This window comes from Amblyraja radiata, chromosome 18, assembly GCF_010909765.2.
Source record: "Amblyraja radiata isolate CabotCenter1 chromosome 18, sAmbRad1.1.pri, whole genome shotgun sequence".
In the NCBI taxonomy this organism is placed as follows: domain Eukaryota; kingdom Metazoa; phylum Chordata; class Chondrichthyes; order Rajiformes; family Rajidae; genus Amblyraja; species Amblyraja radiata.
The window spans coordinates 23,591,057-23,663,145 of NC_045973.1; the positions used below are offsets into that span (position 1 = coordinate 23,591,057).

Sequence of the window (72,089 nt, forward strand, 5' to 3'; positions counted from 1 at the left end):
ACCCCTCAATCTCCTATCCAGTCCACTGTTTATTCTGTCATTTATCCCTAGATCTCCCAGTTCACTCCTGTGTTTATTGTACTCCTGATTCCTTTTGATCTTCCTGTCCTTCTTATGTTTATCATTCCCTTGATTCCACAGGTGTCCCTGTTCACTCCTGTATGCGTTGAGTCCCTGATCCCATTGATTCCTTGCCAATCCTGATGTGTCCGATCTCCCTGGCCTCTAGAGCCAATACCAATTCCCTCCACGACCCACTCCCTCCTGTCTTTTTCAACTTGGAACAATTCACTTTCTTCTGGGCTTGGTTGGAAAAGTTTTTGCAGTTTTATGCTGCGTCAAACGAACATCAAAGAACAATAATTTAATGCTAACAATGTATATATAAAATTACGTACATTACATCACAGTTTAATAAACGGCTGCCCTGCAGCGGTAACAAGGATCACGCAGACCAATCGGACAGCCATCAGGATCCCAATAAATCCCAGATCTCCTGGGAGCTTCGTTCATCCAATAAAACCAAAACTGCATGGCAGAAAAAAATTCTGTGTGAGCTACCTTAGTCTAAATCATTAGATGAATGCGTCCCCTGCACTACTATCGTAGACATCTGAACTCCAAAGCTTTTATGCTCTGTTATCTTACCGCATCCTCTTAGTTCTTGCTCCACTTGAACCAATATACAGTAGAGGAGGCCATTTGGCAACTTTTTCCTGTGTTGGTTAATCAATAGATCCTATCGTTCCAACACCCCTGCCCTCTACTCAGTGTCTCTAGGGTTTTTGTTGCCTTTGCATGCATTCATCTATCTGGACCAGCTTTCATGTCTTTCCACCCATTCACGGGACGTCCTGTGAGGGAATTTTTCAATTCGTTGGAGGGCTTATTATGTGCCTAACAGATATGTCCTTGGAAACCGGAACACAACTGCTCAAACACATTTAACAGACCATTCCTGCCTCTGGGACAGGAGTAAAAACTATGTAATTATTCAAAAGCAAGTGGTCACATGCCCCAATTAATTATTTGGCTGATGCAGAATGAAGCTGGAATCTCAGAGTCTCTGGAAAATTCATCAGGCGCTGCCAGGACACTCAGATGCTGGTTTACCTCCAAATAAATCTGGTCAAAGCAAGCACTCATGAAATCACATAATTTTACAGTACAAGGAGCCGTTTGGCCCACAGTGTGTTTGTTAATCATCCACTCAATTGTTTCATTTTCAATTACTTAGCAAATTCCTTGTTGAAAATACAACTGGTCCCACTTCCACTATTCTTCTCCCAGTGCACTCTAGAACACGCTGATTAAAATATATTCTAACCCCCCACACCACAGTTCTCCTACGCAGTCACCTGCCCTTCTCCCACCCACCTTATGGAATAACATCCTTCACTGCAACGTGTGCAAGATCCTACAGTCCCTCCTGGTGATAATGGAATGGGATCACCCTGAGCAGATTTCCCGGCTCCTTGTTTGCTACCAGCAGTAGCCCTGGAAGCCTCAAGAAGAGGTAGATAACCTGGGAAGTTGAGTAACTGCAGGGCTGAGCACATGGGCAGCCAATTATGGGACGGAGCAGGAGCTAGTTAGAGCAACGTACATATAATGACACTTGATATCATCGAGTCACTGTGAACCCATTAGCTGCCAGTTTCGTTCACTGGTATCTTCTCGACACCACTTTATCTTAATGACTTCACTGATTTCCACAAAACTAGAAGTCATTGCCAGTGACTATTTATAAAAAAAACACTTTATTTACATTAATTACATCAACACTTACTAACTCACACATGATCTACTTATTAAAAACCTTTTATACATGTCACACATATATTTTGTACCCTGGTCTGGAAGAGTTGGGGGGTGGGGTGGGGTGGGGGTGACTGGAGAGGTGGAATGGAGAAGGGGTAAGGAGTGAGGCAGGAGGGGTTGAGGAAAGTGGAGCAGTGGAGAACGAGGGCTGATTCCAATCCTCATAACGATGATGTTGTGGAGTCCACGATCTCTCGCCCGTTACACACAGTCGGTACGTAGTGCACAGCGGAAACTGGAAAGAGAAATGTCGACAAGCGTGACTCCATGTTGATGTTTCAGGGGTTAGATGCAACCTGCGTTCAGCAGGGCCAGATCCAAGGGCACAGTGGGCAGTGATACTGTCGCTGAGGTACCCGCCTTCATTCATTAGAACAGCATAAAAGATCCTTACAACCCACCCCCATTTAACCAGCCTGTCATTTGGCGCGGACAAAAGGAACTGCAAATGCTGGAATTTTGAGCAAAACTCAAAATGCTGGAGGAACCTAGAAGGTCAAGCAGCATCTATGCAGGGGAGTCCTTCAGACTGAGGAAGGGTCCCAACTTGAAATATCACCTGTCCATTCCCTCCACAGATGCTGCCTGATCTGCTGAGTTCCTCCAGCACGTTGTGCTTTGCCATCATTGGATGTGGTGGGTGAGCTGTTACAGGGGGAAAGAGACACATTTCATCACATGAGTGTTTTTACGTGCCAAAAATTGGCGCAGAGGGGCTAATGGCGTGCTGCTCTCACCCTCGCCTTTTTGGTGTGGCAGAAATCGGCGATGGGGCATTTTGGAAGAGGGAGATACTCACCGTGAGAGTGGACTGTCCCCGAGCCACTCACGCTGAAGCGGCTGGTGGCCACGCGGTGAGTCACCACGTTTTTCTGGGGCTGGAAGAGAATGATGTGGATCTTGGGGGCAAACAGGCAGCCTAACACGACGGAGCCACTCAGACTGACAGAGATGCACATGGTAGTTGTCTGAACCTGTGAGGGGAGAGGGGACAGTGTCAGACTCTAACAAGCATTAGTGCCCATTAAAAGCCACTGATTGATAACAGGGATTGCACGACTAAGAAAAATCTCTGTCCCGTTCCCAAAGGCAAACAAACTGTTCTCACTGTTTATCCCATCCAACACCACCATCAGGTCTACCTGGTCTTTTATTTCATGTTTTTATTAAGATTCAGGGTCTGTGCAAAGAGACTAGAACAATCACCATGTCAATGTCAAAATGTCAATGCCTGCTCTTCTCAAGCAAGTCATGTCTATCTGAGGATGTGAAAGTGGTTCAACGTGACCTGCCTGTGACTCCAGGAGTGTTTACAGTTTAAGCTTTTCCTTGGCCTGTCCCATCAGGGCCATCACCACTTCCCAGGACAGCTGTGAATGATCTAAGAACATCAGGTACATTGATAGGACAGGTTTAGAGGGATATGGGTTAAACGCAAGCAGGTGGGACAAGTGTAGATGGGACATGTTGGTCTATGTGGGAAATTTGGGCCAAAGAGCGTGTTTCCATACTATATGGCTCTATGGCCAGCCAGGCGACAACTCCTCATTCAAAGACCAGTTAAAAGAGAACACAAATGTGAGCTTTCACTTCTTTCAATGTGAAGCACAAGCAGAGAGACCCAGCAACATGGGGAAGCATGAGAACTTCCTGTTTGCTACATTCAAAATTAATACTTAATCTGCTGGCAAATCTGACTGAGCATCAAAAGTTGCAGATGCCAGAAACCTAAAATAAAAACAAACTGCTCAACACACCCAGCATCACTGGAGAGAGAAACTAGAGTTCATGTTTTAGGACGAAGATCTGTTGACTGTTTCCAGCATTTTCAGCAAACATAAAAGTATCAGATTGAAGAAGTATGATTGTTTGGAATCGGAAATATCCAGGCTGATTTTACATGGTAGTCTTTCCGACAGGACTCAATGTAAGGCAACCATAGTAGATGGAGCCAAACGTACATGATATTTATTGTACAGGGACTACAGCTGTACATTATATTGTTCAGGCATAAAGGAACTAGTTAGCTCCACAGTTACCGACTTGCCAAAGGCAATGACAGCATTGAAAAGTTGCATCTTGTCAATGTCTTTGACTTCATGGCTTTGCTGGGAATATGCTGACCATCACACAGAAAACAGGGAAACAAAAGGAATCATGCTGGAGAGATGGGGAGGGAAGGAGAAAGTGATCAGGCAATGAATCATAGGGAGTGTGGTGTTATAGGGGGGTTGCACGAAAGGTCACTGGGTCATAGGGCTCGACGCACGGAGCCGCTAAATCCAACTGGAAGACATCTGTCACTTCCGGTATATGTTATTAATGCTAGAAACGCGTACTTTCCTACCTGTTAAAAACCGCCAAAATGTTGATTTTTTGCGCTGAAAAAAATTGTGGGAGTTGGGGTAAGTGTGAGAGACATGTACCCAACTTTAGAATTCCAAACGTGAAGCGAAATGAAGGTATAGGGTGATTTCAAAATCAAAAATCAAAGAACTTCAAAAGGAACTGAAGGTGAGGATTAAGGAGGGGAAAGAAGCCTATAGGTTCAAATTAGAACGACAGCTGCAGCAAGATGGAGTGAAGCAGGTATGGGCTGGAATGCGAAAGATCACGGGCATGAAGCAGAATGGTGGTACACTGCCTGATGGTGAACAGAGTCTGGCTGATGATCTGAACAGATTTTTCAACAGATTTGACTGCCCCACACCACCCCAGCCTCCCCCACCTGGTCTGCTAACCATTGCTGCTTCCTCTCCACCTCCCATCCCTCTCTCCATCACTCCTGAGATGTCACCTGTACGGAGTCCCCTCTTTCCACCTCCCACTCCACCGGCAGCCCCACCCATGACTCTTCATACTGCTCAGGTCAAGGTGATGCTGGACAGACTGAAGCCAGGGAAAGCAGTGGGGCCTGATGACACCAGCCCAAGGCTACTGAAGACTTGCTCTTCAGAGCTGTGTGGTATTCTAACACACCTGTTCAACCTGAGCTTGCGTCTACAGAGGGTTCCAAGGCTGTGGAAAACATCTTGCCTGGTACCTGTCCCAAAGAAGACCCATCCCACTCTCCACAATGACTACAGACCAGTAGCGCTCACTTCACATATAATGAAGACATTTGAGAGACTTGTCCTTTCCTACATCAGGACTAGTGTGTCAAATCAAATGGATCCTTTGCATATCAGCCTAACATCAGTGTCGACGATGCCCTCATTTACATGCTGCAGAGGGTGTACACACATTTGGACACTACTGATGCATCTGTAAGGATTACATTTTTTGACTTCTCAAGCGCCTTCAACACAATTCAGCCCCAACTGCTAGGGGAGAAGATGGAGAAGATGAAAGTGGATCCATCACTGGTACTGTGGTGTTTGGATTACCTTTCCCTCAGACCACAGTACGTGCGCCTACAGAACAGTGTCTCGGGCACCATCTTGAGCAGCACAGGGGCTCCACAAGGAACTGTGCTGGCTCCGTTCCTGTTTACCATCTACACAGCGGATCTCCAATATAACACCAACAGCTGCTTTTTGCAGAAGTTTTCGGATGACACAGCTGTTGTCGGCCTCATTAAAGGGGGCAATGAGGAGGAGTATAGAGACATAATAAGTAACTTTGTGGAGTGGAGTGCACACAATAACCTCCATCTTAACACCAAAAAAACCAAGGAGATAGTTGTGGACTTCAGGAGGGGGAGGAGGAGAACTCAAGCAACACCAATCACCATTAAGGGCACTGAGGTGGAGGTGGTCGCTAACCACAGGTACCTTGGGGTGCAGCTTGACAGTGAGCTGAACTGGAAGTGTCATATGGAGGCGGTGTACAGGAAGGGACAAAGCCGACTGTATTTTTTAAGGAGGCTGAGGTCATTTAACATCTGCCAACCCCTACTGTGCAGTGTCTACCATTCAGTGGTGGCCAGTGCTCTGTTTTTTGCTGTGGCCTGTTGGGGAGATGGCGCCCGCATAGCGGACAAAAACAGACTGGACAAGCTAATCAGGAAGGCCGGCTCAGTGGTCGGGGCTGAGCAACGAACGGTCCAGCAGGTGGCAGAGGCCAGAACTCTGAACAAACTGGGTTCAATAATGACCAACCCCACTCACCCACTCCATGCCCTGAAGGTGATCAAGAGCAGCATCTTCAGTCAGAGGCTGATTGCACCAATGTGCAAAACTGAGAGACATAGGAAGTCCTGTTTACCAGCTGCTATAAGGTTATATAATGCGCATAAATAACTGCACTTTTTTTTAATTAATTGTATTTTAACTTGTATTTTAACTTGTTAAGTATGGAAGCCATTTGAGGAAATGTGTGGTGTTATGTCTGTCTTGAAGCTGTCGTGGCACTGTAATTTCCTGTAAAGGATTATTAAAGGTATAATCAATCAATCAATCAATCAATTTCACGAAAGGTCACTGGGGCGTAGATCCGCACCCACGTGACCGAAAATTTTAACTGGGGGACAAGCGTCACTTCCGGTACATGTTAGTGAATGGGAAAACACGCACTTTCACACCCGTTAAAAACATCGAAAACGGCCAGGTTTTGAGCTGCAATTAACTGTGCCAGTCGGGGTGACCGTGAGGCACAGCTACCTAAATTTACAGTCCAAAAAAAAGATAGAAACTAAGGTAAATTCAAGAGGGAGCTGAAGGTGTAAATACAGCGGAAGTGCTAGCGGACATTTGTCGTGGAGATTTAAAGATCGAAAATATCGGGAATTATCGCGTTTGCTCGCTGCATTTCATCAAAAGTAAGGCATTATTGACTTTTTATCTTTATTCATTTGTTATATGAAAAGTATTAAAAGTTAAAAATCCGTCAGTAAAATTGCAAAATCGCCCATGGTTCTCAGGTGGGTTTCAACATGCAAAATGAAAATGCTTCTGAAGCTCCATTTACCATTTAAATAATCGTAAACTATCAATGCGTTTTGAAATAAATTGATAAATGGGATAATTGTCAGCTGTTAGTTGGACAAACGCAAGACATTTTATTATTTGCCAAAATATATATTTCTCAATGTTTCTTGTTTAAAGCCTGCACAATCACCCACACTACTTATTTATTTATTTATCATCTAATAACAGACAAGCCTGCAGCATGGAATGATGTCAACAATCCTGATTGGGCACCCACTGTGAGCAGGATAGACAATGTGCACAAGAACGCCATCAACTTGCAGAGCTATAGATGCTTGAGCTGCAACCAAATCTGCTTTAATACTCTCTTCTTGTTGCACGTGCATGGCGTTCCCATTCCTTAGCTTGCATCTCAGTAAAATTTATTTCAAAACGCATTGATAGTTTACGATTATTTAAATGGTAAATGGAGCTTCAGAAGCGTTTTCATTTTGCATGTTAAAACCCACCTGAGAACCATGGGCGATTTTGCAATTTTACTGACGGATTTTTCACTTTTAAAACTTTTCACATAACAAATGAATAAATATAAAAAGTCAATAATGCCACTTTTGATGAAATGCAGCGAGCAAACGCGATAATTCCCGATATTTTCGATCTTTAAATCTCCACGACAAATGTCCGCTAGCACTTCCGCCGTTTTGACACCTTCAGCTCCCGCTTGAATTTACCTTAGTTTCTATCTTTTTTTTTGGACTGTAAATTTAGGTAGCTGTTCCTCATGGTCACCCCGACTGGCTCAGTAAATTGCAGCTCAAAAACGGGCCGTTTTCGATGTTTTTAACGGGTGTGAAAGTGCGTGTTTTCCCATTCACTAACATGTACCGGAAGTGACGCATGTACTCCAGTTACAATTTTCGGTCACGTGGGTGCGGATCTACGCTCCAGTGACCTTTCGTGAAATCACCCTATACCTTCATTTCGCTTCACGTTTGGAATTCTAAAGTTGGGTACATGTCTCTCACACTTACCCCGACTCCCACAATTTTTTTCAGCGCAAATATTCAACATTTTGGCGGTTTTTAACAGGTAGGAAAGTACGCGTTTCTAGCATTAATAACATATACCGGAAGTGACGGATGTCTTCCAGTTGGATTTAGCGGCTCCGTGGGTCGAGCCCTATGACCCAGTGACCTTTCGTGCAACCCCCCTATAGAGAAGCGAGAACTGAAGGGACTACAGCAGCTAAAGTGCTTGGTAAACATTGCAAATATTGGGAATTATCGCGTTTGCTCACTGCATTTCATCAAGTAAGGCATTATTTGTGTTTTTTCTTGATTCCTTTGGTTTCTAAAAATTCTCAGAAGTGATAAATCTGACTGTAAATTTTTCTTCAGATTCGTTTTCATTTTGTATGTAAAAACCCACGAGAACCATGGGCGATTTAAAAAAATTACAGCCTGATTGATCACTTCTGAAACTTTTTAGATGCCAAAGGAATCAAGAAAAAACACAAATAATGCCTTACTGTTGATGAAATGCAGTGAGTAAACGGCCAATGTTCGCCAAGCACTCTGGCTGTTGTCCCTTCAGCTCTAGTTTTTGTCAATTTCAGCGGGTTTTAACGGGCCCGCTACGCTGGAAACAATGGTAAGTGCCTACCTGCAGCACATCGCGTGTAATCCATTTGGAGTAGCGTAGCAACAGTACGGGTCATGGGTCGCAACCCGACTGCCGCGAAACCTCCCTATAGAGTCATATAACACAGAAACAAACCATTTGGCCCATCCTGTCTATGCCAACCATCAAATACCCATCTATACCAATCGCATTTACCAGCACTTAGTCCACAGCCTTCCATGCCTTGGCAATTCAAGTGCTCATCCAGATAGTTTTAAAATATTATAAGTATCTCTGCCTCCACCACCTCCTCAGGCAGTGCAATCCAAACCTTCTCCGATACCACCTCATTGCAGCCTTGCACTTATTTTTATCTGCACTTTCTCTGTAGCTGTGTTTTCTTTCTCTTTTGCACAACCTACATTGCTGAGGTAAAAGATCAGCTGTATTTAATGGTGGAATAAGTAAAACGGGCTGCATGAATTGTTCTGTACTCAACATTCTATTTGCCGTTACTGTTTACTGTTGTGAGTTTCAATGAACAAGGAATTTCATTAGATTCAGATGAACAAATCTGAACAATGAGTGCTCCTTTTCCTTAGACCCTAATGCCCTTGGAAGAGAATTGGCTGTATCTTTGAGCACTTGCCTAGTGACTCGGGGTCAGTAATGGGAGTTGGGGTAGGTTTATCTTTGCTCTCAGTCACAAGGGGAGGGCAGCTTACCCGATAATCGCTGGAGGTGACATAAAAGATGGGCAGGAAGGCCAGCCAGATGATACAGGTGGTGTACATGGTGAACCCGATAAACTTGGCCTCATTGAAGTTCTCGGGGCACTTCCTGGTTTTGAACGCGTACACGGTGCAAAGGACAATGAGGACGACGGTGTAGGTCAGGGAGGTCAGCATGCTGGACTCCTTGGCGTTGCACTTGAGGGTCACGACGTCTCGCTTCTCGGGAGTGGTCTCTTTCCTGGTGCCCGGCACTTCAAGCACCAGCCACACGGCGACCACGATCAACTGGCAGGAGATGAGGGCCAGGCAGATTGCCACCTGGGAGGTAGGGTTGATGCACCGGGGCCTCTGCGTCCCGTCCTTGACCCCGTTGAAGATCCTGGCGATGCGGTTAGTCTTAGTCAGCAGGGCCGAGTAGCAGACGGCGAAGGAAGAGCCGAGCCCCAAGCGGCGCAGGGTGCACACCGCGGTGGACGGCTTGGCAATGAAGACCAGGGTCATGCTGTAGCACATGAGGACCCCGACGAGCAGGATGTAACTCAGTTCCCGCCCCGAAGCCTTCACCACCGGCGTGTCGTTGTTCTTGATGAAGATCCCGAACACGGCCAGCGTGGAGAGGAAGCCCAGGCAAGAGACGGTAAGCGGCCCGATGGCCCACGCGTCTTCCCACTTGATGTACTCCTCGGGCAGGTCGTAGCAGGCGGCGAGGTCGTGGGTGGGCCACCGGCCCGGTCCGCAGTCCGCGCAGGTGAACTCATCCCGGAGGAACTCATGAGGGTGGCAGGGGGTGCAGAGCCAGCAGCAGACGTCGCCGGGCTGCATGCTCTTCGCTTCGTTCTTGGCGCAAGGGTCGCTGCATTGGGACGTCGGGGTGGGCGAGACGGCCCAGGGGATCAAGCTGGTGTTCAGAGTCAGCCTTTCGCCCCAGTAGCCCACCTTTTGGTAGACGTATCTGCCGCCTTTGCGCTTGAAGTTAAAGATGTTGTACCGGCCGATTCCGTCCCCGTACGTGTCAAATCGGATCTCACTGTGGGTGTCCTGAGGTCTGAAAGGAGCTGCAGGGGGTGGGGGGAGAGAAGAGAATCAGCAGGAATTTTGGATTAGTTAGTGGGGGAACGGTATCAGATGAGGACAAATGTTGATTAAGTCAAGTTTATTGTCGTATGCACAAGTACGATGAGGTACAGGCACAATGAAAATCTTGCTTGCAGCAGCATCACACACATACGTACTCAGATGATATACACAAACCATAAATTATACACAAATCACTCATAAAAATCTACAAGACAATAAAATAGAAAAAAAAAGACTGCACAAAAAAACAAGGCAATCGTGCAAAAACAAACGAGTCCATGGTAGTGCAAGAGGTGGTCCGTAGTATTCCGTTGTGGAGGTATTATTTGGGGTGCAAGTTGGTTTGAGAATGGTTGGACTGATACAGTCCTTGCTTCCATTTACCTCTCCCAGAGGGAATTACTCCCCCTTGTCCTCCCTACAACCAGCCTTTGAAACCCTACAGCCTCAGACAATTACTTTGATTGGTGCCGTCTTCATTTTTTTCAGGCAAGAGACCCCCTTCCCAATGCAGACACTTCCTGAGTGAGGCTGGATGGTGTGGGCTATACAGTAGGACTGTAACTGCAGTACAATGTTCAGGAGGTTATATGGAATAGTGATTAGATAGGGCCAGCGCTCCAGAGACTTGGAGGCAATTTGGTGTACCCACAAATCAGCGGCCCACTCTGCAAACATCCGCGCTTTTCCGTGTGGTCCGCCCTACATGACTCTCATCCCAGTGAGCATTGCATGAACTACGTGGTCTGCTGGAATATCCCTGCTACAACCATTACTCTTCCTGGTCGGGTTTCTATTGCACTTCCCCTTCAGCCTTTCAGAGCAGTGAAAGCACTGTCTGGATAAAGCTAACCTCACATTTGGCATGTGAGACTCGCTGGTTCAGCCAACGGGAGCAGCCGAGGTCGGAGATGTTGAGTAAAGTGTGGTACTGTGGGAGTGCCGCATAGACAAGGGTGAATGTTGCAGCATGGCCCTCTTCTCTCTCTCCTGAGGGTGAAGAAGCTCCCATGGCACTATTCATGAGAGGAAGGGAGGCTTCACCAATAGCTAACCCAATATTTATATCTCAACAGCACTAAAACAGGGTGGTCATTTATCTTTTGTGGTTGCTTGTTGTGTGTGAAATGGGTGCTGTGTTTCCTGCACTGCCACGCTTCAAAAAAGGATGTGCAGCATGGCCACGAAGCATCCCTGAGGCACAATGAAGGGGCCGTGCCGACGCAAGCTCTTCATTTTGCAAAAGCCATTTACCATCAAAATGGACCTTGATGATGTAATCCTTGTAAAATCTCTTCCCATTCATGGGCCTCATCTTATCGCAGATGCTAGTGGTGTTGGGGCATAGTGCCCGCTGCATGTTGTGTAGACCATGAGCCATGGCGTACACCGCATTTAGTACAAACATGATCTTCGACTCCTGCTCAAACTTCACCTTTTTCAATGAGTTTGTTCCGCAGGCCACCGTTCTTAAGCTGCAGTGGAACTTCTGTTCCCAGAACTCCCTGAACCAGGAATTCCTGCTGTTATTATAAGGGTTGAGGTTGACAAAGTAAGTTGCAAACTCTTTGATGGGATAAGCTGCCAGCTCGATGGTGATGGCTCCCTTGGCTGCCTCCTCATTGCCTTTGACCACATTTTCCAGTGCTCCCCACCCATCACTGGCCACCCACAGGTAGGATACATTCAGCCTGTGAGCGGCGGCCAGCAACTCCCGAGCGTCCTCGCTCTTGGTGAATAGGACCACCACCTTGGCATTGGGCTTCTGCATCAGGGCCTTGATGACGCCGTCATATGTCCACTGGTTCATCGAGCGGCCGACCTTCTCGGAGGTGGCGATGCAGATGTTCCTGGAGCGAGCCTCCTGCTCGAAGGCCTCGATGCCAGTCTCGCCGTAGTCGCCTTCAGAGGCCACGGTGGAGACATAGGTCCAGTTGAAGAAGCGCAGGATGTCTGACATTGCTTTGGCCTGGTAGAAGTCTGGAGGTACGGTCCGGGCAAAGTAGTCGTAGCGAGTCTTGTCACTCAGCTTGGCGCTGGTGGAGGCGTAGCTGATCTGGGGGATCTGGAACAGGCGCAGTAGGTTGGCCACCTGGAGAAAATGGAGAGGAGAGCATTAGTGCAGTTCCCCCGGTCAGGTGGAACCCTGAACTACACCTCTCCCGTGCAGAGCCCTGGGCCATCCCCCCCCCCCCCCCCCCCTCCCCCTCCCCCCCCCTCCTCCCCCCCCCCCCCCCCATCGATGCTAGTCCCACCTGCCCGCATTTGACCCATACCATCTAAACCTTATATCTGTCCAAATGTCTTTTAAATGTTGTTATAGTACCTGCAACAACTACTTCTTCTGGCAGCTCATTTGAAATAGCTACCACCCTTTGTGTGAAAAAGGTTCTTGATAAATCTTTCCCCTTTCACCTTAAACCTATGTCCTCTGGTTCTTAATTGCCCTATACTGGGTTAAATAAAAATATTAAAAGACTATAAAATACTCTTTTGGTACATGGGTTGAATGGGTGTAATGGGCCATAGGAACTGTTTTTATACTGTATTATATCAGACGCTGACCACTGGTAAATGACCATAGGTTCAGAAGCTTCGGAGGGCAATTCACCATAGGGTGAATTGGTAGGTTTTGACTCGTGTTAGTTAATGTAGGTCATGTTTAGTCAATATTTGTAACGTGGCAAACATGATAACATGAACTGATGTGCAAAATCTGTTTCCCACTGCACCTCTGAGTATAAGGTTATACCCCAATATTACTACCCCATGGTCCTCCCATTCCATCTCCAATCTGAGCTAGAATGTTACTCTATTGCAACAGTTTCTATGGAAGTTCAGGACACTCCATGTCGGACCATGGAATGTGCGGGACAGCTCTGAGAGATTTACCAATCCCTGAAGGTTCAGAGCGATGGAGTGACTGGAACCTCAGGGCAACTTGTTAAACAATAGAAAGGGTGGGGAAAGGGAGGACTATTGCTTAACAAAATGTTTTGGAAGGAACTGCAGATGTTGGTTTATACCAAAGATAAACACAAAGTGCTGAAGTAACTCAGTGGGTCAGACGGCATCTCTTGGTGAAAAAAGCCGGGTGACATTTCGGATCGGAAACCTTCTTCAGACGGTCCCCCATATTTTTCTCCAGAAATGCTGCCGAACCCGCTGAATTACTCCAACACTTTGTGTCTATCATTGGTATAAAAGCAGTTCCTTCCTACCCATTTTGTTAAGCAATAGACCTCCCTTTCTCCACCTTCCCAGACTCCTGCAGCTGCTCCCAGCAGCTGGAAGATGTTTTACCTCCTAGTTACCACTGATGCGGGTGCTCATCCATAAGGATTTATGGTGTCTCCACCCCGACACCTTCTGTCACCCAGGAAGCAGTCAACCCCACACATTTGATTGCACCCATTCTGGCCCTCACTCTGTTGATTGGTCTCCCTCTACCAGGTGAGAGATCAGGCAGTAAGACTTCCAAAACTTGGAAAACCATGTGAGAAGGCATTAGTAATCTGTCAGTCCCTCTTGTGGCCTCTGGAGGTGTTGGCATAGTTGTAATTGTAAGAACGGAGGTAACAGGTGATCAATGTTCAGCATGGGCCTGTCATCAATGCCTTTTCTCTAAACTAAACCACTGTGTGCATAGCAGGATCCCACAAGCATCGATGACTAAAGAATGCTGTGCATGCATTGCTACCTGCAGTTTTTGGCAAATTTCACAGATAAAGGAGCGTTTGCAGCCTTTCATCAAGAGCTCCAGGGAGGGGGCACCATCTCCCTGGCTCGCAGATAGCAGAATTCTCTTTCTCCTCATTTGTATAGAATGCAAATGATTGATTACATTTATCATCTCAAATCAGGAAAAACAACAAATGATTCAGACCCACAGCGGCACTTTCTGCTGGATAAGCAAAGAGAAATACAACAGTCTTCAATATTTATTGTCAAGGGCCGCACTGTGGATGGGAGCCTAGTGAGATCCCATCGTGCTCAGTAACAGGACTATAACACTGAGAGGGCCAACATAAAGAAGTAACACAGAGCCGCATCCTCATTTTTAATAAAGTGCCTTTAATATTGCATGATACCTCAGGGCATTTCACAAAGGCATTACTGAGGCAGACGAGCAAATGCTTGGAGAGATTGGTTAGTCTTTCGAGAAAATCCTTGAAGTACGAAAGAGTCTCAAAGGTACAGGTGATAGAGGTCCTGAGTTTAGGTCCAGAGTTCAGCTATATGTTGTGAATAGGAGGTCATGGCCAGAGAAGCAGAAATTCCTTGGGGGAGGGGGATTGTTCAAGGGCTGGTGGGTCTAGAACACAGGATCTGAAAGCAAGGTTATATCTCATCATCAACTCATTGTCTAACTCAGAGCCAGTTAGGTCAGCAAGCACAGAGGTGATGGGTGGCCTCGGATAGCAAAGCTTCATGTTTATAATAGAAAGGCCAAGCTAGATGAACATCCTTAAAGCACCATAGTCTTAGAGTCATACAGCACAGAAACATGTCCTTTAGCCCAACTTGCTGATGCCAACCAAAATGCCCCATTGTAATGTATTCATACATATTCATGCATATGTTAATGAGTTGGTGTTGTTGGGTAATAAATCTACCTGTCCATATGCCTTTAAATGTTGTTATATATCTGGCTCAACCAACTTGTTCCATTTATCCATCACCATCTGTGAAAATGTTGCCCCTCAGGTTGCTATTAAATCTTTCACTTAAACCTGTGCCCCCTGGTTCTTGATTCCTCTAATCTGGAATAAAGACTGCATTTACCCTATCACCCTCATGATCTTATACACCTCTATATGATCACCTCTCATCCTCCTGTGTTCCAAGGAATAAAGTCCTAGCTTCTGCAACCTCTCCCTATAGCTCAGTCCTTCAAGTCCTAAAAACATCCTCGTAAATCTCTGCACTCTTTCCAGCTTGACAACATCCTTCCTGTGACAGGGTGTTCAAAACTGAGCAGAATACTCCAAATGCGACCTCACCTTCGCTCCATAGATGCTGCCGCACCCCCTGAGTTTCTCCAGCACTTTTGTCTACCTTCGATTTTCCAGCATCTGCAGTTTCTTCTTAAACAATTGTTTAATTAAGTATTTTGCAAGTATTAATTACCAGCTACTTCCAGTATCTTTTAGAGAGTGAGAGTGTTATTTAGAGTGACTGGCCATTTGGACAAATGCATAGGACCAATCTGCATTTATAAAGACACATTTAACACATTTGTATTTTTTTTGAAGGCCAGACTCATTACAATGGTAGATAAGGGGGTGTCTACGAATGTTTGGTGTCTCCAGCACCTCAAAGACATTTGATAAACATTCACCTAAAAGGCTCTTAAACAAAAATAAAACCACCTGGACTTGGACACACTGATGACAGTAGTGAAATGGATAGAAGATGAGTTAGAATATGATGATGTACTCAGACTGGCTGAAGTAGCATTTTACCTCTGACACAGAGTGGGTAAGCCGGTTGTGAGTTTGAGTCTGACTCCATTGTCCTGAGCACATATATCTGTCTGTCTTCCCAGTGCAGCAGAGAGGGGTTGCAGCACTGATGGAGGTGTTGAGTTTCAGGTGACATATTAAGCTAAGTGAAAATTAAAACAATGATCTAAGGCACTATTTGCAAGAGAACCAAATGGGAAGGACAGATGACCAGGTCCACTATGTAGCCTGGTGTGGGTGTTATGCTCAATAAAGAGACTGCCACATTTCCCACACTGCTACCAGTGTCATTTTAAAGGACTTCACTGACTGGAGGTGCCTGAAGTTGGGAAGTAAAGTGTTTATTATTAGTGGGCCCAGCTTTTCCTCATATTTGTATATAACTCAGTTAAAGGCAAGAGTCCTGTTGCAATTTTGTAGGGGTGACTAAGGTTGGAGGCACAGTACGTTTTGAGGCTGGAAATTTGATTTTATCTTAATGGCTCTGGATGCAAAGGGATGGAAATCATGTTACAGTTCTAAAAACTCTAAGTTAACCCCATTTACAGGACTGTGTTTAACTCTACATGTGCGAAAGGGCTTCAATGTATCTCTGTGCAGCATTGTGGCAAGTGATATCTCTAGAAAGGGTGTGTAGGCCTTGGAAAACCTTAGAAAGAAGGAAGTAAAATTATGAGAAAATTGCCTAGACCTGACTTGAAATCCATGGCGTTGCAGATTGTGAGAAAAGCTGTCAACATGCAGAGCAAGATATAAATCAGCTACAGAGGTTGATGGAGAAATGGCAGTTGGGGTTTAATCCAAGCAAGTGTGAGCTTCGAATGTAAGGGGTAAGTATACAATTAAAGGAAAGGCTCTTAACAGCGTTGATGTATGGATCTTGGGGTCCAAGTCCATAGGCCTCTGAAAGTCCATAGCTCCATCAGCATTTGATAATACTTCAAGATCCCAAACTGGGATTTTATTCATGAAGCCAGCATTTATCGCCCATCCCTATCTGCCCTTGAGAAGATGTAGTGAGCCATCATCTTAAACCAATGTGGTCCACCTGATGAAGATGATTTGGGGGGGAGTTTTAGGATACAGATCCAGTGATGATGAAAGACTGGTGATAGATTTCAGTCAGGACGATGTGTGTCTTGGAGGGGAACCTGCAGATTGTGATGTTCCCACAAAACAACTATTATTGTCTGTGCCGCTAGCAGACATCACAGATTTGGGAGGTTCTGCTGAATAGCCTAGGCAATAATGGCAGTACAATTCATAAATGGTTATGATTGCACATTGGTAGGAGGAAAGGAATCTTAATTTTCCTAATTAAGGATCTTTGATCTTTGTCATGGCCTTAGCCCTCAACTGAAGTTAGTCATAGGTTTCCCCAGGCCTCTGTCCCCCCAACTTTTCACTTGCAACTTTAACCCTTAAATTGGTTTGCTTTTAACCACAGAAAAAAAAATCCCTCCCCAGACAGTGACAGGGTGTGACGTGGCTGGTTCCTATGTTGCCGACAAGGTTATTTTAAGAATGCTTCAAGCCTGTTCTTTGTTTCTAATTATCTCTACATGTGCAAAAGGATTTCAATGGATCCCTATGCAACATTGTGGCACGTGATAGGTCTGATTCAACACTTCCCTCCTTAGTGAAATGGTAAACCTCAGCCTTTGTCTGTTTCATGCTAAGGCCTTCTCTTTAATTAACCCTTCAGTAAAGCTGATAATTGGTAACCACTGGTTTACAACTCACAAAGTATTTTATCAAACTCCCACTGTTCACACCTGCTGTCCTACCCCTTAACGTGTTACCAGTGAATAGTTGTTGTAAATAGTTATGGCCAGGATAACGTCAGAAAGATATTTAAGGCAAGTCATAAACAAAAGTGGACCAGGAGTCAACCATTCAGACTCTCCTCTCTGCCTGTATTTAATAAGATTCGGAATCTTAACATCACTTCTCCACGTTTGTTTCCAATCTGTTGATACAAAATTCAACAAATTCACAGCGGGAATGTTCATCTAGAATTCGGCGGTCCTTAGTGTGGAGCAATGGAAAGTGCCGTGGGATCCTCTTGGGAAACCTATACAACAAAGACCCCTATGTCAGACTCCAATTTATAGACTAAAGCTCTGCCTTCAACATCATAATCCCATCCAAACAGATCTCCAAACCCCCTGGACCAAGGAATCAGCACCTCCCTCTACCCACTGGCTCCTTAGCCACAGACACAATCAGTGACGATAGGCGGCAGTATCTCCTCCACAATAATTCTCAGCATTGGTGCCCTGCCAGGATGTATTCTCAGTCCCCTACTATACTCGCTGTACACTCACAGCAGTATGGCCAAATTTGGCTCTAAATCCATCTACAAGTTTGCAGACAACATACTATGGTGGGCTGAATCACAAGCAATGATGAGATGGGGTACTGGAAGGAGATAGAGAACTTTTAGTGACATGGTATGAGGACAATAACCTCTCCTTCAAAGGCAGAAAGATGATGGAGCTAGTTATTGACTTTGGGAAACATGGTGGAGTATGTGCCCCAATCAGTATCAATGGTGCAGAAGTGGGAATGGTTGGGAGCTCAAGTTCCTTCGCATTGGTATTACCAAATAACAGAACATCTATTCCCACCGCCAACAGTTCGACTTGTTCCCATCTTTGCCCCTCGGCGCCCCATTACTCTGCCTCTTACCTGAATGGATACGTCGCTGTAGGAACCACCAATGACTCCTGCAATGGCGAAGGCCATGTCATCGTGAATGGCGTACGACCCATCTGGGCAGATGTATTCTGTCTCGTCTACTTTGGTGAGCGAGGACCTCACAAATTCCAGAGACTGTTCCAGAGCGTAGGTGTCCTTGGAGCAGGTATCCAAGATATGTGCACCCAACTTAATCCCTGGCAAAATGGCAGAGTCCTTGTTAATCGCATCCAATGCAAAGAGCATTGCCTCGAGCCGCTGGATCCCACGGTGCTCATTGATCTTTCCACAGTCTTCCAAACCATTGCCTTTCTCGTGGACGGGGAACAATCCCCCAATGACCACGTCTCCTTCAATGGTAATTTCCTTCTTCATAATGGTGGAGCTGCTGGAGGCAGAGAATGCCACCTGTAGCAGGAAGTGAAGGATGGTGAAGGACATTCGGAGGCACATAACTGGCTTCTTCATAGCAGGGCAGCTCAGAGTGTAATCTCACGATGAGGGCGGATGATTTCTTCACCCTGCAATGCACCCTATGTATCCACCTTATGTTTCAGCTGTGGAGGGAGATTTAGATATTGTGTTAGAGTGGTGGAACAGGAAAAATTCAATGGCATCACATAAAGAGGAGAAGTTTGATTTAATTACTGTGGCAGAAGTGTCACTACTGCAACTGTTAGAGATTAAACAATTGTGTGCTCCAGAAACATCTGCTGTCTTGTATGTCAGACCCACATGAGGTAAAGTGGCCCAGAAATATTTCCGAGTCTAAAAAGTGGCATTGAAAAAAGGGAAGAAATTAGTCAACATATGATCGCTTCCCAGGGAGCATCATGGCAACATTTTAGGAATAATAAAAACTCAGGAATAATAGAACAGACTCGACACATGAATGCACTCAACTGCAGGTGAGAAAAGTGGGTTTTGGGCCTCATTAGAAGTTTGTGACATCAGTTAGGTGTTAGGTTGGGAGTGACGGCATATTCAGGATAAGATTGGAGTATTATATGGTTTTGCTTGGCTACTGGGGGGGGATGGTGACATGTTGGAGATCAAGCCTTGGTGGGCGTTAGTGTACAAGGGGAAGCTGCCATGAGAGTTCTAACAGCCTGCGGCCAGGTTCTCAGTGCTAGTTTCCAAAGCACCCACGTGCTAACAGTGGAAGTTTGCCTTTGCAGAGAGGCCTTTTTGCTGCCCATGAGCTAATCAAAATTAAGGAAATAGCATCCACATGCCTTCACACATTCTGCAAATCAAGCAGACCAAGAAGAAACTTGTAGCCCGTGTGGGAGGTGCCCCAAAATGGTTCACAAAAAAACTCTACAGTGGGTGGTTACAAACACTCCAAATCTGATCACTGCCATAAACTGGAAAGGGCTACTTTAATAAATCCTTTTCTCCCATCTCAGACCCGAATGGTCCTGCTGGTCACTGATGTGGCTTCTTTCTTCCCTTACCCAGAATAACATGGAAATTGCAATATGAAAGCAATTCGGCCTGTCCAGCAATCTTTACCCCCTCTATGCCCATGTACATTCTCATGCCATCATCAATCCTATTTCTAAACGCTGGCATTGTCTCCCTTTTAGACACTATCTACAGTTCCACATACAACTTTCTCCATCCATTTATCCAAAATGTTGTGAAATCAATACATCTATATTCCCTTTGTCCTAGATTCCTGATCGCTGAAATCAACCTGTTTCTACTTACTCTTTCCCATTCCTCTCTCGTTTTAAACTATTAAATCACCATGTTATCTCTTCAGTCCAACAAAAGTAGCTACAATTTGTTGAATTTTTATTTTGGGGATTATTTCTACACACAAGGTAGCATTGTGGTGAATTTATGCAATGATACTGTCATCTTTCTTGTAAGTGTGAGGACAATAGAATACAGACAGTACTCTGTCAAAATGTTTGTATAAAAATCACCATTCCGCCCAAGCACAGTATTTTACACTTCCCATAAACCCCATCTCTGTTACCTTTTTCCGAAAGGGCTTTATACCCCTGGGGGCGGGAACTTCCAGATCCCTCTGTTCTTCTACACGAGATTACTATCTCTGCTAGAATGCGTTATTGGAGAACCCCCCATGGTAGTAATATCAAAAAAGAAAGGGCATAGGTTTAAGGTGAGGGGAAGGAGTTTTAAAGGGGATCTGTGCGGTGTTTTGTACACAGAAAGGTGGTGATATCTGGAACTTGCTGCTAGAGGAGGTGGTTGAATCAGATATAATTACAACGCTTAGAAAGCATTGGCTGACACTAGTAAGATATAGGACACCATTCTAATGCGGGCAACTGGGATTAGTGCTGATGGTCAAAATGGTTGGCATGAACATAATAGCCTGTTTCTATGCTGGATGTCTCTGATTCTATGACACCCAGTTGTAAACACCTTGCCCCCATTCACTCTGCCTCAATCCACCTAAACCTCCAACCTGTTCCCACCGTGTTGCCCTGCAGATGGACTCTTTGTTAGCCCATTAGGTAGTCCTGGAATACCAATTGCAAAGTTTTTCTTCCCCTCTCTGCTATTTTTATGCATTTTTATCCTGGTTGCTTGAAGCAGTGACTCAGAGATTAAAGTGTGGGTAGTGTGAGCTAACTACTTACACCACTCTTTCAACTACCCCCGCCCCTGTCTCCCAGTTGCTTTCCTCCCTTCACCTCCTCATCACCCACCCACTCCCATCTCCAGGTCTACCAGTGTTATTTCCTCCACTCTCTTCCCTTCTACCCACCATTGCTCCCTGTCGAAATGCATCACCCTCCTTCCCCATCTCTGTTTCTGTTACAGTTACTTAAAACTGAAGAATACCACGTCATATTTATTGAATGCTCCAATGTCGACCAATCCCACCCGACTCTCCTCATCTTCTTAGATTCCCCTCTACCTCTCCCACTCACACTCTTCTTTCCTCTCGTCATGTTCATGTCACCCAGTTCCCCCTTCACATCTTTACTACACTCATTATCCACCCCTCCTTACTCTGGGTCACCCATTTTTTTTTATCCCCCCTCAACTTCTTCCCTTCTACGTACCTTCCCTTCCTCTGGATCTACATTCCCCAGTCACCACCATTTGAACCCTTTCGTCTTCTCCACTTATCACCTCCTGCCTCCACATGACTCATCTGGTAATCAACCCCTCCTTACTTGGATCATCAGCTGTTGACCATCCCTTCCCCTCGCCTCTTTCTACCAGGTATCTAAGTCCCGATCAGAAACGTCAGCTGCCCATTGCACTCCATTGCTGGCTATCTGGCCCGTTACATTCCTCCAACACTTTGCTTATTTCTCAAGATTCCAGCATATGCAGTCTCTTATTTCTCAATCCAGTTCATACTACCTCCTGGATGAGCACTCCTCAGCTGGCCACTGTAGACGCTGCCTGTTCTTCTAAATATTTCTAGTGTTTCCATTTTAATTTAAATTAGACATTTGCTCTGGGTCATTGGAACCTGGTCTTGGGATGTTAATAGGATACCCAGAGCCTCTAAACGAGTGCAAAATTCTGCAGCAGTTACAGCCACTGCCTCACAGTGCCAAAGACCCAGGTTCAATCCCGACTTTGGATACTGTTGGTATGGAGTTACACATTCTCCTAGTAACTGCTAGAATTTCCTCCTGGTATTCAAATTTTCTTTCACATCCGAAGGACTTGCAGGTTGGTTTGTGGCTTCTGTGAAAAGCTGAAGGTGGTAGGGATGGGAAAATGTGACTGGTGGTGGGATCACATTGAATGTGTTGGGAATGTGTTAGATGCAGAGGCAAGTAGGGTGAAAGGTGAGGAACCTGGGAACTCAATCCCTGTTTGGTTGTTGGTTGGAGGAATGGGGAATGAGGGCAGAACTGTGGTGACAGAGGTGTCACTGGTGAGGGATCCATCCACAACAACAAAGTAGATGCCATGTTTGCTGAAGAAAGAAGACATTTGGGGTGTCATAGAGTGAAAAACATCATATTGAGAGACTATGTGGAGGAGGCAGAGAAATTGAGGGTAAGGGATGGCCTGGTGGGAGGAGGTGTAGTCAAGGTAACTGTGGGGGTCCGTGGGTTTGTAGTGGATGTCAGTCAATAGTCTTTCCCTTGTGATGGAGACACAGGATTGAGAAAGGGAAGTCAGAGATAGTCCAAATGAACTTGAGGGCGGGGTGTAAGTTAATGAAAAAGATGATGAAATCAATGAGATCCCGATGGATTCCTAATGTAGCAGGGGACAGGTTGGGGAATGGTGCCGGGTTATGTTCTGAACATGGAATGTTCAACAGATGAAGAACTGGATGACATCTGATCTTTAACTTTAGAGCCACTTTACCATGACTCTCCTCCAGCTGTGCGGCACTCCATCAAGAGGGAGGGTGCTGACCACCAAGCCACAGCTGGCACAACCTACGCAGTTGGCACCCTGGTGCTTCGGGAGGATTGAGCTCCCGTGGGTGTGCATTCCTACTTCCACCAGTATTACTTTAAAAAATAAACTATTATCCTGGGTGATCTCAGCTGAGCACCCGAAGCTTTAATTGGCACCTTCACAAAAATGCGCTATCATTAGCTGGTGACGTGGCTTGGTGCACTTGCATTGTTTGAAATGGCACAGTGAGCAGCAGAGGTTGTTGCCACTCTGACAGCTCGTACTCTGCTCGTCCAGGGTCAGTTCTGAAACATGAGGAGCCACGTACCCATAACGCAGTGTTGAGCTGTGTCATGGCAGCCTGATAGATCCCTTTGCGTTCAACAGACAAGGTTGCCACACATCTAAGGCCACTACGTGCAAAGGAACACAGCAAGTGCTGGAGGCAGGAAGAAGGTAAGATCACTGTAAAATGAGTTAATCACCTGTCATGTCATATATGATATACGATGTAGTACAGAAACAGACCCTTCAGCCCACTGACTATCAAGCACACATTTACATGTATCCTACGTTAAATCCATTTTTTTAAATTCTCCCCACATTCTCATCATTTACCCCCTTCTCCAGATTCTAACACACACCTACACACTAAGTGCACTTTCCTGCAGCTAATTAAACTACCACCTGCACATCTTTGGGATGTTAGAGGAAACCAGAGTGCCCAGGGGAAACTCATGTTGCCACAGGAAGAACATGCAAACTCCACACAGACAGCATCGGAGCTCAGGATCAAACTCAGATCTCTGTGGTGCAAGTCTGTGGCTTGACATACTGTGCCACTGTGCCATGCACATGCCTTATTCAAACTCTTCCTGTGCCAGTTCCATGTAATCCTTAATTCCTCGATCTTTCAAATATTTATAGACCTCCATAAAAGCAGCAAGAAAGGGTGTGGTTTCTGGAGGTAGACAAATAGTTGCCGGGGGTGGCAAAGTGGTGCAGCGGTAGAGTTGCTGCCCTACAGCACCAGAGACCCAGGTTCAATCCTGACCATGGATACTGTCTGTATAGAGTTTGTACGTTCTCTGTGTGATTGCATGAGTTTTTTCCATGAATTATGTACTGCTCCGGTTTCCTCCCACATTCCAAAGACGTGCAGGTTTGTAGGTTAATTGGCTTCTGTAAATTGTCCCAAGTGTCTAGGATAGACGGGTGATCACTGGTTAGTGCTGACTTGGTGGGCTGAAGTACCTGTTTCCCTGCTGTATCTCTAAACGAAACTAAACTTTACAGCATGGAAACATGCAAACTCCACACAGACAGCAGCGGAGCTCAGGATCGAACTCGGATCTCTGTGGTGCTTTAGTTTAGTCTAGTTTAGTTTAGAGATTTTTTTTCAAAATAGACTTTATTCAAGTACTAAATATATACAATGCAGGAACCGTGCAAAAAAAATCATCCGACATTCTCGGAGGCCATACATTCAATACTGTTTACACAAATTACACAATTTTTTTCCCCACACCCCTGCCACTCACGGGCGTGGAATCCCTTCCCTTATTTTTGAGGGGCATCTCCACCACCACGGAAACAGGCTCTTTAGCCGACTAGCGATCCCCGCACACTGGCACAATCCTACACACTAGGGACAATTTATGTGCCGCCCAAACTTAGAAAGAAGAAATTTCTATTTATCTCAGTTTTAATTAACCGACCCTTTGCTGTTGCGTTCTCATGTCCGTGAATCTCCCAGTAGTGAAATCATCCCAACATCTACTCTGTGAAGCCTACTTTGAATAAGGTCACCTCATTCTTCTAAACTCCAAAAAATACAGGACTACATTTTGATAGGACAACTTCTCATCCCAGGGATTACCCTGGTAAATCTCATTTGGACGGCCTTCAATGTTACCATATTTTTTCCCAGGTAGAGTGACCAAACCTGTGCACAGTATTCTAGATGTGGTCTCACCAACCCCCTTTACAACTGTAACAAAACCGCCCTGTTCTTAAACTCCAACTTTAAACTTTGCAGTAAAAGCCAAAATGCAATTTGTCTTCATGTTGTACCTGCTGCCAACTTTTTGTGATCCAGCACTAGAACTACCTAAATCCCTTTGAATTTCACTCATTTGTAGTCTCTCTCTATTTAGAAAAGAATCTGCTTTGATTGGTCTTACTGAGCCGCATGACCTCACACTCCCCAATATTAAGCTTGATTTGCCAGATTTTCAACCAAACACCCAATCTGTCCATGTTCTAACGCAGGATCATAATGTCCTCATCGCAACATACCATTACTCATTTTCATATCATCAGGAAACATGAAACCTTACATTTCCTTCCCTTCACCAAATCACATGGACTCAGTAATTTGAAATCCCTGCATCCGTGATAAATGTATGAAGATAGACAATAGGTGCAGGAGTAGGCCATTCGGCCCTTCGAGCCAGCACCGCCATTCACTGTGATCATGGCTGATCATCCACAATCAGTACCCCGATCCTGCCTTCTCCCCATATCCCCTGACTCCGCTACCTTTAAGAGTTCTATCTAACTCTCTCTTGAAAGCATCCAGAGATTGGCCACCACTGCCTTCTGAGGCAGAGAATTCCACGGATTCACAACCCTCTGTGTGAAAAGGTTTTTCCTCATCTCCATTCCAAATGGCTTACCCCTTAAACTGTGGCCCCTGGTTCTGGACTCCCCCAACACTGTGAACATCTTTCCTGCCCCTAGCGTGCCCAAACCCTTAATAATCTTATATGTTTCAATAAGATCTCCTCCCATCCTCCTAGAGTAAATTCCAGAGTATACAAGCCCAGCCGCTCCATTCTATCAACATATGACAGTCCTGCCATCCCGGGAATTTCCTTGTTCCCCATAATAAATTCACCTGTTTCAGTTTTCAAGGGTCCAACTTTGGTCTTTAATTTTTTCCTCTTCTCATACATAAAGAAGCTTTTACTATCCTCCTTTATATTATTTGTTAGCTTACCTTCGTACCTCATCTTTTCTCCCCGTATTGCCTTTTTAGTTACCTTCTGTTGCTCTTTAAAAGTTTCCCAATCCTCTGGCTTCCCGCTCATCTTTGCTAAGATAGTCAGACAAATTGACACAACTAAGAAGAAGCACATATCTGATCCTTGAAAAGCCAAGAACACTACAAAGATGTTCTACTGAATTCTGCGCAAATATTGTGTCCAAGACTACCGAACATCGTCGCAATCGCTCTTGGAGAGAGGATGAGAGGAAATTTATGAAACAATCACAGGGAAAGAATTCATTTACATGGAAAAACTGCAGAAGCTGAGGTGTTTCTCCTGGAGAGTTTAAGATGAGATGGAATTCAAATTTACAAAGTGCTTTGAAGTGTTTGCACTGCTGGGTTTGGCAATGACCAGAGGAGACAGATTTAAACGGAACTGTTTAGGAAATTAATGGGAAGAAAATAACCTTTTTTGTGTGCAGTGATTTGGCTGGTGGAAAGAGATTGAATATTCAGAAGGAAATGAGTACTTTGAAAGGAATACTTATAGGGTTCAAGCAAGAGTGGAGGAGTGTACAGCTGGAGGGCACTTTCCTGGAGGTACAATGTACTCAAGAACCTCTTTCTGGTGCACTACATTCTTTGATTTTATACACTTTATTTTTGCAGGAGGAAAGTCCAAGTAGGACGGTTATACAAGGGGAGCCACAAACTGATACTCTCGCCAGGCTGAACCTTAAGTATTTAATCAGGTTGGAAAGGCAGTGAAGCATCGAACAACCTCAGAAGCAATTAATTAACAAAGCACTTCCATACATAGCCGACAAAACTGTTCATTCTGCCGACGAAATCTAGATTGACACTGACATAAGATATATTGAAAATAGGATGGAAAACACAGAAAACCGGGAAGGAATATTCCCACTGCTACTCCGTTCAGGAAAATATCAGCAGCCAAATCTTGCCCCTAAACTAACTCAAGTCACCAGTCGATTGTTACCAAAACTTACCGTGTTTTTGGAGAGAGGGCCAAGGGCTGGGAAACCAGGCTGGGAGGTTATGTTGTCAGTGCTCCTCATCTGATTGCCTGAATATGTCTGGGATGACCATGGGGAATGGGACCGGAGTCAGCTTTTAAATGGAACACTTGCCACAGCAGGACATGCAGGGTAGAGAACCAAAAGCAGCCTCAGCCCAGCTAGAGTGAGAAAGACACAGAGCGGCCATGCACTCTCCACGCTGCCCTCCCAAGCTGTGGTCACAGATTAGTTGGCAGCATGCTGAGGCTGGCCCTGTGGGAGAGGAGGGGAGGCTGAGCATCCAGAACTGACACAGTGTGAGGCAGCCACATAATTAAAGCAACACCAAGGTGCTAGCAACGGTTTCAGTGACCCTTTCATCCTGAAATCACGCTCTAGTTTTTGGCAGCTAAAGGTTTCATTAACACCATTGGCATCTTTAATTACAAAGATATGAAAACATTCTAACAGTCATAATCTTTCACCTGCTCCGAGAGAGGTGGAAACGCTCATGTTGTTGGAGTTACTGGGCTTGGACAAATGACAGGATCCTGCCGAATTTTAATCCAGTTAATTAAAAAATCCATAATTTAAAAGTTGCCAATCATTATTTTAAACCCATCTGATTAAGGATACATCCTTACCTGCTCTTACCTCTTGGGTAACTCCAGATACAAACAATGTGTTGACTCTTAAATCACCCCTGAAATGCCCTGTCAAAATGTTCTGAGAATAAAACTAAATGCATGACCGATGTCATCCCAAGCTGACATTGCAAACTCCTGGTCACGAAGTTCTGGTGCCGGTTGGTCAAATGCAGCCTGACATTTACACTCTCACAGAGATAGATACCTTTCAGTCAAAGTCTCAATCTTCACCACAACTACCCTAGGCCTTGTCTTGCCCCAACAGCTAAGCAATCCCACCACCTACAGGTATCGTTCAGACATGCTTATAGTTGGACATCATACCAGGTAAGGATGGTTGGTGATGGGCAACTAAACGAGTAATGAGCAGACAAGGAGATTGTCGTCGACTTCAGAAAGAAAAATCAGCCCAGTCACACTCCGCTGTGCATCAACAACTTAGCAGTGGAGCAGGTGAAAAGCATCAAGTTCCTGGGAGTGCATATAACGGATACCTTAACTTGGACTACAAACATCACATCTCTGGTAAAACGGCACAGCAGCGTTTGTACTTCCTCCGCAGGATGAGAAGATCACACCTCCACCCTCCCATCCTCACCACATTCTACAAAAGCACCATTGAATCAGTCATGACCAGCTGCATCTCTATGTGGTGCGGCGGCTGTACAGCTGCGGACTGGAAGTGCCTTCAGAGAGTGGTGAGGACAGCGGAAAAAATCATTGGGACTTCTCTTCCCTCCATCGTGGACATTGGTTACAAACGCTGTCTGACAAGAGCTAAGGGCATTACCAGAGCCCCCACACACCCACAATATGGACTGTTTACACTGCTGAACTCTGGGAGGAGGTACCGCAGCATGAAGAGCGGGACAACCAGGTTCTGCAACAGCTTCATCCCCCAGGCCATAAGACTATTGAACTCACAATCAAACCGAGGCTAGAACATTCTTATACATTGCCACTTTTAAAAACTTTCCTACATATCTATTTTACAGAACTATGCACATGAAGCACTTTTTATGGACACACTAAGCACTTTTACTGATCGCCTGATATAAATGTTATATTCTGCTGCTACTTTGAAGAGTCAATGCAACGAAATTTCGTTCAATGTGCACTGTGTCTATGTGTATACCTGAATGACAGTTAAAGTTAAAGTAAGTAAGTAAGTAAGTAAGTAAGTAAGACAAGGCTCTTGGACATCACAATCCTTCATGATAATGCAGTCCAACGCATTGGCATCAAAGTCAAAGCAAAACATTTGTCATCATCTTCAGTGAGAAATGTCATTCAGATCTGGGCTTTGGCCTGGGATCCGCAGAATCACAACAATAATCTTTAGCTAATTTGATGAACTCCACATGATATTAATGGATAGGTCCACCAGATAGATTAAAATCAATGGGACTAGACAACATTCCAGCTGTGGTGAACAGCACCAGCGCTCCAGAATTAGGCCTGGCCAAGCCATCCAATCCAATTGCTGCACTCACATCTTACCCAACTATGTGGGAGACTGCCCGGGTATGACCTCTTTGTCTAATTGCTACCCCGTCAGGCTCATCTCAACCAATAGTATGGTGATGGAGGCTATTGACAGCATTTCCAAACAACTTGCCCAATCATACTCATTGTGGATTTCATGGACCTCATCAAAGGCTTGGATGAAATATGGACACATGTGCTTGGTTCCAGAGACTGGGTGAGATTGCCCTTAGCATCAGCATTTGACTAAGAGTGGCATCCAGAAAACTCAGTAAGCCTGAAGGCAGTGAATGTCAGGGGAAATCTGCAGTCACACAAATGATAGCGCTTGTGTTGAAAGGTCAATTGACTTAGCTCCGGAATAGCCCAGTAACACAGCTGGTAGATTTGCTACTTCACAGCACCAGAGACCCAGGTTGAATCCAGACCTCGGGAACAGTAGGTGTGGAGCCTGCACCACACTGCGTTAAGGTGGCAAATCCCAGCATTAACAACCACCAGGGGTCCTGGCCGGGTGTCCTTGACTTCCAATGTCAGGCTCAAGAGAGTCAAGAGACAAGAATGTTTAATTGTTATATGTACCGAAACAGAATAATGACATTCTTACTTATAGCAGCACAGCTGGTTTGTAAATACATAATTCAATAGATAACATAATAAACAAACTAAATAAAAGTTCAATAAATAAATATAATACCCCAAACCAAAAACAAAGCCAGAAATCCCTAGTGCAACCAAGACAGTTTGTTGTTTAAAGCTTAATTTGAATTTGCACAGTTCAGTTGTCTGAAGATTGTTTGGAGGAAGCTGTTCCTGAACCTGTGGGCCACAGTTTCCAGACTCCTATACCTTCTTCCTGATGGCAGGAGAGAAACAAGAGCATGGCCAGGATGGTATTGGTCCTTGATCATGCTGGTTGCCTATAGATCCCTTCGATGGTGGGAGGTCAGTACCTGTGATGGACCAGGGAGTATAAACTACTTGTAATCTCCTTCGTACCTTGGCTTTTGAGTTGCTGAACCAGGCCATGATGCAACCAGTCGATATGCTCTCTACCGTACATCTACAGAAGTTCAAGAGTGTATTCATCGATATACCAAATCTCCTAAAGACTTCTAAGGAAATAGAGGCATTGATGGGTTTTCTCTATGATTGCATCAATATGCTGCATCCAGGACAGATCTTCATAGATATGCACGTCCAGGAAATTGAAGTTGTTGACTCCCTCCACCAGTGACCCATGGAGTAAGGCAGGCTTGTGGATCCCCTGCCTTCTTCTTCAAACATCAACAATCAGCTCCTTGGTTTTACTGAAATTGAGAGCAAGGATGTTGTTCTGGCATCATTCAATCAGATCATCGATCTCCCTCAATACTCTGACTCATCATTGTCCGAAATTCGTCCAACAACCGGGGCATCGTCAGTGAATTTAAAGGTGGAATTGAAACTGTGTCCGACAAGGGGACCGAGCACGTAACCTTGAGGTGCCCCCATGCTGGCGGGTAGGGAGGCGGATGTGTTGCCAATTCGGACCCATTGTATTCTGGTGATGAGGAACTCGAAGTTCAACTAGAAGAAAGTTCCTTTAAACACCTACTAGAGAGACAAGCCGTTGTCTTTGGTGCCCGATACAAACCCTAGTAGTTCCTCACACTGATGGCAGAGTGAACCAGGTCCATCAAAGTTTCAGTATCGCATTTAAAGCGACTTCGCAACCAAAAAAAAGCCATTTATGTAGCTCGGAACACAAGACAGAGGAACTTCAATCGCATCTCCTCCCTGCCATCCTGCAGCCAATTTTCTCATTACACTTTTTAAATATAATTAATAAACAAATCTGTTCAGAAATATGCCCCTTTTCTGACGTGGAGATGCTGTTGCCTCGGGGTGCCTGGCAGCTCGCCCTGTCTGACCCTGTGTGGTGCTGGCCACGGCCCTCCGTCGGGAGCTCGTCTCCCAGCAACTCGGCATGACCGAGTGTGGTCTCTCCCCGGGACAGGCAGCCTGCTTCGGGCACAGAGCAGCAACTCCAGCCCACGGGCTCACCAGCTGTCAAAGCTATCACAGTTACTGAATGTTTTGGATTGCTTTTCATATTCACAAGCCATCGGTGATACCAGGGAGATGTAACAAAATACTGAATGCAAAAATAACAATTATTAATACATTTAACCCACTAAAATCAGAATCACTATGATAGTTACAACTACTTGAAGTAAGTGGTGTAAAAAGCTCTGATTTCCTTCCTCCCTTGCTCCATCTCGCCAGATTTAACCCTGAGCGGGTGGGCAGGGGGCACAAGAGATTGTAGCTGCTAGAATCCTGGGCAAAAAGCAAAGTGCTGGAGGAACTCAGTGGGCCAGACAACATCGGTGGAGGGAACGGACAGACGACATTTCGATCGGGACCCCTCTTCAAGTTAAATGGACATGTCTGTGAACGTTTGGAATTCCTTTGCGTTCTCCTAGTGCATGAAGCCGAGGCTGATAGAAGGGTCACACCAGTCTCTACAGTCAGTCAGACAAGCATGTCACCCAAATGTCCCTGATCTAGAGGGACAGCTCCTCTTGAATCAGCGACCAAATGCTCCAGGGGCATTTATCCCTGACCTCAAGATCTAACCCCAGTCAGCGTTACGTTGGAAATAGGAACTTTGACCCGATCTGTCCATTTTGGGCAAGTCCGATTTGGCCCATCCCCCTTCTAAATCCTCCATACTGCTGCCTAATTGTCATCATTCTTTAGTTCTTTAGTTTCCTTTGGCAACTCATTTCAGATACAGTGAAGTGACGATGTTGCTCTTGAGGTTCCTGTCCCCTCTCTCCCCTCTTGCCCCTCATACCCAAAACCTTTAGAATGTTTTACCCTGGGGAAAAAAGATTGTGAGTGTTCACTTTATCCTGCGCTTCATAATTTTCAGTAATGTCATCCCTCAGGCACCTATACTCCAAATATAAATATCCCAGCCTATCAGCCTTTCCATATCTCAAACATCCAACTTCCAATAACATCCTGGTGAAATCTAAGAAGGCACTGAGCAGTCATTGACCTGAGTTGGCACAACACACTCCCCAGTTGGCCCTCCTCCATCCTTTTTTTTTAAAATTTCAAAATAGACTTTATTCAGGTAATAAATATATACAATACGTGAACCGTGCGATGCTGGGATAAGGGTGTGATTGAGGGAACTGTAATGTCAGGCCTGATTGAAAAGACCAATGATACACCATAGGCCTAGGCTGACAAACTGGAAAAGCCAACTGGTGTGGGAACCTTGCCCATGGGACCTTACCAGGTTTATCAACGAGCTGGGAAAAATAATTCCACCATGAAAGATCATAACCAACCCAGAAGCATGTGAGAGAGTTATCTTTCAGTTGAAATATCTTCTCTGAATTGGTTTATGCAGCTGCAATGAATTCTCATGGCATTTACCGCTGCCCATGTGCCACATATTAGGGGAGCTGGCTGCTGGTGGGGCAGGTAACGTTGGTGTCACTGGGGCTTTTTGTGGCGTAGTTCAGGTATGAGTTTTTATTTGGTGTTGGGTGGCAAGATGAGACAAGTGGTAAAGTAACTGCCTCACTCTTCCTGTGACCCAGATTCAATACCGACCTCCATTGCTATCAGCGTGAAGTGTGCCTATTCTTCCTGTGACCATGCGGGTTTCGGCCAAGCACCAGTTATCCTTACATCCCTTAAAGACATGGGCTGGTGTAATGGCCTCTGGAAATTGTCCCTGAACTACAGGTGAATAGTAGATTCCAGGGTGAGCTGATGAGTATGAGGGCGGAATATAAGTATGATTAATGGAAGATTGGTGTAAATCAGTTTTTGATCGTTGATGCAGACGGAATGGTTGATGTGGGATGAATGATCAGTTTACGTCTGTATGACTCTATGGCATTGGGGGTCCACCATGTTTCATGTGTTATGAGTCAAATTTAGGCTAGTCTATCCATGGGTAGAAGGCGACTGAGCCAGTTGATTGCTCTGTACAACATGTACAGATTTAGTTTACTGATGCCTGTATTAAACCTACAGCTTCAGTACACAGTTCACACATGCAGAGAATGATACAGTATAGAAGGAGGCCATTTGGCCCATCATGCCAGTGATCCAGTTCACATCAAGCCCCAGATACCTAGACAGCTCCCTTTTGATGTTAGCATTCAATTTGCCTCCTTAACCCCCAACTATGGATTCCCAATCTCTAATTACTCACTCCATAACGACCCCCAGTGTAAGTAAGGAGCAAAAGATTCAAAGGGTCGTTGGTCCCAATCTCTACTGTTCCAAGAACAACCTCGTCATCTCCAGTTGATTCGCAAAACAAGCATCCTACATTCCTGAAGGTTTGTGTCATCTGTAAATTTGGAAATTGTCTCCTATACCTGCAAGTCCATGAGGAGAAACACTGCTTCAAGTCTTGACTCCTGGGAACCTCCACTGTAAGTATAAAAAAACCTTACCTCTATTTCCTATTACTTCCAATTTTCGATCTATGCCATTCCATCACCTTTTTAGTCCATGAGCTTCTGTGATGACAGGCTTAGTCTGTGCCTCTTTACCAAATGCTTTTTGGAAGTCCATATATACCATGTCAACTGCATACAGTACATCTCATCAACCCTCTCCATTACTTTATCAAATTAGATCTCCATGAATTTAGTTAAACATGGTTTGCTTTTAAGAAATCCATAATGTTTTGTTCTAATCAATCCACACATGTCCATGTGTCTGTCAATTCTGCCTCTGATTACTGTGAATGTAATTCTACCTACCACTGTTAAACCAATGGACCTGTTGTTACTTGGTTTACCCTCACACATCTTGTTCAATAGTGTGTGGCATTTGCAATTTTCGAGTGCTCCAGCATCCTCCCTAAATCTACAGAGGTCTGCAAAACAATGGCCAGGATCTCTACAATTTCCTGCCTTCCATCAGCATCCAGGGGTGCAAACCAGTTCGACCAGGTAGTTTATCCACATTGTGCACCAGATTCAAGGGCAACTTCTTCCCCGCTATTACCAGACTCCAGAACATTCCTCTCACAAACTAAGAATGTATTCCCACCACCCCGACTCCACCTCAAGGAAAACCTTGTACAATCTATTACCTACAGTTTCACTGTAACTGTAACACTACATTCTACACTCTGTTACACTTTACATGTACATGGTTTTGATTGAAACCGTGTATCAATGTAATCGTGTATCAATGTGGCTTGGTACACCTGAAACTGAAACACTACAAATCAGCCAATTAAGTGTAGCTTTCCACCACTTTGTATTTATCAACTGATAGCCCATCCAGTATCGCAATTACACCTTTCTTTACCGAGACTCTAGCAGCATCGTCCAGGAATGATCAGTTACTGAACTGATCCTGTTGCTACGTGAAGCACAACCTTACGTAGATGGTGCAGATGTGTGTGGGGGGGGGGGCATCAAAAGACATGGGCACGTCCCACTCCAAGAATGTAACCATGTACACCAAGCAGACTCTTCATTTGAATTCTGCTAAGCCTTACCCTTAATAAATACTCAGACACTTTGGGGCTTATGAGACATTAAAAGTCGACACAGTTTCCACAAATGCTGCCTGACCTGCTGACTGTTTCCGGCATGTTCTATTTTAAACTCAGCTCCAGTCTGAAGAAGGGTTTCGGCCCGAAACATTGCCTATTTCCTTCGCTCCATAGATGCTGCTGTACCCGCTGAGTTTCTCCAGCTTTTTTGTGTACCTTCCAGTTTCCACTTGGCCATTGGCTCTTGCGCACAATCCAAATCCACCCAGAACAACTCTCAGCAGTAACCAACCCCAGGCAGATATAGATGTGTATGTGTATACCTACATGTTTGAGGTTTTCATGCCCCCCCCCCCCCCCCCATCCCAGTGTGACCCTGTGCCCCTGTTTTGGATTTACTTCTGTATAACTCCAAATTTTCTGCTGTCAAAATGGCATTGTAAAAACTCCACACCGATGCAGTTCTGAAAGAATGTTCGAATACACATAAGCTCTGCAAATCCTTGTGATTCTGCTCACTGTTGCAAGATGCCTTGATTAATTGTAGAAGAAAATCATTCAGTCACAGAAAAAACATTGCACCCAGATGCATAGTTGTGGAATGCACAGAAGGAAATGAGATCCTCTTTAAAACACAAGATAGACACAAAGTGCTGGATTAACTCAATGGGACCAGCATCCTTCGAGAGAAGAAATGGGTGACATTTCGGGTCGAGATCCTTCTTCAGACGAGTACTGTTTCTTCCTACTCTTTAAAAAACATCTGCATTTGACTCCACAACTAATTTGAGTCTAAGGTCCTGAGGCTAATCGCAAGTGGTTGTCTATCAAGGGCACAGTGGCCTAAAGTTAAAATATTGTATAACAGTTTTGGACTCATGTTTATCGCCTGATACCAGCGAAGAGTTAATGGATCTGTGCTTCACTTTATTTCCATTCCCTGTATTCCCAAAAGACTTCTCTGTGAAGAGTTTCTTTTTTGGTTCTGAGCAGGGAGAACATGCTGTCAGTATGGCAATGTTTCAATATTTCTCAACAACTTTGTTTGATGTCATCTCACTATGAATAGAAAGAATGAAGCTACATGGTACAGAATTGTTTGAATCTTCAGAACATCCCAAATAATTTCTCAGAACATGCACTGCCTTTGTGGTTGCTTCTACTTATATTGAAGCATGCAGGCTAACTTGTCTGCAGCAAGCTCCCACAGTGGCTTCTGCTCCTTACAGTGCTGGTTGAGGGATCACTGCTGGCCAGGAAACCAAAAAAGATCTCTTCTTCTCCAAAATACCGTAGGATTGAGAAATGAGACAGGACCTCATCATATCATTTTATCCCAGAAAGGGCACCTCCACAATAATCAATTAATTCAAGATGTCTCTGTCAGCATGGATATGGTAATGAATGCATGACCTATGACCTATGGACTAGAGACAAGTATTTAATCACTTATCCCTGCTGAGACTTGACATTAGTGCATGTTAAAATTATGACGGACCCATGGTCATTGGGTGTCTGAAGGTTTCCCTCTTGTTTATCCGGACTTTCAAAAAAAAAAATCAGAACTTATCAGGGTCATATGCATCCATCCACCTGCAGACTGTGGCAATGTTCTGAGCACAACCTGTGACTGAAGTCACAGCAGACATACTAAACCTCACACCTCATAACACAGACTGTTGCTTCTGATCCACACAGCAATCTGCATCAAGGTTGCATCTTCAATAGAAACATGTAAAACCTGTTAAAACTTATGAACAAAGCAAAATGACGATAGCTGCAACTCTGCATTTCATAACACTGCTACCTACTTCTCCCCAGAACCATTCATTTTATCATTCAACTTATCTTTCGAGTTGACAGTTTCTGTATGAAAGTTTGGGATTCAAAAGAGTCAAGGTGAAGGAGAACAGTGTCATTAAGTTCATTTATAACCCCCTGAAAGGAATTGGGAGATATGTTTATTGACGATTTCCCCCGCTAATCACATACTGGCACATTTCTTATTTGTTTATCATTAATTTCCAAACAAATCTAATTGATTTAGTTTAGTTTAGGGGCCCACCGAGACCACACCGACAAGCGATCCCCGCACACCAACACCATCCAACACACACGAGGGACAATCGACACATAACCTGTAGGTCTTCGGATGTGGGAGGAAACCGAAGATCTGGGAGAAACCCCACGCGGTCACGGGGTGAACGTACAAACAACGTACAGACAGCACCGTTGTCGGGATCGAACCCGGGTTTCCGGTGCTGCAAGCGCTGTGAAGGCAGCAACTCTATCGCTGCGCCACCGTGGCCACCCATCTTAACGGACTTGGCCTGATTTATATTTGATTGATATACACATATTCCACGGCATTTACTGGTGTTCAACCCAAGAATATTGATCATAAAACAGTACAGGAACAGCCTCATCAGCCCACAATTTCTGTACCGAATATGATGCCGTTATACTAATCTCTTCTGCCTGCATGTGATATATATACCTCAATTTCCCGCATATCTGTGTGCCTATCTAAAAGCATCTTAAATGCCGTTATCATTTCTGCTGCCACCATTTCAAGCACCCATCACTCACTGTGTAAACAATACTTGCTCCACACATCTCCTTTAAACTTTCCCCTTTTGACCTTAAAGTAATGCTCTTCAGCCTTTTGCCCTTTCCTCCATGTGAGAAAGGTTCTGACTGTCTATCCTGTCTATGCTACTGGTAATTTTATCCGCTTCTATCAGGGTTGTCCCCTACTTCCGACACTCCAGAGAAAACAACCCAAGCGCCTACAATTGCTTTAGCCAGAGCATCAGTGCCTCAAAGTCTCTCTCCGGTATCACTCCACCAATGGAGTGATAGCCACCACTGTTACTTAACCAATTTCCTCAGTCACTTCCCCACTGGTCTGTCCCACCAGCCAGTTCCTTTGGCCAGTTCCCTCCTTGGTGTTTGGCAGTACCTTTTTGGAAACCTTTCCTGGAATGAACCAGAAAAAGAGAATCGCATGGACCTGGAGCATCAACTTCAAGCAGCAAGTAGTGTTCAGGGGGAGACATCATGTGTATTCGCCATATGTTGGAACACTATCCCCGGATCCTAACTGATATCCAGTGCAATATAAAGTATTAATTGTATTCACAGCAGGTTAACGTTTCATTCTCAGGAGTTGGCTGCTATCATTGATTCAATGATGAATACCCTACCTCCCATTTACTGGATCTTTCAACAACCGCTGGATTTATAGTCAACGGATGTTCATACATGAGGTGCCCAGTGAAGCAGCCTGGTGTAGTTTGAATGTAATGAATAGATAATGTGCGTGGTGTGTCAGCTTGTGTCACTGTAAAAGTGTAAGGGTGTGAATGAGTCAGTTGGTGTGAGTGGGTTTGTGATTATGCAGCTGTATGTTTTTGTAACTGTGTCAATGTATGCATGCTTGTCAGTGAACCAGTGTGTGTGTGTAAATGAAGGGATTTGTGTATTGTGTATTGTGTATTGTTAATATGTTTGTGTGTCCTGTGTGCTTGATTGAAAGGATCTGTCGAGTGAATTTGTACATGTGTGTATATATGGCTGTGTGTGTATCGGTGAATATTATTAAATACCAGTGTGTATCGGTACATATTGTTAAGTACCAGTGCATTCATCTGTGTGTGAGTGTTTGTGGGTGTGTGCCAGTGACAGCGTGTGTCTATGGCAGTGGGTATGTGTGGCTGTATCAGCGTGTGTGTCTCTGCATCTATGTGTCTAAATCTGTATGAGTGTGTGTCTCTGTGTCTGTATGCGTGTGTGTCTCTGTATCTGTATGCGTGTGTGTCTCTGTGTCTGTATGCGTGTGTGTCTCTGTATCTGTATGCGTGTGTGTCTCTGTGTCTGTATGCGTGTGTGTCTCTGTGTCTGTATGCGTGTGTGTCTCTGTCTCTGTGCGAGTCACTATGTGTTCTCACTCCGGTTACAGGGCGCTGTTGATTGATTTAGATTTCATCAATGATATTTGACACGGAATGATTGTTACCTGCTCCGGGGCTGCGCTGTCCAGATGCTGAATGGGTTGACGGTGTGGAGTGCGGGCTGTTCCCTGCAGCTCTCTCGGTGAGGGCCGATGTGTCCGGGAACACTTTGCCGGCGTGTTTAATGCGAGCTGCTCCCGCCCAGGGGCTGGAGCGGACGCGTCGAGCATGGGTTTGGGACACACCCGAGCGGGACCCCCAGACCAAGCACCGAGTCACCCCCGGACTTCCCAAACCTAGCGGCTTCTGGAGCCGGATAAGCATCCGATGACCAGGGCACCCCCGTGTCCCCCGCCGGACAGTCCCATCCCCGGGCAAGCGGGTCCGGATACGGCAACGGGTTAGCCCGCTTTGGGCTCAGGCGGCCGGCGTGTTCTTTGTTTGAAGGGGAACAGGGAACGGGAGAGCGGAACAGAGTGAGGCGCGGGGAGAGAGCTTACCCTGTGTCAGGAGGCTCGCCGCGTCCAGTCTCCGCATGCCAGCGCCTGTTCCCCGTCCTCACTCCCAGCTCTGGGAGAGTGTGCCCCGCATGTTCCTGTAACAAACCTCCGGAGCCGGGCGGTCGCCTTGTCCCACTTCTGTTCCACAGAGGCTAGATCACTCCCTCCTCTCACTCCCTCTCACTTGACCCTTTGTCAGCAAACCGGGTCGTGTGGCCACTGGAGAAACTCTGTCCTGTTAAAGGCGATGCGTCGGTCCCGGTCATTTCTCCGAGATGGCACAGGCAGCCGAGGCAGCGGCGTTGGAGCTACTTCAACAATTCCTGGAAGGAGTATCCATGCTCAGTATTAAGAACCCGGAGCCGATGACCCAGAGTGAGTGTCGCCTCTGGAGAACGAGTGCCTTGGGCGCCGAGGTGTTGCTGTGACGGAGGATCTCTCCCTATGACAGTTTAACACATTAACATCAAGTACACATCGAGAGAGCTGCAAAGGCGAGTCCTCTCTCGCAGCTGGTAGTCAAAGGCTCAGAACCACTACCGACCGTGTCGGCTGCAGAGCCCGAAAACTTTTCCTGAAAGCACAGATAATAACCACGTCCCGATATTTGGGGGGAGATAGCGGCTATCTCCATATATATGGCCGAAAAAGATAAGCTCTGAATAGTGCAAATAGTAACAATTTATAGGAAATGGAGAAAGGTAATACAATCTATTGATACTTCTGGAAAATGGGAGTGTTGCTACGATACTCGCAGCTGACAGTCAACATTTCTTGGAACCTGGGACAGTGGCGTCTAGTCCGGTCCCTGATAGTTAATGTAGAGTTATCCCCAACTCGCTCAGTTTGTAATATTTAGCTCAGAGTTCCAGTTCCAGATATCCAGGTTGGGGCGATATTACTGATCAATGTAATGAAAATATTACGTTCCAAATAGTTGAAATAATGTCCCCGTTTTAACGTTTGATTGGGTTAATATCTATTGCCCAATCTTTGGGTTGGATTACTGTCCCGTTTTTAACACTTGGCTTGGAGAGATGTCTAGGTTGCAGTGAAAGCCTGATGCAGATATGTTGCTAACGGTAACGCCGAGAGGCTGAGATTTGGCACCCGATCAACGAGGTAGATGATATTCATCTCCTGGTATCTCTGTGAGTATAATACCATGTCCCAGCATTACATTTAAAGCCCAGTTCCTGATTTGGTGCTTAGAGTAACCTCTAGTTGCTAATGCTTAACATCAATTTCCCAATAGCCAAAGGGTCAATGCCTTCTCCTGATATTTGAGATGAAGTAATTGTCCAGTTATTGGTCAAGTTCACGCTCAGTTTCTCCTATTTAGATTAGGTCTGAGTAGGAACAATTAAACATATTTGAACTGTGTCCTCATCTGGATATATGATCAGAGTAACAGCCCATTCCTGGTATGTATGTGATACCGTTGTCCAGATGATGATCTGTGATCCGTGAGGCTATGTCCAGTTCCTGATATTTTGGCCAGATTAAGGTCTGATTACTAAGATTTGATCAGATTACTATACAGCTCCTGATAATTAGAGGCCAGTTCCTGAGTTTAACGGAGTCAATCATTTTATGCAATTCAGCTATTGCCTGGATCTTAATGATAGGATTAGGCTCCTGTCGAGTTCATCATTATTGGCTTTGGGAGGGTGAGCCCAGCTCCATACATTTGAGTAGCAGTAATGCACTTGGGTTGAAGAAAAGTCCAGTTCCTGATGGTTACGGTGTCTAATACTTGGATTCAATTATCTGGATTTAGTTCCTAATGACAGGAGCAGGAGTACGCCACTTGGCCCTTCTGGCCAGCCTTGCCATTAACGATGGCTGTGGATGATCTGCCCCAGGCCTGACTTCCCCTTCTATGGCAGTTCCCACGAACCCTTTTGCTCAAACAATATTTGGAATAATATCTTGTTGAAGATATTTGGTTCAATGTACATTTGCTGATATTTGAGGTGCAGTAAGATCCAGTTCCTAATAACTGACTTCAGTAATGCCCCTTTCCTGGATTTTGGTTAATTGACCAGTTTCTGTCCAAAAACATCCAATTCCTGATTTTTAGGTTGGGTCAATGTTGAGATTCTATTATCTGGTTAATTACTGCACAATATTCAGTTCCTGATCAATATTCAGTTTGGTTAGAGTAACATCCTGTTACAAATATTTTGTAGGGTTACCATGTAGGATCAGTCCATTCCTGATATTTGAGTTGAAGTAATAGCCTGTAGCAGATTTTAGATAGATTCCTGCCCAGAACATAATATTTGGTTGGATAATGGTCCACCCCTGTATGCTTGGGTTAGGGAATGACCGATCATAATAAATGGATCTGAGTAATACCAATAATCTTTGGGTTGAATTAAGGTTCATTTAACAGTATTCTGGGGTGGGAGATTGAAACCTTCATGTGGTCCGCCCTTTTTCGACGAATGCAATCAACCTGGCGTGCACAATCAAATAAGATCAAATAGAACAAGATGTCCTACAACTTTAGGCTGTGCCCGCCATACGCAAGAAGAAGAACAATATTTGTTTTGGGGTCATGTCCACTTGCTCATATCTGGGTTGTAGTAATTCCACTTCCTGATATGTGGACCAGGGCAATGTCTGAGCTCTGATTGGTAAGGTAGAGATATTTTGACCTGAGTTTGTATGAGTCCACTTCTAGATCTTTAGCTAAGGTTCCCATCCATTTCCTGATGTTTGGTCTCGCTTGATATAACTGTCTTGAGCCTGATATTCAGATTAGAAAAATAACTCGTTCCTTAGTTTTGATCAGTACTAATATGCAGTGCAAGATATTTCTATTGACACAATTCCTGTTGCTGATGTCCATGATGGACTAGTATAAAATTCATTCCAGATTTCTAGGTGAAGGCACAGTTCAATTCCTGATATCTGGACTGTGGAGTGGTCCAGTTTCTAATATTCTGGTTGGAGTAACCTCCACTTGCTAGGTGACAGTGCAGTTAAAGTTAGAGAGTCGTGGAGGCATACAGCATGGAGAAATCGAGTGGGGGAAGACAGGGGTTGTCATTACCTAAAATTTAATGTTGGGTTGTCAGCTACCCACGTGGAATATGAGGTGTTGTCCCTCCAGTTTGCATGTGGCCTCACTCTGGCAATGGAGGAGGTCCAGGACAGAATGGTCAGTATGGGAATGGGATGAGGAATTAAGACTTTAGTGATCGGGAGATCCAATGGGCATTGGCGAACCAAGTGCAAATGTTTGTCACCAAGTCTATGCTTGGTTTCACCGATATACAGGAGGCAACATTAGGAGCACCAATTACAGTAGATGATGTTAGAGTAGGTACACGTGAACCTCCACCTCATTTATCACCTATCCACCTAGTTCTTGATTGCCCAACACTAGGAGAAAGACTTTGTGCATACACCATATCTATGTCCATCATGATTTTGGTATTGGTATTCATGTATTATTGTCACGTGTACTAAGATACATGATAAGGATGGCAGCTGGTTGAATGATTTTGGCCTCTGTAAATTGCCCCTGGAGTGCAGGGAGTGCATGCGAAATGTTTAATTGAGTTTACAGTGTGGAAAAAGGTTATTCGGCCCACCAAGACTGCACACTAGTACACACTAGTTCCACGTTATCCCATTCTCGCATCCTACACATTGAGGCAATTTACAGAAGCCACTTTACCTACAAACCTTGGTTTGTGTATGTATAAATTGTTCTTTGTGTGTGTCAGATAGTGTTAATGTGCGGGGATCGCTGGTCGGTGCAGACTAGGTGGGCAGAAGGGCTTGTTTCCGCGCTGTATCTCTAAACTAAAAAAAAACCTAAAACATGCAATCTCTGTACAGACAGCATCTGTATTCAGCAACTCCAAGGCAACAACTCTACTGCTGCACCGTGCAACGCTAACATAGAACTAGTATAGGATAACATAAAACTGGTAAACAAGGGTGACTGATGATTGGCATGGACTCAATGTCAATGCTGCATCTTTCAATTCAATCAATAAATAATCTAATATGATGGAACAGGTTGTTTGCACGATTTCCAATTAAATCATATTATACATGAGTACAATTAAGTCACACACAAATAGAATAGGTAGAGCAAAGAGAAACATATCAGAGTGCAGAATATAGTGATGCAGCAGTCCAGCATCACACTTGCAATGCAATGAGATAGGTTGGAAGCTTGGGACTACATCCTAGCTTATGGGGAGGGGGGGGGGGGGGGGGGGGGGCTGTTCTGGAGTCCGATAACAGTTGGGAAGACCCATCTCTTCACCTCTGCCTATCCTTAGCCCCACGTCCCCGTCCCTTTTCATCTGTGCATTAATTGCCTCATACTGTGTTTTGTATTGAATTATGTCTTTACTTTGTGTACTAGTCATGTCTCTACTATTTATTTCATTCCCCTTACATGTTTTTCCTCTACATGCTCAATTTTTGTAAGGTGTCCTTGAGACTCTTGAAAGGCGCCCATAAATAAAATTTATTATTATTATTATTATTAACCTTGTCTGAATCTATTGGTATGTGCTTTCAAGCTGTTGTATATTCTGCTTGATGGGAGAGGGGAGAAGAGGGAAGGACTGGGGGTGAAAAATGTTCTTGACTATATTGGCTGCTTTTCAGAGGGATTGTTAGTGTAGATGGAGTCGATGGTGGGGAGGCTGGTTTAAGTGATAGACTGGGCATCTATAACCCTCTGTCATATCTGGCAGTCTTGGGCAGAGCTGATGCCAATCCATGTTGTAATACACCCTGATAAAATGCTTTCTACGTCTGCCTGTGGAGCGAGCGGTGGAGGATTCTGACAAACGGAATACAATGTGAAAGGTTAACTGTGTTTCTCTCTCTACAGATGCTGCCTGAACTGCTGAGAACTTACAGCATTTTCTGCTTATCTTTCAAATTTCCAGCGTCTGCAGGTTTGGTTTTGATTTTCGTCTGGAACTGGACTGAATATCAATGACCAGGCATGGGTCTAACTCAAATAGGAGAAATTAAACATTTTCCAACTAATTATGAACTCATTCACATCAATGCTTGAATATCACATCTACCGGGATCCTAGTCAGTGGATGGAGAGTGTGGGGAACCAGGGTGGCTGAAATAAGAAGTGTAGGGAACCAGGGCCCTGGTGAGTGGATGGGATATGTGGGATTCGGGCTTCTGATGAACGGACAGGAAGGGTAGGAACAGTGGCACAGTGACACAATAGTCGAGTTGCTGCCATAGCGGCAGAGATCCAGGTTCGATACTGACTATGGGTGCTGTTTGTACGGAGTTTGTACATTTTCTCTGTGACCACGTGCGTTTTCTCCGGGTGCTCTGATTTCCTCCCACATCCAAAGACGTATAGTTCTTTCTTTGTTAATTGGCTTGGGTAAATTGTAAAATTGTCCCTAGTGTGTGTAGGTTCGTGTACGGGGTGATCACTGGTCGGCGTGGACTCGGTAGGCCAAAGGCCTATTTCTGCCTGTATCTCTAAAGCCTAAAAGTCTGAAGTCTGGTCACAGCAGCACCTCAGTAAAAAAATGTCACATCTTTATTAGGAAGGGAAGGAATCTGCAGTCTGGTTAACTTTACATGACTGGGAAAATGCTCAATGAATAGGAGACATAGGGTGAAGGTGGAAGGGTGGTTGGGAGCCTTTGACCAGCAGTGTGCCACAGAGACACAGTCATTGTTGGGACTGTTGTTGTTTATATATTTACATTAACCGTTTGGGTGTGAATGCAGGAAATATGATTACTAAATTAACAGTTGACATTAAAATGAGTGCTATTGATAGTGAAGAGGTTATGCCAGCAGAATGGTACTGGAAGGTGGTGCTGGAAGAGCAATGGCAGATGAACTGGCTTCAGAACTGACTTACTGAAAGAAGACAGAGATTTGTGGTGGAAGGACAACATGCAGATTGGAGGTCTGTGACCAGTGGCATTCTGCATGGATCTATGATAGGACCGCTGTTGTTTGTGATATCTACAAATAACTTGGACGTAAACATAAACGCAAGTCAGAAGTTAGAAAATGACACCAAGGTTGCTGGGGTCACAGAATGAGAGGAAAGGCTGTCAGCGTGTACAGTGGGATATAGATCAGTTACAGTAATGGGTAGAGAAATGGTAGGTGATCCAAACAAGTGTGAGATGTTGCACATTGGGAGGTCGAACGTAAGGGGAAAATATACGATGAATGGCAAGACTCTTATTAGCATTTATGTACAAAGAGCCCTTGGGGGTCCAAGTCCATAACTCCATGTAGGTGACAACACAATTAGATATAGTGGTAAAGAAGGCATATGATACGCTTGCCTTCATTGGTTGGGACATTGAATACAAGAGTCAGGAAGTCATGACTTTATGGGACATTGGTTGGATCGAATTTGGAGTATTGCATGAATTTCTGGTTGTTCCTGTACAGGATGGATGTCAAGGGTTTAGTTTAGTCTAGTTTAGTTTATTATTGTCACGTATAGTGTAGGTGTGTGTATAGGTACAGTGAAAAGCTTTTTTGTGCATACTATCCAATCAGTGAAAAGAATATACATGATTATATTCAAGCCATCCACAGTGTACAGATTCATGATACAGGGAATAATGTTTAGTGCAAGATAAAGTCCAGTAAAGTCCGATAAAAGATAGTCCAAGGATCTCGAATGAGATAGATGGTAGGTCAGGACCGCTCTCTAGTTGGGAATAAGATGGTTCAGTTGCCTGATAACAGCTGGGATGAAGCTGTCCTGAATCTGGAGGTATGCATTGCCACCCTTCTGAACATTTTGCCTGATGGGAAAAGGGAGAAGAGGGAGTGACTGGGTTGAGACCCATTCTTGATTATGCTGGTGATCTTGCCGAGGCAGCGTGAAGTGTAGATGGGGTCAATGGAAAGGAGGTTGGTTTTCACGATGGTCTGGGCTGCGTCCACAACTCTCTGTAATTTCTTGTGGTCTTGGATAGAGCTGTTCCCAAACCATGCTGCGATGCATCCCGATAAAATGCTTTCTGCTGCGCATCTGTAGAACTCAGAGTTGTCAGGGACATTTCAAACTTCCTAATCTGTCTAAGGAAGTAGAGATATTGCTTTCTTGGCCATTGCTTTGATATGTCAGTTCCAAGACAGGTTGCTGGTGATATTTACTCCTGGGAACTTGAAGCTTTCAACCATCTCTGTTTGAGCACCATCAATGTGTACAGGGGTGTGTGTACCAGTTCGCTACCTCAAGTCTTCTTTGTCTTGCTGACAGTGAGGGAAAGGATTTTGGAGGGTTGGCTGGTTTTAATGCATTCCATAACCAGCCTATTAAAGCACTTTATGATGGTGGATGTCAAAGCCACAGGACAGTGGTTGTTAAGGCATGAGATCTTGCTTTTCATCGGCACTGGGATGATAGTGGTCTTCTTGAAGCAGGCGCTTTCCTTGGGTACACTCTTTGCAACAGTGACCCTGGGAAAGGACACACTCTAGTCTGATGGGACAGGTGTCACCGTCCCATTGGCTTTCTGCTCAATGTAAGCATTGAATGTATTCAGTTTATCACTAGTGATGCTGCCTGACTTTGCTTTGCAGCCAGTTATAGTATTCAGGCCTTGCCACAGTCAGTGGGAGTCCAAGTGACTATATTAGGACTCAAGTTTGACCCAATATTGTCACTTGGCATTCTTGGTAGCTTTGCAAAGATCATGGCGAGCTTTCTTGTACCACTCGAGATTGTTAAATTAGTATGCAGCCGTCTTGGCTTTCACCTGGTAATGTACCTGAAGGTTACATCCATGGTTGGGGAACACTGGGATTGTCTTTGTTGGCACGCATTCCTCTTACTGGTGAAGTCAGTCACGACAGTGGCGTATTCAGTGGCTGCAGAATCCCTGAATATGGACCAGTCCACTAACTCAAAGCAGTCGCGTAAGATGTCACCTGTGTCCGCAGACCATCATTGAACAACTTTCTGTACCGGATCCTCCTGCTTCAGATTTTTGTTTGAAGGCAGGGAGTAGAAGTACAGCTAGATGATCACATTTCCCAAAATGTAGCCGAGGAATGGAATGATAGACATTTGTTATGAACGTATAGCAGTGGTCGAGGGTGTTCTGCCCCCGGTGGAGACATGCTGGCAGAACGCCCGAGGTTGGCTTGATTGAAGCCTCCAGCCGCATTGACCAGAGCTTCAGGGTGTTTTGTCTTGGGGCTATTGATAGCGGAGTACAGTTCATTCAGAGTAAACTCAACCTCTACATGGGAGGGATGTAGACTGCTGTCAGGTGAAAACCCTTGGCAGTAGAGGCGGTACTTCATAGTCAGATATTCCAGGTCTGGGGAGCATGAGCATGCCAGGAGCACCACATCTGAGCACCACGAGGTATTGATTAGGAAGCAGACCCATTTGCCTCTAACCTTGCCCGAAATCTCCATACGTTTCATCCATTGAAGAGAAAGCCCTTAGGCTGAATGATACGGGTTTATCAGGGGTCACCCATGAGAAACGGAGCACACAGCAGTCTCTCGGTTCTCGAAGGTCAGTCAGTCTGGCTTTAAGTTCATCCAGCTTATTTTCCACAGATGCATATTAGCCAGTAGTATGCTATGGAGGGGGGTATGGGGGGAGGTGGGCTGTATGGTGGGGACCAGAGAATCAGTGGTGGGATCGTTGCAATGGTAGAGTTGGTTGAAGGCTCCAGGAGATCGGTCGGCTGGATATCTCGATGGTCATTTGGTTCCGGGACTCTGAGAAGCGATAGATCTGAGAGGAGATTAAGAAGAGCAAAGTTAGAGTAAGAAATGCAGCTGTTGAAATAAAGATTTAACAGAGTGGAGGGATTGAAACAAATGATTGCAGATCTGCTTCAGGGACCAGCATAAACGCAGTGGTGTTAGCAGAATGATGAATGGATTAGGCGGTATTAGCTACAAGGAGCAGCTGGACAGACTTGCATTGTTTGCTCTGGAAACACTGGCGGTTGAGGGGAGACCTGATAGAAGTATATAATATGATGACATTTTTCCCATGATATAGTATATCATATATTAGAAGGCATGGCTTTAAGGTGAGAGGGACAACATTTGAAGGGGATGTGCAGGACAATTTTTTTTACACAGAGGGTGATGAGTGCCTTGAAGGTGCTACCGGGGGTGGTGGTGGAGGCGGGTATAATTGTGGCATTGTAGAGGCTTTTGAGAGGCATATGGATATGCAGGGAATAGATGGGAATAGAATATGGGCTTGCAGGCAAGAGTTGGTCTTGGTGTCATGTTGGCACATACATTGTGGGCCAAAGAGCCTGCTCCTGTGCTGTACTGTGTTTTATGGAAATTAATCTGAAGAGTGTGAGGTGATACACTTTTGAGGGTTAAATAAGGGTCGGACATGTACCTCAAATGGAAGGGTCTGAGAGAGTATTGAGGGACAAAACATACGTTTCCATAGATCCCTGAAGGTGGCAACACAGGTATATAGGGTGGAGAAGAAAATGTACAAGGTGCTTGCCTTCATTAGCCAATCCACAGGGAGGTCTCAGTACAAAATGATAAAACATTGGTCAGGACAAGAATGGCACATTGTGTGACGTTCTGGTACCTCACAAAAAGGAGGACATGAATGCATTGCAGAGGATACAGAGGAGATTCACCGGGATGCTGCCTGGGATGGAGTGTTTCACTTATGAGAAGACAGTTGATACGTTGGGTTTGTTTACCTCGGAGAAAATGAGCCTCAGGGAGTCCTGATGTAGATGTACAAAATGATGAGGGGCATAACGTAGATATCATAGGGTAGATGGTGAGAAATTATGAGGTCATAATGCGGGATCATAGGGTAGATAGTGCAAAATATTTACATATGTCAAAGTGTCTTAAGACCAGGGGACACCGGTTTAAGATGAGGAATAACAGATCGAGATGTAAGGAAGAATTCTTGGACAAACTAGTTGAATGTGATAATTTTCCCTGTGGCAGGCAGCAGGGAGAGCCCTCTGGAGTTACCAGAGTCAGCCTTATCTCTTTTCGTGGAGATAGTCAAGACATCTCTGTAGTTCCCACAAATCTCCTCCTTCCAGATGTGGATAGTGAGATTATGGATTAGTGACTGAAACTCTTCATTGAAGACCTTTAGAACTTCGTTAACACTGCCTATTGGCGAGGACATTTTTGAGTTGTGATACAGACTTCGCAATCTGTTACTAGTTGGGAGTGACAGTAATTTTGGACCAAATATAGATTGCTATTGGATATCGTCAAGGGTGCTCACATCAATTTACCGTTGAGGAGATCTTCAAAGTGTTCCTTGTGCCTGACTTTGAACATCTTTCTGTCCCTGATGAGCTTATCCCTGTTTTAGCAGCAGGTGGGTTTTTGCACCTAAAGTATTTGGACCACAGATGGCTATGAACGTCAGGGAGTGCCTCAGCTTCTTAAGCTTCCTCCATCTACCATCTGTTCTGGGTTCAGAAACAGGTCCTCCCTGGATTACTGATGCCCAACTTGTGGACTCCCCATATGTTTGAATAAGTGTTTGGAAGACCGGCAGAATGGATGAGAATGGATTTGCCAGCAGATGCAAGGCTGCAGGCATCTTCTGCTGGGTGGGAACAAGGCATCGTTGCCTTCTCTCCCCATCTTCTTCAATTGCCTCCCCATACGGAGGCTGAGTCAAGCTGAACAGAGTGGGGAACGCTGGGCAGACTCAGTTCCCCCTCCCTGAATCGGTGAGGCCAGTGAGCAGCGGTTCTTCCCCCGCCCACTTGCTCCTCCATCACAGAGGTTTCTGTGATCCGCTCCCACATACTGTTGTTATTCATTTCAGACTGATGAACAGTCTGGTTATGAACCATTCTCGGGAACAGGATGCTGTAACGTGGTGAGCTCTAGTACCGTTAGAGCTGCTCCGTTTCACAAGTAATGGATTATTGGTTTATGAGATGGTCACTCCATCTAATTATTAGGAATTGATGAAAACGGAATCAAATGTTGGTGATTAGAGGTTACTCCGTCTAAATGTCAATAATTGATTGTTAGTCCACATAGACATCAAGATCTGGTCATTATCTGAAACGGTTCATGGGTTCAAGTAAACAGCATTTCATTGAGTTTTATTCTTACCTAAATCCGGAGAAATGGGCATTAAACCAAATGTCATGAATAAGATGCAACTGCAACACAAATACCAGCAACACTTGTCATTCATCCCCGTAAATTATATGTACCCAAGTATTGGCAACTGGGCCTCAGAATCACGGAGTCATAAAGCACATTGTCATTTGGCCCAACTTATTTACGCCAATCAAAATAACCATCTAAGCTAGTCCCATCTGCTCATGCCTAACCACGACAACTCAAAACATTGCCTATCCATGCATTGATCCAAATGTATTTTAAATATTGTTATTGTACCTGCCTTAACTATTTCCTCTGGCAGCACATTCCATATATGTGCTTTCTGATTTTATGCACATCGATAAGATCACCCCTCAGTCTCCTACACTTCTGAATCTCAGTCTTCACTGCTGTCCAAAAATCAGGAACTGGGTGCAACTTCAACCAAGTATCAGGATGACACATTGCTGCCATTCACATATCAGGAACTGGACACTTCTCTAGTCTGAAGGTGGGGAACCGGACTTTGCTTAATCCAGACATCTTTTAAAAAAATCAAAAATAATTTATTCAATTATGATACAAAATAATATTTACAAATGAAAACCGTGGTAACATGTGAAAATACAAAATTCCCAAATTATCTAAGACACTAAATTATCAAATAACTATAATGCAATCCTTATTGAGGATACATTCCACCGCAGTGCCTTAATCCAACCATCAAGGTCTGGACGGAGATCCATTTGAACGTTAGAAATGAACAGTGGTCAGACAGCTTACCGGTGACATGTTACTGCATTGGTTTAAAAATCAAGCACTGGCTGCTACGCCATCTAATTATCAGAAACTGGACATTAACCCAACTAATTACTTAAGATGAGATGTTACCCCAACAGACTTACGGCACAGTGGCGCAGCAGTAGAGTTGCTGCCATACTGCGCCAGAGACCCAGGTTCGATCCTGACTACAAATGCTGTCTGTGCTGAGTTTGTATGTTCTCCCTGTGACCTCATGGGTTTTCTCTGGGTGCTCCATTTACACCCACATTTCAAAGACTTACAGGTTTGTAGGTTAACACAAATGCTGGAGAAACTCAGCGGGTGAGGCAGCATCTATGGAGCGAATGAAATAGGCGCCGTTTCAGGGTCGAGACCCTTCTTCAGACTCCGAAGGAAATTCAGAAGTGTTTGTAGGTTAAATGGCTTCTGTAAATTGTCCCTAGAGCGTAGAATGGAACTAGCATACGGGTGATCACTGGTTGGCGCAGACTCGGTGGGACGAAGGGCCTGTTTCAACTCTGTATCTCTAAACTAAACTAAACTAAACTAAACTAAGCACAAAGGCCAAATGATGGAGTTTTCACTAAACTAAATATCATGAACTGGGCATTACTCCTTCAGAAACTAGGTACTACTCCAAACCAAACATTAGTATTTACCCATCACTTACAGTCACGTTTTAGCATTTTGTATTTCTGCCCAGAACCTGGTGTTTTAGCTTATGATGTGAATCGAAGGCAAAGATGAACAACGCAACTGATCTCTGATGTACATGGCTAAATCTGAACCATAAACTGGACAAACATCGGGCTATTGATCAAAGATGAGGAAGGGAAGGTATTTACTTAGTGATAAATATCACCTGCAATTTGTGCTGGACCAGCCACATCAAAGCTGAGGCCAGGAATGCGCACCAATGTCTCTGCTTCCTTCGAAGGCTTAGGAGGTTTGGCATGTCTCTAACAACCTTCACCCAACTTCAACAAATGCGCCATAGAAAGCATCTTATTGGGATGCAACACAGACTGAATTGGGAACAGCTCTATTATAGACCGCAAGAAATTGCAGAGTTGTGGATGTAGCCCAGCACATCACACAAATTCATCCTCCCTTCCAGGGACTCCACGCTGTATCGACAAGCGTGATCGATCAAACTGAGAGCAAGATGGCAGTAAAGGCGATGAAATCTTTGAATTTTGGATGAGTTCAACAAGTAGCACCAATGCAGTCGTCATGGTCATTGAAGGTCAGAAGCATGGAATATAGGGAGAGATAGTCTCCAGAAGAAGTAACAGGACAGAAAGTTTAAAAAGAGAAGAGTCTTAGGTCAGGCAAAATGGGGACTAATTTGAGCAGAGGGAGGGTAAATACGTAACTAAATGTGTTTTATTTAAATGCACGCTGTATATGGAATAAAGTGGATGAGCTTACAGTGCAATTAGAAATTGGTAGGTACCCCTTAATGGTCATCACAGAGACATGGCTGAAGCGGCACATAACTGGGAGCTGAACATCTAACTTTACACATCCTATTGAAAGGGTAGGCAGGTGGACAGAGGGGATGGGGTGGCTCTGATGATAAGAAATCAGGATACTGAGTTGGATGAGGATACTGAGTTGGATGATCAGCCATGATCATATTGAATGGCGGTGCAGGCTCGAAGGGCCGAATGGCCTACTCCTGCACCTATTTTCTATGTTTCTATGTTTCTAAATTAAATTCAATGCTTAGCACGGGTTGACATAGGATCAGAAGATGTAGAATCCTTGGAGGTTGAGTTAAGAATCTGCAAGAGCGAAAAGACTCTGACACCTACACTTCATGTTGCCTCGGCAAGGTTACCAGCATAATCAAGGGCCAGTCTCATCCCACTCACACCCTCTTCTCTCCACTCCCAATGGGCACGAGGTACACAGGTTTAAAAACACATACTTCCAGATTCAGGAATAGGTTTTTCCCAGCTATTATCAGGCAACTAAACAGTCCTCTCATCAGCTCGAGTGCAGTCCTGACCTCCTATCTATCTCATTGATGTGTTTGAGCTACCTTTAATCGGACCTTATCGTTCTTCAATGTTATATCATGCACTAAATGTTGTACCTTTTATTTTTTACCTGGGCACTGTGGACAGTTTGATTGTATTCATGTATAGTCTTTTCTTTGATTGTAGAGCATGCAAAAATAACATTTTCATTGTACTTCGGTGCATGTGACAATAATACACTAAACTATCAAATCATAGCATGCTTGAGTAAAAACAAACAACACACAAGTACAATAGGTTGGCCAAAGAGATAAATGCTACAGTACAAAACATAATGTTACATTGTTACAGCTGCAGAGAAAGTGCAATTGAAAAAAAGAGAAAGGGCCGCAATGGAGTAGGTGGGGAGATCAGGATAAGGCCCTTGGTTTATTCTGTTATCAGTCATTACATTGACATAGATATCAGAAGCTGGTCATTACACCTTCCCAGATATCAGAGATGGACATTACAGCGACCTAGGTAACAGGGGCTGGACATTAAACTGACTCAGGTGAAGGAAGCAAGGAAGAAGCTGTTCCTGAATCTGGTAGTACACTCTTTCAAATGTTTGTATTTTCTGCATGAAGGGGGAAGAGAGAAGAGAGAAGAGAGAATGACTGGGGTGTACATGGTCCTTGTATTATGTGTAGGAAAGAACTGCAGATGCTGGTTTAAATCGAAGGTAGACACAAAATGCTAGTAACTTAGTGGGACAGGTGGCGTCTGTGGAGAGAAGGAATGGGCGACGTTTCAGGTCGAGACCCTTCTTCAGACTTGTATTATATTGGCTTCTTTCCCCAGTCAGTGTGAAATGTAAATCGAGTTGATGGGGATGGGAGGCTTGATTATGTGATGTGCTGGACAGACTAATTAGTTTGCACTAATGTTCCGTTTCTGATGTCTTTGAGCTATGGCCCAACACTGATATTTGGATATTGCTTGCAGTGTCTTGGAGGTTTGCCTGGTTTTAACACCTGTGATGGATAATGCCCAGCCATGTTCATGTGAGTGTATCAAGGATCTGTTTTTTCACTAAAATGACATCCCATTTCTGAGATTTTGGAAGGTAGAATTGATCAGATTTCATCATTTGGGTGAGAGTAAAAACACCATTCTGATGATTGAACCAGAACAACACATTCCACATATTAAATTTGACATATTTACAGGGTTTTATATTACCATGCAGACCAGGATATCAAGTGCCATTACGACAAGCCAGATATCAGAGGCTGGACTTTACACTGACCAAGATATCAGGAGCAGGTTGTTACACCAGCCCAGATATCAGGAAGTGGTATTGTACTCACCCAGATATAATGAGCTAGACAATACATGGAGCGTTTAGACAATCGGACAATAGACCGTTTAGACAATACATAGAAAATACATAGAACGTTTTTGTCAGCACTGAAGCTTAAAAGGATGAGGGGGTTCTTCATTGAAACTTACCGAATAGTGAAAGGCTTGGGTAGGGTGGATGTGAAGAGGATGTTTCCACTAGTGGGAGAGTCTAGGACAAGAGGCATAGCATCAGAATTAAAGAAAACATTCCTTTAGGAAGGAGATGAAGAGGAATTTCTTAGACAAAGGGTGGTGAATCTGTGGAATCCCTTGCCGCAGAAGGCTGTGGAAGCCAAGTTAATAGATATTTTTTAAGGCAGAGATAGATTCTTGATTAGTAAAGGTATCACAGGTTATGGGGAGAAGGCAGGAGAATGAGGTTAGGAGGGAGAGATAGGTCAGCCATAATTGAATGGCGGAGTAGTCTTGATGGGCTGAATGGCCTAATTCTACACCTTTCACGTTTGACCTTACTACCCCCAGGTATTAGGAACTGGACATTACACTGACACAGATATCAGAAGCTGGTCATTACACCTTCCCAGATATCAGAGATGGACATTACAGCGACCTAGGTAACAGGGGCTGGACATTAAACTGACCCAGGTAATAGGAGGAGGACATTGCTCTGACATAGATATCAAGAGTTGGACATTACAGGGACCCAGATATCAGGAGCTGGACATTACACTGACCCATGTATAGGAGCTGGACATTACAGAGACCGAGATTCCAGACCTCAATATTAGATATGCCCAGATATCAGGAGCTTGTCGTTATACAGATCAAAATATCAGGAGGTAGACATTACACTGACCTAGATATCAGGAGGTGGGCATTACATGGATTAAGATTTCAGGAAGTGCACATACACGGACATAGTTATCAGGAAGCAGACATGGCACTGACCCAGATATCATGAGCTGAACATGATATAGATCCAGATATCAGGGATTGGAGATTACATTGATCTGAAAAGAGGACATTACACCGCCCCAGATATTTGATGGTGTACTTTGCGCTGACACAGGTATCGAGATATTTTCTTCATCAACAGGTCGGCCATGGAGTGAGTCAACAGCTCCAAGTTCCTGGGTATGGCTCCCTCTGAAGATCAGTCCTGGGCCCAGCACGTTGATGCAATTGCAAAGAAAGCTCATCAAGGCTTCTACTTCCTGAGAAGATTGTGGAGTTTCGGCATTGATCTTCTACAGGTGTATGGTAAAGTGCACACTGACTGCCCACATCACTGGATATTACACTGATCTAGATATCAGGAGCTGGAGATGACATTGTCCACATTGACCACAGGCTGAGATATCAGGAGCTGAACATTTCACTAAAACAGATACTGTACATGGCCTTGTTGTTCTCTCACCTCTTTGATTGTGAATCACTCTCGTCTGATGCAGATGCCCGCGGGAATTTGCCTCTATTTTATGTGTGCATGTTAAATGCAACCCCTGTTACCTACGGACAGGTTAACGGCAGAGCAAGCTCCATCGAGCAAGGCTGTGGCATCGTCCCATATGTGCGAAACTTTCTCAGCACAATTCTGCACTTCAAATCCAACATGTTCTTCACAGTGATGCACATTCTCAAAGATGGGATATTCACAGATGGTTGAATATGTCATCAGCAGCCAGAAATTGCAAAGAGCATTGTCATTGAGGGGTATCTGTTGAGAAAAAAGGATTTTGTATTGAAGGTGGGATAAATTCTCACATAAGGAAAATTGCCTTTTTGGCAGGCTTGTTGAAATGGTGGAAAGTATTCCTGATAGTTTTCAGAAGGGTCCATATATTTACAAAAGCAGCGTGTTGAGAAATTTCACAGTGAGTGTGCTGCTATTGTGGTGAATAATCACCCAGCTGCATCCTGTGGGCTGTGAGACTGTTGGTGATAGATACGAGGAGCTGATTTACAAACATACAGCTGATTTACAAACAAAGACTCAAAGTGCTGGAGTAACACATTGAGTCACGCAACTCTGGAGAATATGGTAGATGACGTTTCGGGGTCAGAACCCTTCTTCAGACTGATTGTGGGGGAGAGTGGTGAGAAAGCTGGAAGAGAGAAGGGGCAGGACCAAGCCTGGCAGGTAATAGGTGGATACATGTCTAAGGGGGTGGTTGATAGGCAGATGGCGGACAAAGGCCAGAAATTTAGTTTAGTTTAGTTTAGAGATACAGCGCGGAAACAGGTCCTTCGGCCCACCGGGTCTGCGTCGACCAGCGATCCCCGCACATTAACACTATCCTACACCCACTAGGAACAATTTTTACACTTCACAAGCCAATTAACCTACAAACCTGTACGTCTTTGGAGTGTGGGAGGAAACCGAAGATCTCGGAGAAAACCCACGCAGGTCACGGGGAGAATGTACAAACTCCGAACAGGCAGCACCCATAGTCGGGATCAAACCTGGGTCTCCGGCGCTGCATTGACTGTAAGGCAGCAACTACCTCTGTGTCACCGTGGCCGCCATTGATGAAAAGACTCATGGGTCTGTCCCACTTAGGCGATTTTTCAACGGACTGAAAAACTGGCAACTGGAACTGCGACTGTCAGAGTGGGACACACACACACACAAACACATCGCTTCCTTCACCAGCCTGTTATGCAGGTGGGGGAAGCGCTGTCTAAAAAATTCACATGGTGCAAAGCCAAAGTGATACAGACACACACCACGATCAACAGGAAGGTTGGCGTGTAATTAAGACGGCCAGCACAGTGTACGGTAAGTCCTTTAAAAGAGGGGGGGGGGGGGGAGGGGGAAAGGGTGAGGAAGGTGGGAGAAGGAGACAACTTTTAAGAAGCCAGAGATACATGGCTGTGAAGCTCGGCGGACATTAACATTACTGGTCGGGTATCCTTGGATCTGAAAACTACTGCTTACCTTTTGTTTTCCCAATGAGCCAATGAAATTCACCAGTGAGGTGCTGGTCCTCCAGTTTGCATGTGACTTTACTCTGGCAATGAGGAGTGCCAGGACAGAAAGGTCAGTGTGCAAATGGAAAAGAGGAGTTAAAATGGTTAGCAACAGGGAGAACCAATAGGCCTTCAGAGCGAACGCACGTGTTCGGTAAAATGGTCGCTGAGTCCACGCTTAGTCTCGGTGATGTACAGGAGGCCATGTTGGGAACAGCAGATGCAGTAGATGAGGTTAGAGGAGGTGCATGTGAACCTCTGTCTCACCTGGAAAGACTGCAACGGTCCCTGCATGGAGGTGAGGGAGGAGGTATAGGGATAGTTGTTACATTTCTTGTGGTTGCATGGTAAAGTACCCTGGGAGGGGATGGTTTCGGTGGGAAGGGATTAGTGAACCAAGGAATTGTGAAGGGAGTAGTTTCTATTGAAAGTGGAAAGGCATGGAGATGGGAATATATGACTGGTGGTTGGATCACGTCGGAGGTGAAGGTGAAAGATGATATGTTAGATGCGGAGGCTGGTGGCATGAAAATTGTGGACCTGGGGAAATCTATCCTTGTTCTGTTTGGGAGGTGGGGGAACGATTGCCAAACTATGGGACACAGAAGAGACGTGGGTAAGGGATCCATCTATGACAGCAGAGGGGAAACCACGTTTACTAAAGAATAAGGACATTGCAGACGTCCTAGAATGGAAAGCCATATCTTGGGTGCAGATGCAGTGGAGATGGAGAAATAGGCGATGTGGGAGAAAGTGTGATCCAGATAACTGTGGAAATCGGTAGGTTTGTAGAAGACATCAGTTGATAGTCTGTCCCCTGCGATAGACACAGAGAGATCAAGGAAATGGGGAGAGAGGTGTCAGAGATAGTCCATGGGAATTTGAGGGTAGAGTGGAAGTTAGTATAAAGTTAATGAAATCAACGAGTTCTGCACGTGTGCAGGAGGCAGCCCTGATACAGTCATCGATGTAGAAGAGAAATAATCGGGGGATGGTGCCAGTTCACGTTTGGCCGTTGGTGATACTTCACTGGAATGGCTTGGCACCAAATGCTCGATAGATGGAGCTGTTCTTCATCAAGTAGGGATTTTGGTTTTACTGAACAATCTTTGACAACATTTCATCTCACAATGCCACTGTAGTTCTGCTTCAGTTCTCAGAATAACTCACCTCCATTAACATTTACCTGCATTATTTATAGGACACCCTCACTGCATTGCTTATCAAGTAATAATACAGTGAAATTATTTTGTAACATGTTTACAGTGTTGTTTATCATACATACTAACTATCTTGTTTAAATCATTAGAGTATAGTAACCAGTTTAATGGGCTACAGATTTTACAATCAAATTGTTACTGTATATTGATCATATCTAAACTGTATATCACTGTAACTGTTCAGAGACAAATTATATGACTGCATAGACCTTATTGTTTATCTCTTTCAAGCATAATGCAAGTTATAATTTACCATGTAATATTAAGTTGATCATGTTATAAATCTCTACCAATCATATTGTATCACAATATTGATCATCTTGTAACTCCACACTGATATGATCACAGCACTGGCCTCCTCATCTTTTAACTCCATAATCTCAGTTTTATTACACTTTTAAATGATTTCTATATTACGCTATTTATATGTAAACCCGTACCAAAGCACCAACAGATTGCATTAAGCACAGTTAAACTGTTCACTCTGCACCGTTGGATTGTTATCAAACAAAATAGAATACAGATCCACATAAGGTAAAGGAGAAGGTTAAAAGAGGTTTAGGCAGGGGATTTCAGATCTAAGCAGTTGAACGCACAACAAAATGTTGTAACTAATGCATTCATGCCACAGTTCAGGTCCTCAGCTCAGGAGGGAGGGAGTGGGTGCTCTACCTTTGGAATGGACATGATGTGGGTTGAGCAGGAAGTGTATTGGAGCTGAAGTGCAGCATTGCAGTGGGTTGGAGCAGTACAATGGCCTTGCTTGACACTAGCCCACCGATATGAATCCATTGGTTAGAAACATGCTTTCTCAAAGGAGGCAGAAGGAGGAGACACTTTCCATGGGCAGCTGAATTTGAGGAGGGATCTCCACCTTCCGCCTTGACAGATTCAAAGGTCTCTACGAGGTTGAAGAAGGTCATGTGTTGTGGCCGGTGTTGCTCCCTGCATTTTGCTTGACGTTGTGGAGCAGTGAAGATCACATCCATTGCGGTTTTTGACCTGACCACGGGGGAACAATGGAGGAGGACTGACTGTACTTTGTGTCTTCCACCACAGTGAAGAATGCTGTGGTGGATGTTTGTGTTAAATTTTATTGTGTATTGTGTGTTCTTTTTTGATTATACCGCTGCTGGCAAATTAATTTCACTGCACTTTATTGTGTATGTGATGAATAAAACTGAATGATTGATTGATTGATTATGCCTCTGTATGGACGGAATCTGCACTTTGACTCGGGGAGCAGTCCTCTGGCCATGGAATGAGTATTGGAGGTGGACATTCCTTGAGGCAGGCAGCAGGAGAGCTCTCTGGAATTGCCACTGTCATATTCATCCATATTTCTTGGAGATAATCAGCATTATGCTGTCTGAGATATAGTGGAATAGCCGTCTGCAGAGGCCCAGGCCGTGTCCTCCTCAGCCCCTTCTTGGCAACACTTGACAGTCTTGGACAGAAAGTAGAACCAAGGGTAGAGGCCTGACCCTATCAAAGTGTTTAATGCTTTGCAACAGTGTTTAAGTGTCTCTGCTATTCAGACATTTGTCTATAGCAATCAAGTAAAGGCATGTTCATCGTCATATGTACAAGAACAGTGATGTACAGGAACAATGAAAATCTTGACAGCAATATCACAGGTACATAGAATCATACAACATAACTTACAGAAACTGTAAATTAGATAGTAAAAGAAAAATACTTCAAAAACAAAACCATAATAAGCAAAACATTATTGGAAAACAAGTGCATGGTAGTGCAAGAGTTGGTCTGTGGTGTTCTGTTGCTGAGGTAGCTTTTGAGATTGTTGTAAATAATTAAAAAATAAATATAACTTTCAAAACTAAATAAATAAATAGAAATTGAGTTTAAGAAATAATTGCATTTATTAGAATAACATTAGGTGAGGGGTGAAAGTGAGTTACACAACTTTCCTTTACCTCCTCATTTGTGGCAGAATTGTTTTCCCGAATGAATGTTAGCCTGACTTCGGTGGTGGGAAAGATGCTGGAGTCAATTATTAAAGAGGTAATAATAGGGCATTTGGATAGCAGTAAAAGGACTAGTCCAAGTCAACATGGATTTATGAAAATGAAATCATGCTTGACTAATCTTCTGGAATTTTTTGAGGATGTAACAAGTAAAATGGATGTAGTGTATCTAGACTTTCAGAAAGCCTTTGATTAGGTCCCGCACGGGAGACTAAAATTAGAGCACATGGTATTGAGGGTAGGGTGTTGACATGGATAGAAAATTGGTTGGCAGACAGGAAGCAAAGAGTAGGAGTGAACGGGTTCTTTTCAGAATGGCAGGCAGTGGTGAGTGGAGTGCCGCAAAGCTCAGTGTTGGGGCGGCAACTGTTTACCATATATATTAATGATTTGGAAAAGGGAATTAGGAGCAACACTAGCAAGTTTGCGGATGACTCAAAGCTGGATGGCAGTGTGAACTGTGAAGAGGATGTTAGGAGGTTGCAGGGTGACCTGGACAGGTTGAGTGAGTGGGCAGATGCGTGGCAGATGCAGTATAATATAGATAAATGTGAGGTTATCCACTTTGGTGGCAAAAACAAGGGGGCAGATTATTATCTCAATGGGGTTAGGTTAGGTAAGGGGGAGGTGCAGCGAAATCTGGGCGTCCTTGTACACCAGTCACTGAAAGTTGGCGTGCAGGTACAGAAGGCAGTGAAGAAAGCTAATGGAATGTTGGCCTTCATAACAAGAGGATTTCAGTATAGGAGTAAAGAGGTTCTTCTGCAGTTGTATAGGGCTTTGGTGAGACCATATCTGGAGTATTGTGTACAGTTTTGGTCTCCTAATTTGAGGAAGGACATCCTTGTGATTGAGGCAGTGCAGCGTAGGTTCACGAGATTGATCCATGGGATGACGGGATTGTCATATGAAGAAAGATTGAAAAGACTAGGCTTGTATTCACTGGAGTTTAGAAGGATGAGGGGATATCTTTTAGAAGCATAAAATTATAAAAGGACTGGACAAGCTAGATGCAAGAAAAATGTTCCCAATGTTGGGCGAGTCCAGAACCAGGGGCCACAGTCTTAGAATAAAGGGGAATCCATTTAAGACTGTGGTGAGAAAACACTTTTTCACCCAGAGAGTTGTGGATTTGTGGAATTCCCTGCCACAGAGGGCAGTGGAGGCCAAGTCACTGGATGGATTTAAGAGAGAGTTAGATAGAGCTCTCGGGGCTAGTGGAATCAAGAGATATGGGGAGAAGGCAGGCACGGGTTATTGATTGGGGATGTTCAGCCATGATCACAATGAATGGCGGTGCTGGCTCGAAGGGCCGAATGGCCTCCTCCTGCACCTATTTTCTATGTTTCTATGAATGGGGACTGAGTTGGATACCCAAGTCTCCCAGTGGCTGCCTCACCAAAACTTTGTCTGTCCTTTCTTCTTTTTGTTATTTTTAGTATGTGTTAAAAAGTGTGTTTTAGTATTCCTTGGTTTGTTTTATGTGGGGGGGGGGGGTGGTTGGGGGAATTATTTTTTTCGTATCGTATCTCCGACCCCACTGCAGCCTAACATCGTGGAGTTGGCGACAGGCGTTCCAAGCCGCAGGAGTTAGAAGGACTTTATCATCGGACTTTAAGTGGACTTTAACATCGTGAAGCCCACGGTCTCTGGTAAGGAAAGGCCGACTCGGGAGCTCTATGCCACAGAAAGAGTTTCAACCGCCCCGCGCGGGAGTTTCGATCACCCCGACGGGGGCTTCGATCGCCTCGACTGCGGATGGTTTGACTGCCCCGGAGAACAAGAGGAAGAAGATTGAACTTTATTGCCTTCCATCACAGTGAGGAACGTGGAATCCACTGTGATCGATGTTTATGTTAACTTTTATGTGGTTGTGTGTCTTGTTGCTTTCCAAGCTGTACTGACCATGTTCACAACAAGACTAAATGTATTGAGATTTAAGCAATTATTTTGAAATAATATAGTTTGTATTGTTATGCCATACTGGTCATTTTTGATTATATTCTTCCATAGTACTAAATCTATTGTAAAATTAAAATGTTACCAGTGCTGACAAATATTAATTAATGTTATTAATTATTTAATGTTTTGTTAATTGCATGGTAATACTATACTGATTGCTCCATTGCATCTCACTGATTGAACTGATCACATTTTAACATCACACTGATCTTTTTGTAATACTGTGCAGATTATATTTACATGATGCTGAATATAATTTACATTGTACTGTAACAGTAATGCCTTTATAAAGCAACATGAGCATATAAAACATCTCAACTATTCACAGAACCAACTTTGCCACCAAGCCACAAAGAGGTGAAGTAACTGGCTAAAGGAGTTTCATGTGGGAAAGAGAGAGTTTAGAAAGACTGAGGGGGACTGAGAGAAGAGGAGGCGAGTGAGGGAGAAGGTGGGTGAAAGGGAGAGAGTCAGAACGAAAAGGGATGAGAGAGGGTGAGAGAGAGAGAGAGAGAGGGTGAGGGAGAGAGAAAATGGGAGTGAGAGGAAGAGATAATGAAAGGTAAGTAGAGAAAGGGGAAGGTGAGAGAGGGGGAAAGAGGGAGAAAAAGAGGAAGAGAGAGAATTGACACAGAGAGAGAAAGAGCAACGGAAAAATAATGGGGGGGCACAAGAAAGGGAGGGAGAAGAAGACAGAGATGGAGCGAGAGAGGAGAGGGAAAGAGAAAGGAGAGAGGGGGAGGGAGAGAGGCGGGGAGGAAAGAGGGGTTGGGGGAGAATGGGGGTTGAAATCACAGAGCTTTAGGACCCTGCAGCTGAAGAAACAGCCGTGAACAACGTAGCAATTAAAATTGCAAATACAAAGACACCATAATTGAAGTAGCACAGATATCCCAGAGATTGTGCAGCTGGAAGCAATCACAAAGATTTAAAGAGACAAGACCATTTAATAATTTGAAAACAAAGGTGCAAATTAAAAATGTTGACTTCTCTGAACTGAGGTAAGATACTTATTGACATACTAATACATTATATTGATCATAAACCTTTATTGATTATATTGTAACACAAACTGAACATATTGTAACAAAACATACACTCTATACCAATACATTCAGACTATTATATTAATAGATTAAATTGAAATGTAACACAATTCCTTTCAGAATGGCAGGCAGTGACTAGTGGGGTACCGCAAGGCTCGGTGCTGGGACCGCAGCTATTTACAATATATATTAATGATTTGGATGAAGGGATTAAAAGTAACATTAGCAAATTTGCAGATGACACAAAGCTGGGTGGCAGTGTGAACTGTGAGGAGGATGCTATGAGGATGTAGGGTGACTTGGACAGGTTGGGTGAGTGGGCAGATGCATGGCAGATGCAGTTTAATGTGGCTAAATGTGAGGTTAACCACCGGTGGCAAAAACAGGAAGGCAGATTATTATCTAAATGGTGTCAAGTTGGGAAAAGGGGAAATACAATGGGATCTGGGGGTCTTTGTTCATCAGTCGCTGAAAGTAAGCATGCAGGTATAGCAGGCAGTGAAGAAAGCTAATGGCATGTTGGCCTTCATAACAAGAGGAGTTGAGCATGGGAGCAAAGAGGTCCTCCTGCAGTTGTAAAGGGTCCTAGTGAGACCACACCTGGAGTATTGTGTGCAGTTTTGGTCTCCAGGAAGGATATTCTTGCTATTGAGGGAGTGCAGCGTAGGTTCACAAGGTTAATTCCCGGGATGGTGGGACTGTCATATGTTGATAGATTGGAGCGGCTGGGCTTGGAATTTAGAAGGATGAGAGGTGATCTTATTGAGACATATAAGATTATTTGCTAGAGGCAGGAAACATGTTCCCGATGTTGGGGGAGTCCAGAACCAGGGGCCACAGTTTAAGAATAAGGAGTAAGCCATTTATAACGGAGACGAGGGAACACTTTTTCTCACAGAGAGTGGTGAGTCTGTGGAGGCAGGTTCTCTGGATGCTTTCAAGAGAGAGCTAGATATGGCCCTTAAAAATAGCGGAGTCAGGTGGATATGGGGAGAAGGCAGGAACGGGGTACTGATTGGGGATGATCAGCCATGTTTTTATAAGATCACCTCTCATCCTAAATTCCAGCGAATACAAGCCCAGTTGACCCATTCTTTCATCATATGTCAGTCCCGCCAATCCCGGGAATTAACCTGGTGAACCTACGCTGCACTCCCTCAAAAGCAATAATGTTCTTCCTCAAATTAGGAGACCAAAATTGCACACAATACTCCAGGTGCGGTTTCACCATGGCCCTGTACTACTGCAGTAGGATCTCCTTGCTCCTAAACTCAAATCCTCTTGCAGTGAAGGCCAACATGCCATTAGCTTTCTTCACTGCCTGCTGTACCTGCTTACTTTCAGTGACTGATGTACAAGCACACCCAGGTCTTGTTGCACCTCCCCTTCTCCTAATCTGACACCATTCAGATAATAATCTGCCTTCCTGTTTTTTTCCACCAAAGTGAATAAACTCACATTTATCCACATTATACTGCATCTGCCATGCTTCTGCACACTCACCCAACCTATCCAAGTCACCATGCAGCCTCATAGCATCCTCCTCACAGCTCACAACTCCACCCAGCTTTGTGTCATCCGTAAGTTTAGAGATGTTACATTTAATTCCCTTGTCTGAATCGTTAATATATATTGTAAACAACTGGGGTCCCACAACTGGGGCCAGCAGCACCATGCTGACTTTGATCGATCCCGTCACTGCTTTCCAAATGCACTGCGATAACATCTTTAAAAATCGACTGCAGCATTTTCCCCACTACGATGTAAGGCTAACTGGTCTATAATTCTCCGTTTTCTCTCTCCCTCCTTTCTTAAAAAGTGGAGTTACATTGGCTACCCTCCAGTCCACAGGAACTGATCCAGAGTCGAGAGAACATTGGAAAATGATCACCAATGCATCCACGATTTCTTGGCCACCTCCTTGAGTACTCTGGGATGCAGACCATCGGGCCCTGGGCATTTATCTGCCTGCAGTCCCAACAGTGTACCTAACACCATTTTCTGACATGTGGATTCCCTTCAGTTCCTCCCTCCCACTAGATCCTCGGTCCCCTAGTATTTCCGGGAGATTGTGTCTTCCTTAGTGAAGACAGAACCAATGTACTTGTTTAACTGTTCTGCCATTTCCTTATTTCCCATTATAAATTCACCTGTCTCTGACTGTAAGGGACCTAATCTTTTCCTTTTTACATACCTAAAGAAACTTTTACAGTCAGTTTTTATCTTCCCCGCAAGCTTTTATGGTATGATTTGACTGGACAGCACAAATAAGACGGTTTGTCACTGGATCACAACACACATGACAATAATCAACGAATATCAATATTTCTTTGGACTGTGCGTTGAACTGGAGCAGCTGGAGGAAATCCACGTGCTAACATGGAGAACGTGCAGACAGCACCGGAGGTCAGGATTGATCCTGCGTCTCTGGCACTGTGAGGCAGCAACTCTACCAGTTGCAGTGGGACCTGTACCCCAGGAATAAAAGTACATGTTTTGTTATGCAAAATCAGCTCCTAGCCCAAGGACTAGATTATTACATCAGCACTCAGGAATCGCAGTTTGGCCCTGAACCTTTCCTGTCCTCTACCCATCGTCTGTACTTTAGGTTGAGGTGTCGGACTTGGTGGGAGGTGGGGATGGGAAGTGGGGAATGGGTGTTCTCTCTTGTAGTAGCTGCTTTGTTTTCCCCGATCTACTGCTCTTTATGTTGTCCCTTTGAGTGATCACAAGCGCAAGTGATTTGTCTCCCTCGACCCTGGTGTATCCTCCCTTAGAATGATAAAAGCTGCTACAATGAGCATCACGCCCATTGTTTGTGCTACCTGACCATACCTGGTGTTAAAGTTGGAACTGAATGTCTGCGTTTCTCGCTTCATGTCGTTCCACGTCTCAGGTCTTGTGCTCAGTGTCTGCGAGTTCCCCTCACAGAATGTGTCAGTTATCGGCCGGGATGTTTATTTCATCCTAAAGACAGCTATCGCCAAAAAGGAGAGCAATGCTTGGAGAGTTCAGTCCTTCACTGGGTCACTTTGAATACCAGTATGTAAAAGCTGCTTCCTAACTCCAAACAGCAACACAAGTGGTCAGGATTGAATGTAGCTGCTGGAGCTCTGAGGCAGCAGCTCTACTCTGCACCATTGTGCCACTCACATATTCTCTTTTTTTTTTAATGTTAGAGATCATTCAGCCCATCGAGTCAATGCCAGTTCTCAGTGCAACCCCATCAATCCCATTTCCTGTAACGTTCTCTCATGCCCCCCCCCCCCCCCCCATCCTGCCTTGATCGCTTCATGATTTATAGAAGTTGCTGCCTCTGGGCTCTTATATATTGTTTCATCTTATTGCAGTCCTTAATTAAAATAGTTTTCTTTGAATTTATGTCACATTCAGAGTTGGGATTGTCCTTCATGAGAGGACAATAAGGTTGGGATTCACAAAATGAAGCACAAACCTATTGAACAAGAATGTGCCTGGAGGTCACAGGAAATATCATGCCCAGGTATCTGAAAACGGCAAAGGAATGAAGTTGTGGCTTTCGGATCCTCGTTGAGATTAGCTGCCTGCTAATCTTACCTACAGCAGATGTATGCCAGGTTGGGTCTGATCTCCTGTAGGGCTCCTATGGTCGTGACAGGTCACCTGCGACATGTCACCAGGGGTCGCCTGCATGGTCATGAGAGGTCTCCTATCATTGTGAGAGGTCTCCAAAGAGTCGTATCGTCTTTCTGGTCCCCGCTGAATTTTTAACATGTTGAAAATTTCGGCGACCTATCACGGGTGCCAGCAGTCGCCTGTAAAGGTCGCGTAAGTGGGACAGGCCCTTTACGGATACAGCTAGGGTATAGTCTGATTCTCCTCTATCTCATTGTGTAACTTAGACTTGTCTCTGGAATTGGTATACAATGCTATGAACTATAATCTGCACTGTGTATCTTTCCCATCGCTCTACCTAAAGGCAAGATTTTCATTGTACCATATACTTCACCACACCATATGACAATAAACTTGACTTGACCTGACTTGTACAATGAAGACAGGTTCATTCTTCAGTGAGACGTAAGTACCATATTTTTATGGGCATCAGGATTACTGTAACATGTACGACAAAAACTGATTAGGGCACAGGTGATTTTCTTGACCATAGACTCCAGCATTTTCCCAACAACAGACGCAGGATGATATGGTTCAGTGATAATAAAGAAACATGTAGTATGACCAGTAAATGAAATAATAACATTTATCTTTTTAGAGGTGCCTGTACGTCATGCCATCACAAAAAAAACAGCACTGGTGTGGGATTGGGTGAGAAATTCCCTGGTTTTCTCACTAAAATTAGCTGTAACATTTTGTCTGAAATTTCACCTTCACTCAAGACTCACATCGGTACAAATGAGATGGAGACCGCATATATTGATATGCAAGGTATTGCAACTGTGTGACATTGGCCAGGTGAACCTGGGTGTCTCTGTTTGTCTAATAATGTTCACACGTTTGTATAATTTGGTCTGAAGCGGTCTTTGTTTTAAATCACATTGCAATATCGTGATAAATGCTAAACTGATCATCCAGAGGGTAAGCTACCAAAGGCACTTGTAATAATTAGTGTGTTGAGATTCATGTCATTGAAAGAGAAACAGGAATTTTCTGAAACTCTATTTTCATGGCAGTCAGACATGCCTTTCCAAGCCTCAACCTTGAGATATCCAATCGAAAAATTTCAGAAAATAAGCCTGTCAATCAAACAGGACTAACCAAATTGACCTTTTCTCACTTCCATGTGTGAGAAAGTTAAGAAACTCTAAATCCAAACATTGGAATTGGGACATACATAAACCTAAAGCTTTTGTAATTGCAAAAAGCAAATTATTTGAATTTATTTAAAGTTAATAATACTCAAGCTCACAATACAGTATTTGCATGTACTCTGATACGTTTACATCTCTAATCAAATGCCAACCATAATTTTAAGCCATTTCTCTAATATTGCAGCAAGCTTTCATGAGTATGGTACAGTAGAAGTTTTCAATTGAATCAAGAAGTATTCTTAATCCAATTTATTCTTCCTCTATTCTTCTGATATCTAAATGTCTTTTTGTGTTTGTTAGTTGACCTGGTTTCTTTTTGCCTTCTGGATCGGCAATCGGAGAGATGTTGGGCCGTTCCCCGACACCACGTATTTCCAACTCGATGTCCTCGAAGGATGAGCTGCTCGCTATTGACTCACTCCTATCGCTGTCCTCCATCTCCGTCTTGGTTGGAGCAGGGGTGACAGGCAGTGTCAGAGAGGTCTCCCTGCTCTCTCTGTAGGCCTCGTAAGTCACCGAGCTGCTGTCACTGAATGAATCTGCACTTGTGGTAAAAGAAAGAGCAAAGCTTGAGCAAGATAAATATCAAAAATACAACAACATCATCAACATGCAGCTTAAGAAATCATGAGGTAATGAACTCCATCCAACTCGTGGTGACAGGGAACCTGCCGCACATCAGATCTAACAGTGGCGTAACAGACGGAGCCTCTGCCTCCGTATCAGCATCCTGGCTTCAATCCTGACCTCGGCTGCTGGAGGTATTTGCATGTTTCCTCGGTGACCATGCAGATTTTCACCCATTACACTCCGATTTCCTCCCACGTCTCAAGTTGCACATGGTGAATTGCCCCCTGTTGTGTAGGGTCTTGATGGGAATGTGATGCATCGACGACTGTATTGGAGCTGCCCCCTGCATCCGTACCACAAACATTCACCTGTCCTCAAATTCACTTGACTAACTCTGATACCTCTCTCCCCTTTCTTGATCTATCTGTCTCCATCACAGAGTATAGGCTATCAACTGACGTCTACCACAAACTCAGCAACTCCCACAGATATCTGGACTACACCTCCTCCCACCCTGCCTCTTGCAAATATACTATCCCCTAATCTCAATTTCTTCATTTCTGCCACATTTGCTCCCAAGATGAGGCCATCAATTCTAGGACATCTGAAATGTCCTCTTTCTTTAGTAAACATAGTTTCCCTCCTTTTGTCATAGATGGATCCCTCACCCGCGCCTCCGCTTTGTCCTGTAGTCTGCTCTCTCCCCCTTGTCCTGTAGTCTGCTCTCTCCCCCTTGTCCTGTAGTCTGCTCTCTCCCCCGTCACCCAGACAGAAAAAGGATAAAGTTCCCATGTCCTTACCTTTTACCCCACTATCCTTGGAATCTAACACATTAGCCAACATTTTCACCACCTTTAATGTGTTGCCTCCCACAGTCACTTCCCATCCTCAACCCTTTCTGCCTCCTCCCTCTGCAAATTTGTGTACTTTTCATAAAGTACATTGGATCATTTTTGCAATGGCAGGTATTGATATTAAATGACAGAGATTGGTATTCAATGTCAGATAATGATACTAAATGCTAAATATTAGTGTTATACGGCAGGTTATTCATACTGAAGGACAGATGCTAGTGTTGAAGGTTAGGTATTGATATAAATTGTAGTTATTACTATTAAAGAGCAGGCGCTGGTTGTTAAAGGGCAGGTGTTGGAGTTAATGTCTCTTGCCACATGTGGAGAGGATGCTGCCTCTCAGGGACAACAGGGATCTGAGTGCAGTCTCGCTGTTACGCCCAGCTTCGCTCCTCCTTGGACACCAAACCCACCAACTCCTGTTTTGGAGTTTCCTGCTGGCTTGGATCATGTGACATGACAGCAGAAATTGGTTGTAAAAGGTCACGGTTCACAATAAGTGAGCAGTGTACCTTGCTAAAGTGACCCAGTGACTAGTTTTATATGGAACAACATTCTCTGCAGTTTTTATTAAGACTCAGTGTAATCAGCGCACACTGTAAATATTGAGGGGTGTGTGACCTTTGTCTGTGTTAGTCTGATCCTGCTGGTGGTCATGGGGCTTGGGATTGTTACCTAAACTCTTGCATTCCCCATTCCCTCTTGATGCCGTGTCCAAACCTGTTTACAGTTACCATGCTGTCGCCCAACACCTTGTGGGTCAGGGTGGGAATGTATCTGTCTGGGAAAGACTGGTAACCAGAGTCAGAATTGAATATTCTTAAATGAGAGATAACCCTGATAACGATTCTTAAAGCTATATTTCTGGGGCTTCAGATTGGTAATACCACCATATGCCGCACTCACTTTGTGCGCAACAAGTGCTGGTCACCCAGTTTCTGGGTGCAGTCTTCAACTTGACGAATGTACCATAATGGAAAGGGACTCCACTTCAACCAGCTGTTGTGTAAGTCACATTCTGCAGCTGTCACTGCTGTCCATATATGAGAAACGGACAAGCATGGCTACTGGGTATCAAGGGTTGTCCTTTAGCCACACAGTTGCTGGTGCAAAACTGAGATACACAAGGGCAACATAAAGGCAATGAATGTGATCTGATAGAGCAGGTGACAACAGTAATTCTGCACAGTTTTGTAGCCTGCTCTATATTACACAACCTTACTAACTGGCTGTGCAAGAGGAAGGGAAGGAAGATAAAAGAGGAGAAGAAGATGATGAGTGGACAATGGGGACATCCTCTTGGTGGCCAGACTTGTCTGTGACTGGCTCACGTAACTTCACAATCCTACTTTGCTCTTCCCCAAAAGTACATATTGTACTACTTGCTTTGGCTTACCACCACGGCATGTGCTTCGTCACTAGATAAAATAAATGCCAACACATGCCAAGTATACAAACCAACAATACAATAGGTACAACAAACACTTTAATAACCCACTCTCGTACACTTCAGCGGTCTTCCTTGTGAATTCGCTTCTCTCGGAGCAGTCAGAATGAAAGGTCATGTGCCTGAAAGTCTGTCTCTCCCCAAAGTCACTGACTGCCCTGCTGAGTGTTTCCAGCTTTTTCTTTTTTTAATCTCAGATTTCCAGCATCTGCAGCAATTTATTTTTTGACCATCTATAGATCCTCCCCAGCTCATGAATGTCTGACTTGTATACAGCCCGCACGTTTGAGCGGGTGTTAGGGAGAGCTGCGTGGTGTATTTGTTGGCTGCTGCAGGGTTGCAGGCATTTCCTGCTGGGTGGAAACTCAGCTCGCAGCTGCAATTCAGACTTTCAAACAGTTCACAGGAATAGAGCCCTGCATGACATGGGGAGGACTTGTAACCCGGCTTCCACTGAGAGACAATGAGCAGAATGGACAAGCACTGGTTGTATCACACTGGGTACATGAGGTACTCAAGGGAGGTGAATGAGGTGCACATATTAATGATGTGGCGTGAGGCCAGAAAATACACATGTTTGGGGTTTGGTAAATGTTGGCTGCACAGCAAGCCAATAGTATTTGGTTCATTGGCTACTGCAGTATTAATGTTCAGCAGCACTGAGATCTGAGACCAGACGTTGCTGGAGCCAACCCGTGTCCTTTCATTAATGGTGCCATTATGGAGTCAGCAATGGAAACGACATCAGATACAAGAGTTGAAGGAGAAAAAGGCTAGTGGTCAAAGATCAGTGGTCAAAAATTCTGGAGGCATTCATGTTCCACTCAAAAATAACTGTCTTCTTTAGTAGAATTGAAGCTACAGTAAGTGGCTGATCAGACATAATGTGTCTTACACTGGTGTACATGTTATATGGTGTATAGTGAGTTCTGGACTGATTGGATCCACTGAAGGCATGGGTTGACCTTGTCCTGGTGATATTACAGTGAGCTCATGAAGGCCTTTAGTAGGGAGATGTGAGACATGCACTGCATTACACTTGGAACTTGACGAGGATATTGATCAGTGATATAAACTTTCCTTTCAGACTGGACATCAAATACAAACAGGAATTATTTTATTTCTCATCAAATGAGCATATCCTTCTCAAAGGATGCTTCTTCTTTGTCATTTCTAAGTCCTGGAACTGTATAGTTACCATCACGGGGGAGATAAAATAGTTTACCTTAAAGTAATCCT

The 72,089-nt window shown here is 44.5% G+C and overlaps 2 protein-coding genes across 2 annotated transcripts in view; both read right to left on the bottom strand.

Annotated features, from left to right (window-relative positions):
* Positions 1-1,395: 1,395 nt before the first annotated feature.
* grm2 (glutamate metabotropic receptor 2) lies at positions 1,396-39,197 on the bottom strand. Its single transcript, XM_033036851.1, has 6 exons — positions 38,771-39,197; positions 18,277-18,842; positions 11,375-12,212; positions 9,035-10,098; positions 2,621-2,795; positions 1,396-2,056 (listed from the first exon to the last, which is right to left on the bottom strand). The coding sequence occupies exons 2-6, from the start codon at positions 18,751-18,753 to the stop codon at positions 1,983-1,985; spliced, it is 2,628 nt and encodes an 875-aa protein (XP_032892742.1). The 5' UTR covers positions 18,754-18,842; positions 38,771-39,197; the 3' UTR covers positions 1,396-1,982.
* Positions 39,198-68,020: 28,823 nt separating this feature from the next.
* tex264 (testis expressed 264, ER-phagy receptor) overlaps positions 68,021-72,089 on the bottom strand; it is a 144,963-nt gene continuing 140,894 nt past the window's right edge. Inside the window, exon 4 of the mRNA XM_033036852.1 lies at positions 68,021-68,518. Within this exon, the coding sequence (XP_032892743.1) occupies positions 68,229-68,518 (290 nt within the window). The 3' untranslated portion in view covers positions 68,021-68,228. The remainder of the gene's footprint in view (positions 68,519-72,089) is intronic.

Coding starts and splice junctions, on each gene's coding strand:
- grm2 (XM_033036851.1), bottom strand. CDS start 18,753: ATGAAGAAGCCAGTTATGTGCCTCCGAATGTCCTTCACCATCCTTCAC. Junction 12,213..18,276: donor ACAGCGACGTATCCATTCAG/GTAAGAGGCAGA, acceptor CATTTTCTCCAG/GTGGCCAACCTACTGCGCCT. Junction 2,796..9,034: donor TCACCTCCAGCGATTATCGG/GTAAGCTGCCCT, acceptor CTCCCCTCACAG/GTTCAGACAACTACCATGTG.